The sequence below is a fragment of the Pavona decussata genome, unplaced genomic scaffold (assembly GCF_977016875.1).
Source record: "Pavona decussata unplaced genomic scaffold, jaPavDecu1.1 SCAFFOLD_217, whole genome shotgun sequence".
NCBI lineage: Eukaryota > Metazoa > Cnidaria > Anthozoa > Scleractinia > Agariciidae > Pavona > Pavona decussata.
Window position 1 is genome coordinate 549,200 of NW_028145622.1, and position 70,908 is coordinate 620,107.

General features: G+C 38.8%; 7 protein-coding genes and 2 long non-coding RNA genes across 9 annotated transcripts in view; 6 read left to right on the forward strand and 3 right to left on the reverse strand.

Moving 5' to 3' along the window:
- LOC146459696 (uncharacterized) overlaps positions 1-2,860 on the forward strand; it is a 4,807-nt gene extending 1,947 nt beyond the window's left edge. Inside the window, exon 2 of the mRNA XM_085089171.1 lies at positions 810-2,860. Within this exon, the coding sequence (XP_084945297.1) occupies positions 810-1,813 (1,004 nt within the window). The 3' untranslated portion in view covers positions 1,814-2,860. The remainder of the gene's footprint in view (positions 1-809) is intronic.
- The window catches only part of LOC146459695 (uncharacterized), a 15,807-nt gene extending 6,363 nt beyond the window's left edge, over positions 1-9,444 (reverse strand). Inside the window, exon 1 of the long non-coding RNA XR_014857850.1 lies at positions 9,310-9,444. This is a non-coding gene — a long non-coding RNA (uncharacterized LOC146459695). The remainder of the gene's footprint in view (positions 1-9,309) is intronic.
- Positions 4,547-6,298, forward strand: LOC146459697 (uncharacterized). The gene is made up of 2 exons (XM_085089186.1): positions 4,547-6,064; positions 6,236-6,298. The coding sequence occupies exon 1, from the start codon at positions 4,830-4,832 to the stop codon at positions 5,823-5,825; it is 996 nt and encodes a 331-aa protein (XP_084945312.1). The 5' UTR covers positions 4,547-4,829; the 3' UTR covers positions 5,826-6,064; positions 6,236-6,298.
- LOC146459698 (uncharacterized) lies at positions 5,957-7,751 on the forward strand. The gene is made up of 3 exons (XM_085089028.1): positions 5,957-6,064; positions 6,236-6,399; positions 6,572-7,751. The coding sequence occupies exons 1-3, from the start codon at positions 5,957-5,959 to the stop codon at positions 7,749-7,751; spliced, it is 1,452 nt and encodes a 483-aa protein (XP_084945154.1).
- A 21,089-nt stretch (positions 9,445-30,533) lies between the features above and the next one.
- On the reverse strand, positions 30,534-32,806 carry LOC146459699 (uncharacterized). The gene has a single exon (XM_085089163.1). The coding sequence runs from the start codon at positions 32,696-32,698 to the stop codon at positions 31,958-31,960; it is 741 nt and encodes a 246-aa protein (XP_084945289.1). The 5' UTR covers positions 32,699-32,806; the 3' UTR covers positions 30,534-31,957.
- Positions 32,807-34,519: 1,713 nt separating this feature from the next.
- LOC146459700 (uncharacterized) lies at positions 34,520-37,395 on the reverse strand. The gene is made up of 3 exons (XR_014857834.1): positions 37,340-37,395; positions 35,368-35,408; positions 34,520-34,619 (listed from the first exon to the last, which is right to left on the reverse strand). It is a non-coding gene; the product is annotated as an uncharacterized LOC146459700 (long non-coding RNA).
- A 1,635-nt stretch (positions 37,396-39,030) lies between these two features.
- Positions 39,031-43,155, forward strand: LOC146459701 (uncharacterized). The gene is made up of 5 exons (XM_085089199.1): positions 39,031-39,602; positions 40,745-40,836; positions 41,224-41,322; positions 41,870-41,978; positions 42,801-43,155. The coding sequence occupies exons 1-5, from the start codon at positions 39,114-39,116 to the stop codon at positions 43,152-43,154; spliced, it is 1,143 nt and encodes a 380-aa protein (XP_084945325.1). The 5' UTR covers positions 39,031-39,113; the 3' UTR covers position 43,155.
- A 13,009-nt stretch (positions 43,156-56,164) lies between these two features.
- On the forward strand, positions 56,165-61,709 carry LOC146459702 (tyrosine kinase receptor Cad96Ca-like). The gene is made up of 8 exons (XM_085089192.1): positions 56,165-56,208; positions 56,707-56,897; positions 57,691-57,807; positions 58,285-58,469; positions 58,898-59,017; positions 59,395-59,471; positions 59,896-59,936; positions 61,609-61,709. The coding sequence occupies exons 2-8, from the start codon at positions 56,732-56,734 to the stop codon at positions 61,707-61,709; spliced, it is 807 nt and encodes a 268-aa protein (XP_084945318.1). The 5' UTR covers positions 56,165-56,208; positions 56,707-56,731.
- A 2,664-nt stretch (positions 61,710-64,373) lies between these two features.
- On the forward strand, positions 64,374-67,477 carry LOC146459703 (uncharacterized). Its single transcript, XM_085089198.1, has 2 exons — positions 64,374-64,695; positions 66,975-67,477. Exons 1-2 carry the CDS (start codon positions 64,525-64,527, stop codon positions 67,128-67,130), a joined length of 327 nt encoding a protein of 108 aa, XP_084945324.1. The 5' UTR covers positions 64,374-64,524; the 3' UTR covers positions 67,131-67,477.
- The last annotated feature ends 3,431 nt before the right edge of the window (positions 67,478-70,908 follow it).

Here is a 70,908-nt window from a genome sequence, read left to right on the forward strand (position 1 = left end):
GAGATCAATGCGACCGTGACTTGAAAAATTTTATCTTAATGTGTAATCATATTGGCGTCCCTCTTGCGCCGGAGAAAACTGTCGGTCCAGCCACGGTATTACAGTTTGCCGGAATAACACTTGATTCCATACGCTTTGAGGCCCGTCTACCTGACGACAAGCTTCTCAAATGTCGCTTAATGTTACGCAATTTCTACACGCGTCGAACAGTCACCCTAAAAGAACTTCAATCCTTAATTGGTTTACTGAATTTCACGTGCATTGTTGTCACGCCTGGCCGCGCTTTTCTCCGCCGCTTGATCGATCTTACCAAAGGCATCCAAAAGCCGCATCATCACATTCGTCTTTCGAAGGGTGCCAAATTAGATATCTTGGTTTGGCTTCGGTTTTTGGACGAATTTAATGGTAAATCCTTTTTCTTTAGCGATATTTGGGAAACTTCCGACACCCTTCATCTTTATACTGATGCGGCTGGTTCTATAGGATTTGGTGCGGTTTTTGGCTGCCATTGGCTACAGGGTCTTTGGCCCGAGATGTGGCAAACCTTTAATATAGCCTTTTTAGAACTTTTTCCTATTGTTATTGCCGTCCACGTCTGGGGGTCACTCATGGCAGATAAGCGTATCATATTTTTCTCAGACAATGCCGCAGTGGTTGACATTATCAATAAGCAGACATCGAAACACCAGGACATCATGGTGCTCTTAAGAGATCTAGTGTTAAGTTGCCTTAGACATCATATTTTCTTTCAAGCCCGTCATATTCCTGGGTTACAAAATTCTAGCGCCGATTACATTTCCCGTTCCCAGGTAGAGAACTTCAAGGCCATATTTCCAGAAGCCGACGAAAATCCCACTCCACTACCCGAGAATCTAATGCCGAAGAATTGGGTGCTAACTTAAGAAGTCTCTTAAGCTCCTCTCTGACAGCCAGCTCGCGTCGCACGTACCAGCGTGCGTGGACTGTTTTCCGCCAATTTTACGTTCACTTTTATGATTCCGGAGATCCTCCTTTACCACTACCTCGAGCATGCATTCCTCTTTTTATTTCTTATCTTACATTTCGTAAATTGGCCTTTTCCACCATTAGTTCGTATCTTTCAGCTATTTCCTACGTACACAAATTACAAGGCCACCCAGACCCTACGAAATCGTTTTTAATTCAAAAACTGTTAACGGCTCTTAGCCGTCGACATCCTGTTGATATCCGTCTTCCGGTGACTCGACCTGTTTTGCATCAGCTCGTTCGTGCCCTTAGCCTTACTAATTCTTCGGCATTTCAGCGTTCTCTTTTTTCGGCGATGTTTCTAGTGGCGTTTTACGGCTTATTTCGCATCGGAGAACTGACTGCCAAGAGCACCCGATTTGCGCCTACGGTTATCCAGTATCGTAATCTGACCCTTTTGTCCAACGATGGCCATATTCACACGGCGAAAATTACGATTTCAGAGTATAAGCACAACACTAGTCGTCGTCCATTTGATATTCTAATCACTCGGGATGTTTCTTCCACATTTTGCCCGGTCCAAGCCCTTATTCAATACTGCCAATTGCGGGGACATGGTTCTGGTCCGCTATTTTGTCACGCCGATATGAGTCCAATTTCTGCTCACCAATTCAATATCGAACTACAGCGGTGCTTAGCTTATTGTGGTTTAGACACCAGTCGCTATAAAAGTCATAGTTTTCGTATCGGCGGTGCTTGTCATGCCGCTGATCGGGGCTATTCTGATGCGCAAATCCGTGCTCTGGGTCGTTGGAAATCCGATGCTTTTAAAGTCTATTTGAGGTCGGAAGTTCTTCAGGCGAACTAATTTTGCACATGGGGTTTTTCACGCCAAGCCTTTTAACATGGCCATTATATACAGCATGTTAGTTCAGACAGGGGCTGCTATAATGCTGTCACTACCCGTTTTGAATTTGTTAGACATTACTTTCAAAGTTTGGATGCCTGTTGAGTCGGTCAGACACTGGGCTGCGACTCGGCTTGCATTATCACTTCTTTCCTGATTTTAATTTTATTTCTTTTGTGTTCACGTTCGTTCTACCTTTATTGACTATGTTATTCTATATGTATTTCCGTTGTCCCAAGGGAGCAACGTTTACGGCCTTCAGTTGTTGTTATTCTTAGACTTTTTTGCGTTGGTCAGTCATTGGGCTGCAACTCGTTAGACATGTATCTTTCGGTCTCAAGTGATATGTCACTTTTGGGTTCTATCCGCAGTGGGTGGGGATGCCTGTGGAGTCGGTCAGACAATGGGCTGCGACTCTCACCTCATTACATTGCCATTTCCGTCGTTGAGTGCGAGCTTTGTTTTTCGTTGGGGCTTAAGCCACATAGTGTGGCTTGTGGCGAAATTTTGTCGCCCCATTTATCAACAGGAGATTGTACTTTAATTTTTATTGCTGTTTTATGAGTTTGATAATTTGTTCAATTAAACTTGCCACAAACCGTGGCCAAATTTATTCCAACAAAGTTGTCTGTTATTCTCGCTTCTGGGAAATCTGCTAGTAACAGTGTTTTCAACAAAGCTCGCGCTTTAACTGCACCTTTTGTTTAATGAGAACATGCGTCGATATAAAACCAAACATTATGGCCCGACATAATGTAATTTATATCGAGGCGTGGTGTTCACGTGATAATCCGGTGGAGGTGGGTCGTACCAGGTGCGGATAGCACCGTAAGGTAGCCAATGAGCTTAGAGCAAATGATAACGCGTGGTTATGAAATAGAAATTTTTCCGAGGTAGTCTTCCTTCTTCTCCTCGCCATCAGATTGAACAGATCCCCAGAAATCTCTTTCCCACCTCCTCCCCATTTTCACCACCTGTTACGTTAACGTTTTCTCTTTATGCGTGGGCAGAGTCAAACCAAGGCGAAATTTTGTCGCCCCATTTATCAACAGGAGATTGTACTTTAATTTTTATTGCTGTTTTATGAGTTTAATAATTTGTTCAATTAAACTTGCCACAAACCGTGGCCAAATTTATTCCAACAAAGTTGTCTGTTATTCTCGCTTCTGGGAAATCTGCTAGTAACAGTGTTTTCAACAAAGCTCGCGCTTTAACTGCACCTTTTGTTTAATGAGAACATGCGTCGATATAAAATGTGTTACATAAAATATATCGAAAATAGTGACTTGATATTCTGAGTAACTGTAAGTTTGTCCCCATTGTTCCCGTTAAACCCAGTATACCCGCTCAATCTGAGCATTTCTTTTCACGGGAATCCATTCACCGTGGTTAAAAGTGTCTGGACATGACGGGGATGGCGGATTTGACGGGAAAGCGGGGAACAACTTCCAGTTTAACTGCATGTTATCTTAATATAATTTAATTATTATTTATAATATACTGTTAGATACTTACGGTTATAAAATATGTTATATTAAATAGATTAAAAGTATATCAATAATAGTGAATTTATATTCTGAGTAACTGTAAGTTTGTCCCCGTCGTTCCCGGTAAACCCAGTATACCCGCTCAATCTGAGCTTTTTTTTTCACGGGAATCCATTCTCCGTGGTTAAAAGTGTCTGGACATGACGGGGATGGCGGATTTGACGGGAAAGCGGGGAACAACTTCCAGTTTAACTGCATGTTATCTTAATATAATTTAATTATTATTTATAATATACTGTTAGATACTTACGGTTATAAAATATGTTATATTAAATAGATTAAAAGTATATCAATAATAGTGAATTTATATTCTGAGTAACTGTAAGTTTGTCCCCGTCGTTCCCGGTAAACCCAGTATACCCGCTCAATCTGAGCTTTTTTTTTTCACGGGAATCCATTCTCCGTGGTTAAAAGTGTCTGGATATGACGGGGATGGCGGATTTGACGGGAAAGCGGGGAACAACTTCCAGTTCAGTGGTATGCCATTTCAATTTAATCTTATTATCATGTTTGGTATTGGAATGCTACACAATTCTCCAGGGCACTTATTGCATGTTGTTGATGACACTATTGAAATCAACTAACAGATTCCTTTCTGCATATGAGTGCTATTTTTGAAATCCTGAATGTAGAATTAACAATATGCCTATGGAAAACTATGCGAGGGCTTCGGCTTCTTGACAAACACATTCTTGTCAAAGGAATGCTGCACATCTTTTCATGTATTACATAACCATGTTGACTCTCCTTTAAGTCAACAAAAAGATTTCTATCAGCGCAATTTTTGGCAAACCCGGTATGTACTATCACGTTTCTTGAAAGTATGAAAGAGTCTGTTTTCCTTTTGTGGTCAAAGGAATGCTACACCTCTTTTCATGTATTACATAACCATGCATTGTCAGTGTACAAGATATTCGGTCCAAAAGAAAAAACTTTAAAGGAACAACAAGCCTTCGCTGAAACAAAAATTTCCCAAGTATTTGGGCATAAATATCGGTTGCAAAACGACGCTGTCATCAGTTCAACACTAGCAGCCATGGCGAGCGGACCCGCTTCTTGCAGCTTAGTTTTTTCCCTTGCAGCTATTCTAACCAAGATATATTATTTCCACAGAAAATAAGAAGTGCTTTAATCAGTACCACTTTGACAACCGTGAAAGGATGCTCCTTGATCAGCACGAAAATTTCATTCAGTACCGGAGAACGCGAATCGCTTGAGAAGACTTGGAAAGAAATTACAAAGAAGCGAGACGAGTGTGACCAGGCACTGAAGAAAGTACAGGGGATGGCATTTTTTTCTCGGCCATCGGTTCGAAAGAAGTGAGACCCCGACAAAAAGATCAAGCGAATAATTCACAACAAGGTCCCGTTGAAGAAAAAACCTACCACCCCGCCATTAGTTATTGGCTCGCACTCAAATCAGTGAACGGCATGCAAGTTTCTACAGTCCCCATACACAAGGCTTTCCTGGAAATCGGAGTGGAAGCTGACCCCAAATCTTTACCGTTGTGCGATCCAGGCAAAGAGGAAAGCTGTGCTTCGCCTTTATGCCAAATTGTGAAAGATCACAACAACTCCTTCACACAAAGAAAGGTAGACGCCTCCTTTCGATATGGAATAGAACTACTTCAAAGCCAGCTGTGCGAAGAACCTATTGGGTCGCCCACGGGCAGTGAACGCGTTGTGCGCCTTCAAGTGATCTCGCCGGAATTCAGGGCAATATTGACAAAGAAGGCCATACCGGCGTTGGCCCAAGCCGGAATGGTTTTCGATGTCTTCGGGATAGAAGAGTCTCAAAACGCCGAAATCACTCCAGAACCAAGTCAAGATCTTGCTTCACCAATTGGCATCGCCCTGAACGACGTAGAAAGGGCGATGAGAAAACTTGGCTACGCCCTTTTTCACGGCGAGGTGTATAAAAAGCTAACAGCGGCCAAATACACATACGAGCACTGTAGCTCAGTGAAGAAATTCCTGAGCATCCTTGGCCGCAACCCCAAACTACGAGAGACTGTTTTACACCATACCAGCCAACTCGTTCAAATCATGGGAGACCGCGAAAGCGAGATGTGTGACCAGTTAACGATAAATTACGACCTTGTAGAAGTGCGGGACGGCTGGTGTTACTCAATCCCAAATCGAAAGTTTATCAAAGACGCCATTCAAGACCCAAGCATAGGCAAAATAACACCAAGGGCGTTTGTCGATTATGATCACACAAAGAATTCTGAACCCGGCTATTTCCAGGCCATCCTCGAGAACAGCCTCGACGAAGTAGAAATTTCGCATTTTTGCGAGTACTTCCTACGGCTTCTAAACCACGGAGGAAAGCAGCACAAAGAGAGGGTCCTCTGTCTTATTGGGGAGCCGAACAGTGGCAAGACGTCTCTTTTTACTCCACTTACGGCAATCATTCCGAGGAGGTAATACCCCAACACTGAAAAGCAAGTAGCATGTACAGTGTCAGCTTTTTATGAAATACAGCAACTAGTAAGAGCTCATTTATTCATAAAACTTGTTTTGTGTTTGTTTATTTGTGTCGTTTCAGGTACATCGCGATGACTTCTAAACAGCGTGCATTCAACAAGAGCATGATCGACACAGACACGCAGATCATATTCCTTGACGAGGCCTATGCAAAGATGCTCGATCCAGATGATTGGAAAGTAAATAATAATAATAATTAATAATAATATTTATTATTTATATTGCGCTTTTTTCTATAAAAATAATCAAAAGCGCATTACAATATTATTATAAAGCTAAGTTAAAAATTTACGATATTGTTAAACTATCGTTTTCTTAACTGAGATAATTGCATCTCTCTTTTCATACAGATGCTGACGCAAGGCGGCATTTCAGCATACGACAAGAAATACAAATCTGCGGTCCCCCTTGAGATACAGTGTCCCATTTTCATTACATGTCAGACTGAGATGGACTTCGGCGCCGACCACAACGATGCTATGGAGGTTCGCCTGCAGAAATTTCATTTCAAAAGGTAAGAAAGCTTAAAAAGCACTCTCGGTCTCGTCCCAAACTAGTTATTGCTCGATACAGCCATCAAGAAACACCTTCACATGGTGTCGAACGTTGACAAAAACGGAAAGGAGATGCATGGCTCGGAAGACTTATTGGTATTTTTTAAAGTTTTGTCCCTACTTATTTTGAAGGTTAAACTCGACCAACGCTGCTGGTGTCCAGGAGTACTTGAAAAGCCATGCAATGGACTGCATCGTGTGGGCCTCTACCAAAGCAGTGACTCCAGAAGACGAAGTGCCTCTTAACACCTCAAGAGCGCACGACGGACCACTAGACGAGGACGAAAAGGAGCGCATTCGCTCTGCCTTGCTTGACGATAGCGAGAGTGGGGAAAACGAAGATAATGTCGATGGCCCCCAAGAAGAAGAAGAAGGAGGAGGAGAAGAAGAAGAATCTGACGGAGATTCGGATGCAGAGGATGTGCCACTACGAGCATCTGAGTTCTGGGATAGAAACCTATCACGAATATCGAAGGAGAGAGGAAAAGTGCCCAAGCAGAGCCTAAAGGAAAGACAACTCGCCCTTATCGGAGCGGAAGTTCGAAACGTAATGGAGGAAGCAGAGAGAGATCTACACGATAGAGAGAGCAGATTCCTAGAGGAAACAAGGCGTCGATGGGTGAGTTTGGGAATGATAAGGGAGGAAGATGCCCATCTTCTAGACAAGGTCGGCGGACCATACCATCCTAACATAGAGAGAACACGTGAGGAGTATTTTCTGAGGAAACGGGAAGAAGAGATGCAAGAGCTCGAAGAAAAAGCGAGAAAATTCTACGAAGACGAGTGGGTTCTTAAGAAAGAACAAGAGCTGATAGATCTCCAGAAGCAAGAAGACTCTGCCACTGACCAAGACGTAAAAAAAGCCCTACAATATATGATCGGTGTCGCCGAGGAGGCCCTTAAGTTAAATTTCAAGAAAGTAGAGGTCCCAGGTCTGGCAAAGCTTGTGCTGGAGGAACGGAGACGCAAGTGCGTAGAAATGGGATGGACGTCCACTCAGCAGACGCAATGGATATGCACCATCTGGCAGTCACTCCCTTACCCCTGCGAGGCGTTGCCGCGACGTGACGAAGAGACAGACGAAGAGGACATGTTTATAACGCAGGCGCCTTCCCACACTCAAGACAGTGGCTACAGAAAAACTGTGGAAGAGTTAAATCCTCTCTCGCCCAGCGGAGCAGCGACACCTAGAAGGAGCCCACCTTTCGACCCCGACTTTGTACCCCCAACTCCTAGCTGGGTTGTAAGACCAATTGAAGATTACAGCCTTCCCAGCACATGGGGAGGAATCCAGGTGAACAGCCCCAAATGACCAACGAAAAGAAAGTCACCGGGAATGCAGAGGGCTGGCAAGCGTGGAAAATGTCTGTCGGGTCAGACATTTAGTTAGACTCGAGACAATTGGACAAGTCCTGGCAAGTTCATGCTTGCACACGACAAGCTTGTGCATGTCCCAATAAACAGACAAGCAGGCTGAACCTGATTTTTGTTTATAAATAAAAAAAAAATGGTTGGCACGTTAATAATACATTGCGCGTTTGCACCATCAATTGTCCGACACCAATCATCCCGACCCCTCCCCTAACTTATTCATCCTGTGACTTTATCTATAAAAACTAATTTGTGCATTCACTGACCCTCAGTTATGCTATACCTAATTACTTTTCAAATCTGGAACAAAAGTTCCTATTTAGTAAGAAAGGAACTTTCAATTAATAGGAATAATGATGGAGTGATAAGTTCCTTTGCAGGATAGATCGGAACTTATTTTTGCAAAAAAGGAGCAAAAAATAAAGTTATCGGAACTCCCGTTCTCTTTTAGTAAAGGGAACTAGGAACACTTGGTCCTAATTTCCTGATCGCAGAAATTAATTCGGAACTTGAGTTCCCTTTCACTTCTTAAGGGAACAAATCAAGTAGAAAGGAACACATCGAATAGGAACAAATAGTTCCTAATTACAACAACAGGAACATCGCGTTCCTATTGTTGACCAATTTGTTCACTTTAACACCTAAACAGTTCCATTCCATGCAAAGTGTTTGAGGTCTCTTTGCAGCTAAAGGGACTAAAAACAAAAATGCGCGGAACACTCGCGCTTTAAAAACAAGGTTGGCTCTCGTGTCGCATCAACCAAAATTATTTTTTTCGACTCTGAATCACAAAAGCGGTCCACTTTCGAGGTTAATACAACGAATGACTAAAATCTAAGTTAATTTAGGTACAAAATAAAGGGATCATCACTTTTGGGGAATGTATATCATTATCATCATTATCATCATCATCATCACTATTATCATGGTTATTATTATTGATTTGAGAAACGATACTCCATGGCTCCGAAGTTTTTCAGTATTTTTAAAGCTCAACACATGAAAAATTGAGCGGTTTTGCTTTAGCATCAAAGACCAGAATTATTCTGCACTACTGGTTCGTCTATGTACAAATATGTTTCAAGAAAATATAAACACGCATCTCACGTTTGCAGTTTGCCGTAAACGCGATCCTAAATCTCTCTAATGCACAACAGTTGAATCCTATCATAATAGGTCATCAACATGTCGACAATAAATAAATGAATAAATAAATAAATAAATAAATAAATAAATAAATAAATAAATAAATAAATAAATAAATAAATAAATAAATAAATAAAACAGTATTTTATGGCGTCAACCAATCTGAACAATGTTCCGACACTGGCTGTTCATCATTCGCTCTATATTGTTGTAGCGAAATGACCTGTGGCGAAACGACTTCATAGCGATCGGAAATGATCGGTTGCATAATTGCAGCTAGTACGGACTATTAGACTTGTGTCGTAACTTCAAAGTAGATATAAAGAAGAGAATAATAAACCAGTAATAAATACCTGTGGTACAATGAATGTTCCTTGTAATTTCATCTCCAAACTTGCCATGCGTCACAGCTCTCCTGAACATTGAACTCTCAACTTTCTCGCTGTGTCCGCATTTCATCCTCATTGTTCGTCGTTTTGCAGTCGTGGTCGATGTTCTTCGTTTTACTGTCGGCTTGGACGACTTCAGGAAGAAGACGACAGTTAAAAGTCTCAGTAACAAGGATTCTGAAGTGGAAAGCACACTCTGCGAAGAAAACCATGTGCGTGGAGACGATGGACTATAAACGTAATTTGCAATTCAAATATTGGACGATCATGAATGCAGACATGACAGAAAAGTGACAACAAGAAATGAAAAATAAATAACTGTCATAGATAAGGACGCAATCAAAAGAGTAAATGTAACTAGTTTTTTGAAAAACAGAACAGAAGTTCCATGAAAAAAAAAAAAACTGCAAGTAAAAACAAGAGAATGAGAATCAGATAAATGCACATCTCTACCGCATTTATTCGCTAAGCCGCTCACCCCCCAATAAGCGCCCACCCCACCCCCTCCCAACAAAGAAATATTTGTCTTCTAGCCCAGCGTGAAGTAAGAGAAGCATCAGTTGTGTTCTTATGGACCCCTCATGTGTTTGACAATAGAAAGATTTATTAATGTATTATTATACACAACAGGCAGCGGCTTGAGAATGCCGCAGCTTAATTTTTCTGGTATAACTGGCCTTAATTTCCACCCACACAATTGTCGTAGGATTTTTAAACATGTTTCGAAAGCCTACGACATTTTGGGTCTCGTACGCGACAACCTGTAGTTTTAATTTGCACAAAACAATTTAAATCGTAGAGCTGACGTCTGCATGTCAAACACGACAATGTCATACCCGTTAAATCAGCCTTAAAAATAAATCAACAGTTTCTATCTGTTAGACCTTTCATTTCAGGCAGTGTATTCTCTAAGTTATTCATGCACAGTAAAGACTTGCCCCGTGTTTGAGGTAAGCGAGGTATATACAAGCATACAATGCAAAAATATAGGTGAAGAAAGTCCGCTTGCTTTAGCTGCAGCTAAGTATTATTTAGTTTACTAATCGTCACTTAAAGCTGAACAAGGAAGAGTTTCTGTCTGTGTGGATCGAATGATTCCAAACCGACGCCACCACTACATGATCGAAGGACAGCAAACGTCTAAACACAAATGCATAAAAAAAATGTTGCGAAAAGTTTAAGATCATTTCTTAAAGTTTTACGGCTAGTCGAATGTTCAATTCAGTAGAACAATACTATTCACTGTAGTGGAAAACTAACCGTTTATGTTTCAAGGACTGGTTGAGAAGGGGTGATTGATCTTGATCTTGATTCTTGATAGATCTTGATCTTGATTGATCTTGGTTAGCAACAGAAACTAATCTTACATTAGTGAACTATTATGTGTCTTTTTTTTTGGAACGCAAAGGATATTATAGAAAGTCTAAGCGTCTGAGTGTTATTGAAGATACATTTTTGGATAATATTTAGAGGAGAGCAAAAGTATGTGTGGACAAAAAACCTTTGTCTTATTAATTTATGGCAAAAACATATGCCTTAAAATGCGAAAGCAGTAGTCAAGGTTTAACTGAACTACACAGGTAAACCATACTTATTTCACAATCGCCTTGAAAAATGTTATTAAAAAATTCTGTTTGCAGGGGAAATTTTTTCCTCTGAACAATCCCCGAGGACAGGTGTTTCATCGCAAAGGCAAGCTTAAAAACGTTTCGCGAGTAAAGATTCGATGTGATGGCGTCATTCGTTGAAATCAGGCCTTACGAAGCCAACATGGCATTCAATCCGAGAAAATTTGTTTCTCTTCAACAACGACCTGCGGCAAGGAAGGGTCGCAGTCCTTGTCAAGTAGACTCAGTTTATTTATTTATTTTTTTTATTTTCTCAGGCTTCATTTAACACTGCATTGCTGTAAATTACGAGTAACAAATACAAGCAATATGGTTAAAATAAGAAAACTACGCGTAACCGAATGCTGATTTATTGCATCTGAGTATTCTAATTCATGACGAGTTTTCAATATATTCAATAGCTTTTCCTAAAGTTTACATTGCTCTGTGGACCGGGGATAATTCGGTGTCTGTTTCTTCATGACATCTTGGATTGCAACTCGAAAACAAAATGTGCAAAGAAAGTGTGATTATGGTAGAATTAGATCAATGCAAAAGTTCTTAGAGTTCTCGGGTGTATTTGGTTCATATTCTGTGTAACATGAACTCTAAGCGGGTCAGAATTAAAATTGTGAGTGAGACGATTCAATGCCTACATTAGACAATACTGTCATTTTACAAAACAACAGGTGAATTCACGAAAAACATGTTAATTTTCTCCAAAAACATCGGCAAATACTTAAACGATTCAAGAACGCGAAGGCCCTAAAAAATACCGGATTAATTAAAGAACCGGATTCAAAAATAATCACAATCTTCGCGTTCATGTTTTACGTGTAAATGCTAAAACGAATCCATGGATCTAGAACCTTAAACGCTAGTTTAACCACAGTGTAATGACACAATGGGCTCGCTTTAGCACTTCGACATACACTGCAGAGGTAATTCTCTGTTCCATTATCGTACTCATAATATAACCTCACAATAACAATTTTTGTATATATTGTGTTCCATATACCAAAGTTCAAGATAAACCGCCACAAATTAAACTCGCAGTTTTCTTTTTGTATATTTTTATTGTCGTCATGGTAACATCGATTTACTAAAACATTAATCCGGACAAACTTCAATGCAAAACAAATCAGGCTCCTTTGAGCCAACTTGTAAATGCAGAAGTGAATAGCTTTTCTTTTTTTTTTTTTTTTTTTTTTTTTTTTTATAAGTACCTCACAAGTAGTGTAAAAAGGCACCACGATTTCCTCTTTTTTCCCGGAGGTCTCATTATCATGCATGCGTAGAATGCGGAAGATTAGGGAGCTTAAGATCCGACGACGGCGGGTGTCTGCGACGGCAGCTATGACCGTGGAAAACTGGGGAGAGGCCGCCGTCGTAAGGCGTGAAAAGTAAACCTTAAGAAACCGACCGGAGGACGGCTACGAGTTAAAGAAAGGGTTCAATAATTTTCATTGTAGTTATAGCTTCGGTTAGATCGGCTCGTGGCCCTCTCCTTGAAAGCTTTGACGACGGAGAAATTTCAGGGGCCGATTTCTTCTCTTGTACGATTAAAATAAGTCGAAAAATCCAGATTTTTCTTTTTCTTCTACCCATTCCATAAAGATTCTCCCATTTAAAATTACATATTTTCAATGCAGGTAACAAGACAACATGAAAATATGCGTACAGACAATTCCAAACCAGATTTAAAACAAACTTGTAAATATTATTAATAACAATTCGTTACTCGATCATCGCACCATTCCAGGTCGTGCCACGACATGATTATGACTTAATGGAATATAGTTGAAATATTGTATCTTCTTCATTAAATGTTGCATAGACCAAAACTTGGTTATGCGATGATTCCTTCGCCTTTTTCCTTGTTAATTCAAAACTGTCGGATGGATCTGGATCAAAACAAGCTCGACTTTGTGTTGTCAACAAACTGAGCCGAGATTAATGTTGAATGTTGACTCGTTATTTCGATGAAGGACGACTCGTCTAACTTAGCTACAACACAACAGAATTCAAACAGGGTATTTAATGATTGACTTTAATACATATTCCTAACAGTACATCAAGAAAAAAAGAAAACTTACTGGTTGTGGTTTGCAATTGGCGGCTTCGTGACAGAGCCACAGTCCATGTGGTCATCGACAGCCCGCCAACATCGACAAAATGAAACGGAGATTAATCCTTCAAAAATCTTTTTCTCTTCATGAAATACTCAAATAAAACGATCCACTAAGGTTGAAAAACCTTTAACTATCGAAAGTATCAAAGAATTTCGCCGAATAAGACCTAAAATGGGATTATTTTACTCACGTTTTAGACGCGACGGCAAACTCGGCATTTTGACGTCGTAAACAACCCCGCTACGGCGGGAAACTTTTCACGACGGCTGTCCGGAAGTTATTTGGAAACTTTTTTTACTTCCGCCCGCCGTCATAGACACCCGCCGTCGTCGGATCTTAAGCTCGGTATTCTTATTACTGTGCGGAGGAATACATTAACCTGCGGATGTATTAATTAAAGAGCTGCGTATACAATAACTTGCATATATTAACTGTAGTGCTCAGTTAATTGTGGTGCTCTGAGACAAAAAACGGAATACAAACTCTTTACCTCCCTAGCGAAAACGAGAATGAAAGCGATTAATTTCATGACTTAATATGACCTGTATATTTCAGTTGAAAAAACATTAAACGATTTCGAACTGTATATTTCTGTATATGTGTGTTTGACTCAAACTTTTTTTTTTTTGTCTAAACTCGCATTGAAATTCGGTCATATACTTCGCTAAACGCGAACGAAGTAAATGACAGTTACTGTGTTGGTTTTATACGCAGTTTATATCCACTCAAGAATGTACAGTGTTCATCGATTAATAAGTCCACAAAACGAGTTGTAAGAATAAGGCTGTTTAACGGTCTCTGATCTTTTATTGAGATAGAAGAATAGATTTTCGTAAAACCCAATCAGGGTGAAGGTTTTCATGGAAAACAATGGGACAAGTCCAGGCAAGTTTATTGTGCCTTTCATTTGTTCTGGTGAATTGATCTTATCGCTCACACTGGACCCCGAATTAAATTTATTGCGGCTTCTGTCAGCGTTTATAGCATCGGAAGAAGCTTTCACTCTTGATAAAGTTGCTATTTTGGCTTTATCCACGGGAACGTAAATATAGAAATTCATCAAGTGTTTGCGATGATTGTCGTTTCAGTGTTTACATTTGTTCTGGTGAATCAATCTTATCGCTCACACTGGACCCCGAATGAAATTTATTGCGGGTTCTGTCAGCGTTTAAAACATCGGAAGAAGCTTTCAATCTTGCTTAAGTTTCTATTTTGGCTTTATCCATGGAAACGTAAATATAGAAATTCATCAAGTGTTTGCGATGATTGTAGTTTCAGTGTTTACATTTGTTCTGGTGAATCAATCTTATCGCACACACTGGACCCCGAATGAAATTTATTGCGGGTTCTGTCAGCGTTTAAAACATCGGAAGAAGCTTTCAATTTTGGTTGAGTTACTATTTTAGCTTTTCCCAAGTGAACGTAAATATAGAAACACATCAAGCGTTTGCGACGATTGTCGCTATACATTCGGCAAATTTTCAGTGTTTACATTTGTTCTGGTGAATCGATGTTATCGCTCACACTGGATCCCGAATGAAATTAATTGCGAAGCTGAAGTTTTAGTTTCCTTCGAGAACTGTATCGTATGCGACTTCTGTCACGTGCACTGCTCGCGCAATGCAAAATTTTCAACTGGGGCCGTGTAGACGAGAGACTGAAAAGCCGTGGGTTAGCTACGCGCGATTTAACCATACAAATGCGTTGGAAAATGACAGTTATGTCAGTCGTGGCTTAGCTACGCGTTGACTTAGTTAAGCCTAACCTACCTATAAAGAGCGAATTCTTTTACGTCTACTTCACCGCTGACGTAAGAAGCGGCTTGAGTAAGACGAAGCATAATTTCTCTGATATAAACGGCCTTAATTTCCACCCCTAGGATTGTCGTAAGATGACAGTTTGCATGTCGTATTGCAATAAGCTGTAGTTTAATTTAAACAAAACAGTTTGAATCGTAGGCCTGTGGTCCACATGTCAAACACAAGAACGTCATACCCGCGCGTTATGTTGACAGTACTAAACAAATATTGAATTGAATCCAGGTATTTTTGCCTCCTTTAGAAAAAAATTTCAAAACATTGTTGTAATCACCGAAGGCTTGGATGCGCTCGCTGTGGAACGTGATGATCAGACATTAGAATGCTTCGCTCAGTTTAAGAACTATTATAATTTGGTGGTTTCGAGCCGGGAAAAAGAGTCAAACTCCAGAATCCATAATTCTTTAAATTCAGCTATTAGAATGAATTTATACTGATTAGAATTTCATTGATTTGAGCATGAACTTCTCTTTCATTTTAAGAAAACAGCTAGAAAGTGACACTGAGTAACTGAGAAATGATAGAACAAAAAGATCGCTGCAATCGCAGTTACTTATCACCGTGTTTTTTAGCCCGTCACCTGAAGAATGTGCAACTAAATCTTAACGACGGTGCCTCTTGTTGCTACTGCGCATGCGTTCTGCGCATCTCCAGATCATCCGAGAAACTCGGGTTTCTGAACGATGGTGCCCTCTAAAACATAGATATTTTGCGCCATTTATAAAAGCGCGGGAAAAGCAGTCCTTGGCAATGACGTTAGGGGTGACCAAGAATTTTTTTTTAGAGATAATTAAGCTTCAATTTTGGTGAAAAATGCCGCACATTGCTTTGTATTTTAGCGCTCTTTAGAATTCTTGTGACTTTAGTTAATTAGTTATCTCTAAAAAAAATCGTGGCTATCCTTGATTTTCTTTCTGGATTCCAATAGCTCTTGCTAAAATCTCCTTTTCCCGCACAGGCATAAACTACACTAAAAATACCTCAGTATTAGGAGACAGCGGTTCTTAATGAATGCTAACAGTAAGCAAACGAAACGTTACGATATACGTCAACGTGACTTAAAATTAGGTAAGGGTGATAGTAGTAAGTAGTCTCCTACGCAACCATTCTTAGTGTCGTCACGCAATGCTCCTTTGTGGGGAGGAGCGTTGCGTGACGACACTAAGAACGGCTGTGAGGGAGACTAGGGTGATAGGCACTATAAAAAGCGATGATATTTCACCGAGTTTTAGTATATACCGCACAAGCTGATTAATAACTTTATTTTTGACATTTAAATGATTGCCTTTTCGGAAACGAAACGAAACGAAACAGGGAGCCATTTTGTTTCTCTTCGGCTGAAGTGCTTGGCGGTGTATGGTACTTTGCTAATCACTTCCGAGTTAACCAATCAGAACGCGCGAAAAGCACTTTTCACTTATGCGGTACTGATACTAAACTGGATTATTTTTCATCCTTTTATTTGTCACATCCAAGTTAAAGTGACTATGATCATGATGATTTCCTTTACATGAAAAAAATGAGGAATTAACCATGTATTTTACTTAACGCTTATCAAAAGTATTAACATTGCATCACTATCCTGACAATAGTCTTGTTTAATTGATAGATGAATGGATTTTTGCTGCTACTGCTGCTACTGTTGCTGTTACTTTTGAATACGTGCTGTCTTTGTCGAGGTAAGGAGAATCTGTGTAAAATATAGTAACATAGGCACTTGGTAGCATAATTCATCACTGCTATCTCACGCACGTGTAATATAAAATAAAAGACGCTCTCTTTAACAAGACAGGATGAAGTTGAAAGACTACTCCAAAGGAAATTGGGAATATAGCGGGGGCCGCTCGTTTTCTCCATTAAGAACTCAAACCTTTTGCCAATTGTTTTTCCATCCTTTTCTCCTGGTGAAAGGCCTATGTAAGCGATTTGGAACTGCAATATGGGCCGTCAATACTGGACCGCTTTATAATTTAAAGATGCTGATGTTCTGTCGGTTTCTTTATTGATGAGGATATTATCAAAATAACAGGACTCTGAAGGAAACGATTCCACAATTGAACTACCAAAAAGATAGATCTCTAGATCTCTAGATCTAGATCTAGAGGCTTATTAAGTTTTTTCAGTTGGGTGTCCCCCTCGATAAATCCTTAATCCGAGAGCATATTAAGGCTATGACGATACACACTTTAGATGGTTCCTCTGACGTCCAAAACGGAAGGTGATGGCGTCATATTACGTGGAATTACGTTAATATTTCCAAATGGTGGCCATTGTTAGTTTTCTGGATTTCCCCCGGGGCATAATGTCAGAAAATGAACAAAAAAATAATCAAAACCAATGGAGAAGCAACAAATACTGTTGTAAAGGTATTATTTCTTATCATTAGAGACAGGAATATTCAAAGTTTTAACAACAAACTGCGTAACAAAGTGTGGTGCCATGGTAACCACAAGTCCAAGGAACACTGTGCTATCAAAACAAAATTTTCTAGATCTTAGCAGTAAAGAAAGTCATCAAATTTGGTGGCTTTTTGATACGCATGTCTTTCAACATTACTACTCTTTACAACAAGGCGATTTATGTTGTGCGCATACTTGAATTATTTTCATCGTTTTGTTCTTATCTTTGAAAAGACTGATTGAACCGACTGACATCGCAACGGTTGAATTTCCCATTCAAAGACCGCTCAGCTTCAAACAAATACAAATAAATAACAAACAATCTAAGAAACAGACAATCATAAAGCAACAAACGACACACAGATATAAAAAAAAGAAGTACAGTTGAGCCCCGCCCTAAGGACACCCGTTTAATTCTTACACCCAAATATTACGGACAGTTTCGTTTGTCCCGATGAAAAGCTAATATATTTCTTCTACAATTAACCCGCTTAATGCGAACACCGGTTACTACGGACAACGGACACTTTTCCGTATCCTGAGTTACAAACTCTCATACATCGTCAACCCCGCTTTACCGACATTGGTTATCTGCACACAGATTATCTTTATTGTCACAATTATGTGTTTTCAAATTGTAGATCAGTTGTACCCTGTACAAATAATGTGGAATTTCTACGAGTTAATACGATTTTATAAAGGAAAATACAGGGAGATGTAAAGAATCGACCATAAGGGGACGCAGAAAAAATCTGAGCCCCAGATGCATGGATTCGAACCCACGACCCTCCGTGTTCTAGATAGGATGCTCTAACCTCTGAGCTACTGAGGACTCGTTGGTGAGCAAGGGTCACTTACATATAAGCAACACATTAAGGCTTAAGTGAATCACGCAGTCACATTAATTGCAAGAAATGTCTCGCCTATGAAGGAGCCCCATCTGGGGCTCAGATTTTTTCTGTGTCCTCTTATGGTCGATTCTTTACATCTCCCTGTATTTTCCTTTATAATATTATGCAGTGACATAGGTTAATACGATTTTAATACTAAAACAATAGTGGCATGTTTGATAAGTCTGTCTTTCTTCCGGTGTTTGACCATTGTACAGCTCACTATGTCGACACAAAAGTTTTACTTCCTTGGCCTTTTGCTGCAGTCATTGACGTTCTATGCTTGCCGCTATCAGCATCAACCTCCGCTTGAAGGCTGTTACTGACAGGACTTTGATTCTGTTGTCGTGCATGTTTCAAGAACAATTACATAATTTTAAAGTCCGAGACTATGATAAATAAACCAAAGATTTCTTTAGTTTGAACTTGTCAAGTTGCAGTTACAGTTAAGAAATTAAACAACGTTTTGTTGCCGTGGAAATGTCTGCTTAAGCCTTTGTATGATAAAACATGTATTCCTGACGTTTTTTTCTGAGAGCCCGCTTAATACGGACACTTTAGCAGGTCCCTTTGGTGTCTGTATTAACCGGGTTCCACTGTAAAGAAAAGTGCATTCTTAACAAAAATACAACAACCTGTTAATAATCAATACTCTTGGAATTCATGTTTTACAGAAGAAGACTGTTTTCTGATTTAAATTGCAGCACTTCCTACAGCTTGCAGGTCGTACACGGAACTTAATTCTGCCGACAGACATGTCAATAATTCTAACATTTCAAGGCAAGATGACTCGCGCATGGAACAGAAATGGTACCGCTTCACTGGCGATGCTGGCTCCTTCATGCCGGAGACGTGTCCTCCTAAAGGCCGTTGTAGTGCTAAGTACCCCGGCTGGTTGGAGGGAGGCCACCCAACAGCTGCGGAGGGCGAGGTGATGAGGAGGGTTTGCTTCCACGGGGAGGGATCATGCTGCGACAGAAGCAATTTAATTCCTGTCCTAAACTGCAACAAATACTTTGTGTATGGGTTGACAGATACACGCGACGGTGATAGATACTGTGGCACGGATGCACGTAAGTGTTTTTTAAACATAGAGCGATCCTACAGAATGTTTTCACGTGACGTCACGGCGGCCATGTTGGTGTCCCAAAACAAAGAAATGGCGGCCATGTTGGTGTCCCAAACTAAACCTCTGGGAATTGAACTATATTTTTATGCAAATACTTTCTTTTGTTTCAGTAAACCAATATGGCCGGTAGTCACGTGAATGAAAACGCTCTATAAGACCAGGCTGAACAGTTCAGACTGTCAATCATAAATCCCAAACGCGCGTATCTGATTGGTTGATTACCAAAGGTCTTATTTTAGCGCGTTCAAGTTCCCGCAACTTCGATTCGAAAGGACGTGACGAGTCGGCGGAAAAGTTGTTTTAGTTCGAACTATTACTCGGGCCGTAAGGCGGACCGAGTTAAGGTTTCGGTAGCATTATCAAATTCTTTTTCCTCTTTGGGGTCACGATGGGCCGAGAGATAAGACTTCAGGCCACGAGTTATTGTTCTCGGTCTCGTTTTTTGTACTCGGGTGGCACGAGTAGAGTTTTCGGTGGCGTTATCAAATTCTTCGCGTTCTTTGTACTTGGGCCGTGAGGCGCCGAGTTAAGTAATCGGGGAAGGGGAGGGGAGGGTCCCGAACTCCCTCATTTTTTTCGCTTTCTAAGCTCCCCCCCTCCCTTTCCCCGATGTATTCTGTGAGTCACTATTTTTTCGAATCAAAACATTTGGCGTCGGTTGTGAAGCATTCGTGAAAGTTCCCTTGAGTAGCGGAGAGAGGATTCTGGAGTCGTTAGAACAAAAAGGTGAAGGCAATGATAGCATGTCGGGTGGCGAAGAAAGCTAAAACGAAAGGATTAAAGCCCGTGGATATAGCATGAGAGAAGAGGAGGTAGCTTGAACATGGTGCATTCCGTTTCGTCTGATTAGCGAGGGTGACAGTTGTGCAAGAAATCATGAACCTTTGGAAGGTTTGTTGCACGAGCAGCACGTGCATGAATTTGACTCTGCATGATGTAGATGGTGGGTATCGAAAACGCAAATGCAAAATCGAAACAGAAAAGTGTAGTGACGTTTTGCAGCTTTCTTCGGGACCCTCGCAAGACGCTGCAGAATGGTCAGAAAATTCAAAGAATTCCAAAGATTCGAATGCAGACCTCATCGCAAGCAACGCGAATGTTTTACAGAAGGAGAATGGTCATGTCGAATCGAACGATCGATCGCAAGTGCACGCTGAGGAAGAGGGGAAAGGAGAGACAGCTTTTGACTAGCTTTGTGCCCTAGCCTGCTCGCAGAGCTTTGTTTGGCTAATTCATGTTTCATATCGTTGATACATCCGTGAGTAAAAGAATTTGAGCTTACATGGATAAGTTGGTATTAGAGTGTTTATGTCAGTGTATACTAAATAGGAGAATTAGACATTGTCAATTGTACAGAAATTTTTATTAATCGTCGACAAATGCTTCTCCAAGAACCACCCAATAAACAAGATCTTCAACAGACAGACACTAAAACTCAGCTACTCATGCATGCCAAACATGAAAACCATCATCGGATCACATAAAAAAACAGATACTCTCAAATGTAGCAACAACCCCCAAACCAAAATCATGGCCCGAGCTGCAACTGCAGGAAGAAAGCAGAATGCCCACTTGATGGTAAATGCCTCCAAACGAACGACGGTAAGAACAACTGAATCGAACGTGGGACTGGCACAACACATTCTTCCGAAACCCCAACAGACGCAATGCAACGGAAGGTGATGGCGTCATATTACGTGGATTTACGTTAATATTTCCAAATGGTGGCCAATGTTGGTTTTCTAGATTTCCCCCGGGGCAAAATGTCAGAAAATGAACAAAAAAATAATCAAAACCAAAGGAGAATCAACAAATACTGTTGTAAAGTTATTATTTTATATCTTTAGAGACAGGAATATTCAAAGTTTTAACAACAAACTGCGTAACAAAGTGTGGTTACCATGGTAACCATAAGTCCAAGGAACACTGTGCTATCAAATCAAAATTTTCTAGATCTTAGCAGTAAAGAAAGTCATCAAATTTGGTGGCTTTTTGATACGCATGCCTTTCAACATTACTATTCTTTACAACAAGCGATGTATGTTGTGCGCATACTTGAATTATTTTCATCGTTTTGTTCTTATCTTTGAAAAGACTGATTGAACGGACTGACATTGCTACGGTTGAATTTCCCATTCAAAGACCGCTCACCTTCAGCTTCAGCTTCATACAAATAAACAACAAACAATCTAAGAAACAGACAATCATAAGGCAACAAAAGACACAGACATATTAAAAAAAAGAAGAACAGTGGAACCCCGCTCTACGGACACCTGCTGGACAGTTTCGTTTGTCCCGATTAAAAGCTAATATATTTCTATTAAAATTAACCCGCTTAATACGAACACCGGTTACTAAGGACAACGGACACTTTTCCATATCCTGAGTGACAAACGAGTTCTCATACATTTACCGACATTGGTTATTTGCGCACAGTCTGTTTTTATTGTCACAATTATGTGCTTTCAAATTGTAGACCAGTTGTACCCTGTACAAATAATGACAAATTTCTACGAGTTAATACGATTTTAATACTAAAACAATAGTGGCATGTTTGATAAGTCTGTCTTTCTTCTGGTGTTTGACCATTGTACAGCTTACTATGCCTACACAAAAGTTTCACTTCCTTGGCTTTTTGCTGTAGTCATTGACGCCCCATGCTTAACGCTATCAGCATCAGCATACACTCGGAGGCTGCTGCTGATAGGACTTTGATTCCGTTGTCGTGCATGCCTGTTTCAATGACAGTTACATAATTTTTAGTCCGAGGCTATGATAAATGAGCAAAACGTTTCTTAAGTTTGAACTTGTTACAGTTGCAGTAACATTTAAAAAAATTAAACAACGTGTTGTTGCCGTGAAAATGTCTGCATAAGCCTTTTTAAGATAAAACATGTATCCATGACGTTTTCTCTGAGAGCACCCTTACTACGGACACTTTAGCAGGTCCCTTCTGAGTGTCCGTATTAAGGTATCAGCCACCGTCCGCGCGCGGTTAGTTGTTTTTATAAAAACCCCTATAAACCATATATTTTTTAAAAGCTTAATAATTCCAGATTATGGATTTGAACTAACAAAAACTATTCACTTAAATGTGTTTCGAAATTGGAACGCTTTGTGTAAAAGTACACGTCTCTATAAATCATGTTCCACTCCCGAAACGGAAGAAAACAATTAACACTGCATTCGCTTCTCAACACGTTCCACTAAAAAACCGTGTCTCAGATTTGTGACAAGTGCTTTTGTTTCTCTTTTATTAGCAAATGAAGTTGGGGGAGGCAATTAGTCAACACTCCCTGTGGAAAAAAGGCTCTAGCTTTAAAATCAAAAGGAGTATTAAAATTCGCAGACACGGTTTTGTAGAAGAGATATATGGCATCACTCTGGCCAAATTTGAGCCAAATTGATTGAAAGGCTGCCGACATGGAGTTCAAAATCGGCAAAATTTGCGTTCGGAGATAAAATAGAAAATACATTTTTGGCGGCATCCTACCTGGAATGAGATTATAACACCTAAATGTTTATTCTGATTGATATCAGAGAGGGCTGAATTTTCTCTAACAATAGGACTTTGACAGGTAACATGCAACAGGAACAAACTTTCGCGGCAAGCAGCGGGAAATAACTATTTTGCTTCCAGTCAGTTCAATTACACTGCGTGTGGACAAAAGACAAAATTTTTGTTGAGGTTAGTGAATGTACATGCATAGTAATCGTTTAATTTACAAACAGCAATACGCTTTTCATGTAACAATAAAAATATATTGTGTTTATTTCTTGAAAGGTTGGCTAAGTTGGTAAAGATGCCGAAAACCAGTGCAAAATCAACATGAACGAAAGCGAAGCCGCCGAATGTCGACCACCGATTGCTCGAAGGTCAAGAACTGAGGCCCGGTTTATTTCAAACGCTCTGCTCTTCTCGGAAGAATTGAAAACATAATTTGTCTTGTGCGACGGACAGCTTTCATTCTCGCACTGGTTTCTCCAGGTAGAACCAAGTCCATGCTTAGTCGCTACATTTTCCACGACTTGGACACTTCCCTGGCAAAATCGACAAGATACAGACTCGTCCCGTTTCTGAAGGAGAATTTCACTCGATACGATAGCTCGACCGCTTATTGTTTTCCACGTTCCATCGGCAGATGGGGTCGATGAGCTTAATTGCCTTTCTTCTTCTGGTTCTTCAAGCTAAATTTTGGAGCGGCTTGCACTCTCAGCAACTGTAGCATTTTCGCTTTTCTGAATATCCAACTCCTCCAGCCACTTCTCTTGCCGATAAAATGAGCCTTTGCCGCTCTCTGCCAATTTTGCAGCCCATTCTTTGTCAAACTCGCTCTTCGATTTCTTTTTCGCTCTCGGTTTCGATGAGGAAAACGGACACGATCTTTTCTTTTTTTTTTTTTTTTTTGGCGGCATTTTCACCGAAACAAACGCTAAATATCGAGGTAAAGGTTATAAACAACACGAAGACAATTCGCACGTGTTGTGTCGTTTGAAGCACGCACTCGGTATCACGTTACTAGTTCAATGACAGATCTTGTCAACGATCAATTAAGATAATTAACGAGAAAAAATCTTTTACCCCCGATATCTTTCGACAGAAATAACATTTTCTTCTGATTTTTTTTTTTTTTTTAAAGAAAGCTCTCAAGCATATCTATTTGAAAACGTTGAAACCTCAAATATGGCAGCGATCCGCGCGCGGACGGTCCTGAAGGGTGGTTGATACCTTAACCGAGTTTCACTGTAAGAAAAGTGCATACTTTACAAAAATACAACAACCTGTTAATCGTCGATATTCTTTGAATTCATGTTTTACAGAAGAAGACTGTTTTCCGATTTCAATTTCAGCACTTCCTAGAGCTTGCAGCTCGTATACGGAACTTAATTCTGCCGACAGACATGTCAATTATTCTACCATTTCAAGGCAAGATGACTCGGGCATGGCCTTTAAATGGTACCGCTTTACTGGCGCTGCTGGCTCCGTCATGCCGGAGACGTGTCCTCCTACAGGCAGTTGTAGTGCAGAATACCCCGGCTGGTTGAACGGAAACCACCCAACAGTTGCAGAGGGCGAGGTGACGAGGATGGTTTGCTTCCACTCGGGGGCATCATGCTGCTCCTTGAACAACTCAATTAAAGTCCTAAACTGCAACAAATACTTTGTGTATCAGTTGACACCTTTACGTTACTTACAAAGATACTGTGGCACGAATACACGTAAGTGTTAATTTTTTTATACCGTGACAATGTATTTTGTTAGTAACCGTCTTGTTATACAGCTCATAGGAATTGTCCAAAGCCAGGTTCACCCACATCAGCACATAGAAAACTTTTTAAAGTTGTGATATGTTTTGAACTACAATTAAACATAACTAACTCGAATTCCCGGCAAAAGAAACAAAAAATTAGTTCGAATTAGCGGTGGTTAATCGAGTTTGCGGGGTCAGTGTTAAATTTGAAGTAGCCTGTTAATAATTTATAAAATATCGTGGTTTTATCATTCTTTCACAATCACGAGTCACTTTGTTGAAAGTCTATTTCATAAGAGTCTTCTGATGAGAGCCGTTCCTTTACGAATTTTAGCTTAATATTAATAAAGAAAATTCCTTCATATTAACTGAACATTCACTGCATATTTGTTACTGTTCGACATTCGTTAACGTTGTTTCTCAAAAACAAAATAACCGTCCTGTCTCGAATAAGCACCCTCCCTCAGGGGCACCCAACGGATCGTTTCGGTAAATTATCTGTTCGGAAGGCCCTTAATCCCCTTAAATTTTCTGAGGGGAATTTTCACTTCGAACTTTCGTGATATGGGAAATTTAAGGCCTAGTGTTTTCGGATTGACAAAAATGTCGTTTCGGGGCCAAAAGAAGATCAGCTAAGATTTTCGGAAAGGAAATAAGACCTAAGGTTTTCGGGAAATGGACAAAAATGCCCTAGTGGTTTCGAAAAGACTCAAGTTCCCCTAGAATGACCGAACAGATAAAAATATTATAGCACAGCCTAAAATGAACCTACAGAGCTTTGAAGGCACTCCAGATAGCCTAAAATAGCGTTTCAAAGGATCTGAAAGAAAACTGTCGTTGGGTGCCCCTGCTCCCTTGAGGTCCTTATAGTAATTCGCGCCCCAGGCGCTAAATCGAATCATTACGGTACTCTACTTTATAAGAGTCTTTTGATGAGAACCGTTCCTTTGCGAATTTTTGCCAAAATTTTAAGAACGAATTGGGGACTAAGCGATGGCCGAGAACGCCGTTTCCATACATTACACACGTGATCAATGAAGATTTCGACACGTCAACAGGCTTTGTTCGGCCATTTTGCGGTTTACTGACCAACGTTTTAAAACAGACTTCGAAATACTGTGGCAAATTAGAAGAAGGGAAAACTGATATTATTTCGGGTTAACTGGTAGTAAACGACTGAAAAAATAGGGTCAAATCAAGGAGAAATCGGATTTTGTTCGAGTTAGCTGGGTTCTTCTCATGATTGTTAATATTAGAATATACCTTATGGCGTTTATTGTCCGTCAGACCAAACACATAGTATTGCCGGTTTTCACCGTCACGCCATTGCCGTGTGCGTGAAAAAAAAAAAAAAACTGAATTGAAACCATTCTATAAATGAAGTTAAGAAATTGACATGTTATAGATGTTAAGAGCTACTGACTGTAAATATCAAAAATCCTACGACAAAGAGGAAATTTCAGATTTCATTTTATTTCACCTAAATGTTCCCTTTGGTGAACTATTTTCAAAAATCACAATCAAAAGTTCCATCGCTCTTTCGTTTTTCTGAAAATTAGAAAAGTTGAATTTACGGATTCACGCCCGATTCAGCCCCCCGGAAAAACGGGAAAATCGTGCATCTTTAGCAGCCTCGCACACAGCAACGATAACTACTCCCGTTTTTCTATCTCGGCTGCAAGTAAATCTTTCTATTATCTCTCGTTTAGTATAAAAATGAAGTCGCAAGTCTTATTTTTAATGTGCTAATTCACTAGTTAAAGGCAGAGACCTTTGAGGGTTAGATTTCGAATTGAAATTAGGGTCGATTTCAGAGGCCTACATCTGTCCCGGCATACGTTTTCTGGAGCAAAACTATAGATGAAGTCTAACCTTAATCCTTCCTTTTCACGCTCTCGAAGTGCCTTTTTTGGCCCGCTTAAAGCGAAGTATCCAGAATAAAAAGTGTGCAGGGTATTTTGACTAGTTCGATGGCTCGCTGTCACGATTACCGTCACGCAAATCACTTAACTAAAACCATCCACTCATCTAAAGTTAACGTCTTTTTTGTTCTCAACGACAAATCTCGAAGGCAGGTATTTAATTTTTGAGTTCCTTTACAATACCAGGTCATTATTTCAAATTTTGAAAGTAATAAATATTAGAAACCGATCCACCATGGGACTCGATCTACATGATAAATTTTGCCGACATATTTTAAGCGCCGCGTCATAAACGTTGATATCGCACAATACAAACTTCCTGTCAAATCTCACCAAATTAACTATTATACTCTTGCTATCTACATTAAAAACTGAATATTTCAAAAGATAAATGGCTCAACATTAAGACATCTACTAGCTTTCTCTGTCGACTTATTGCGTTGAAACACAACAACAACGTATTCACATACCGTACTGGCGATCACAGCTTAATTAAATTAAAATACAAAAAGAGCTTTGTACTCTGCGTGCTGTAATTAGTATTTGTTTTATCTGCTTAATGACAGAGGGCCTACCTCACTTTCTTAACTGTTTGACTGTAAAGTTATATCATAAAGCAACAAGATTATTTGCATTTCTACTAAAGAAAATACTATCCATAATCGAATCCTGAAGGAACTAATTATAGAACAGGAATACTCTGACTGATTGTCTCACCACTAAACAGGAACGTATTCGTTTCCTTTGGTCGATTTTATGACTCTTGAACCCCATTTAACACTGCTGAAAATCCGTTCGTTATGCTTATCTGCAGGTTAAATCAGCACATGGCACGGTCGTTTTCATTCGATGCCGATTGTGATTAGCGTGACACAAAGATCACTTCCGGTAGCGCGGGGGGTACAACCAACTGAGCTAAGTTTCCTTCCACCAGTGAACTAAATCCTAACTGAAAAATCAGTTTTTTAGTTAAAACTCCCCGTATCTGCTATTTTGTCTTTCATTTTGATGATCTTTTTTCTCTTTTTTGTCCTTTTAATTACGGGCTCATTAACTGAAGTGAAGTAAAGTAAAGTGGTGCTGGTGAGGGGGGTGGTGGGGTGGGGTTGGCTGGGGTATGGTGGGGCACTTTTTTTGCAATTTCTTGTCGAAAATTGGCGGGTGTCATTTGTTCTTTTATTGGCTTTTGTTTGTTCTTTTGTTATGGGAGAATTTAGGGCAAAAAATTGAGTAACAATTCGATTGTAAGGGGATGGGGGTTATATCTTGAATGAAAAAACGTATCTCGTTTTAGCAAGTCATGAACAGCTTAGGAGCCAAGGAACAGTGAAATAAAATATATTTTTGTTTAGTTGAGTACTTAGCAATTTCTTAAAGTTTATAGGAGCTTTTTAAGGTTTTAAAGAAAAAATCAAAATATCATACAAGATTATGGAGCAACTTTTGAACAACGTTCTTTTGATGGTCTCCAATTGTTGATTAAATGGAAACCTTAAAACTCGTCCTCAGTCTCTATTTGAACTGAGAAGGAGGCGGTCGGAACGGGGGGTAGGGGGTGTTGGTGGTGGGTATTTATGTATTGATGATTTTTAAGACCGCAAATATCCGAAGGCGGTAGCTAAGGAAATGAGGCGTCTGGTGTTCCGAATGGGAAACGTTAAACTTCTCTTTAAAACTTTGGGATTTCTCACCGTGCAGCAAACCAGTTCCTTCTTTTCGCGTACTGCTTGCGACAAAACCCGCGAGGGTATAAATATCATCCTGTGGATGACGACATCCAGAAATCTCAAGAAGAAGCAAATAGAGCGTTGCGTGACAAGACACAGAACGGCTGCGAGAGAGATTACAAATACCACGGCCCGACAAGAATTCCTTTCACGGCTCTTGCTTGAACAACCATAGAAAATGACCAGGGTGGTATCTGCGCCACGGTGAAGAACGGCATAGGCCTGGAACTGACTTGGAAATCTTCAGTTACGTATCAGAGAACTTCGAACTGGAGACTTCAATATGAAACCCGGAAAAAAACCCAAAATCCCCCCATAAATAAGGGTCAATAAGAAGAAACACCCGCTTATATTCCCCCTCCACCTTACTTCCCGTTACTTCCGTTCACTGAGCCCGTAATGCACTAGTCAGTGGAAAGCCCCGCACCCCCATACCCGGGGAATGCGGGTCATTAGCGGAGGATTTTAGCGGTTTTTAGTGGTCATCTTTGCGCCAGTGTGCGGGGTGTTCGACAACATTAGACACAAATAACAGCGACCGGGGACCGTTAGCGGGGCTAGCGGGGCTTTGGCGGGGATTTCGCTTTTGAATAGGCCTGCAAAGAATCCAACAACTCGTTCAGTTAAAATGTCCTGAAAGTGATATCTCCAAACTGTTCAATTTATTCTCATACAAAAGGACATTCAAACACATTGCAAATGATGTGTCTGAAATATACACATTGGGCACTTCTACATGTAATCATGCCTTTTTTCAAACACAGTAGTGTGTAAACTACCATTATTTGGGATTATTCAACCGCCATCTGGCTTACTCTAGATGTAGTTGTATGTCAAATGCATGTTGGGACTTGTTATGTCAAAGAATCTAGTATTTACTTTAGTTCGTGTTCGGGTAAAGCTAAGCCCTTTAATTGATATTACTGTTTTAGGATGGTTTTTGCCAATTTTAAAGGAAGTTATCGCCAAATTTACAATTTCGGGTGTATCTTTAACTTGTTTTGTGTTGATGCGTTGCTTGAATCACCATGTTCCAGTTTAGTCATTTACACGTCCAGAGGAAAGTTCATAGAACTATGTCTTACCAAGAGGAGTAGAGAAGCCACGATTGTTTCATCTATTTTATGAAGACATTGAAAAAGTTTTTGTAAGAGTTGAATTTGAGGCACAATTCTTGAAATAAATTAATTTTGGTCAACGTTGTGTATTTGGGATTTTTCAAGTATTGCCGCGGGGGCGGAGTACAAAAATGAGGTTTTGACATAAGAAATTGCCCCGCATAGCGGGGAATTTGCTTCATTTAGTTGGGACGCCTTGTCTAATGCCCCGCTATTCCCCGGGTATGGGGGTGCGGGGCTTTCCACTGACTAATGCATCAGGGAAAAAAAAGAAAAGAGAACAGAAGATCAGAATGAAAGATAAAATAAGAGGTACGACATCATACTCTAAAACTGTTTTTCAGTGAGGATTTAGTTCACTGGTGGAAGGAAACTTAGCTCAGTTTAGCTGTATTCCCCCGCGCTACCGGAAGTGATCTTTGTGTCACACTAATCACAATCGGCATCAAATGAAAACGACCGTGCCATGTGCTGATTTAACCTGCAGATAAGCATAACGAACGGATTTTCAGCAGTGTTAAATGGGGTTCAAGAGTCATAAAATCGACCAAAGGAAACGAATACGTTCCTGTTTAGTGGTGAGACAATCAGTCAGAGTATTCCTGTTCTATAATTAGTTCCTTCAGGATTCGATTATGGATAGTATATTTTTTTTAGTAGAAATGCAAATAATCTTGTCGCTTTATAATATAACTTTACAGTCAAACATTTAAGAAAGTGAGGTAAGTCCTCTGTCATTGAGCAAATAAAACAAATACTAATTACAGCACGTAGAGTACAAAGCTCTTTTTGTATTTTCGGATAAATTTTACTTACCCGTGATTGCCTGTGCGGTATGTGAATACGTTGTTGTTGTGTTTCAACTCTATAAATCGACTCAGAAAGCCAGTAGATGTCTTGATGATGAGCCATTTGTCTTTTGAAATATTTTTTTGATGTAGATAGCAAGAGTGTAATAGTTAATTTGGTGAGATTTGACAGGAAGTTCCTATAGTGCGATATCAACGTTTATGACGGACGCTTAAAATAATTGTCGGCAAAATTTATCATCTACACAGGACGAAAATCCAAGTTTCCGTATTTCTGAAACCTGACGGAAACATGAAAATACTAATTTACGTCACGTTTCCGTGTTGCAGAAACCCACAGAACCAATTTGTTCCGTGTGTGTCACGTTTCCGTCACGTTTCCTGAACGGAAACGTTGCATCATGTTTCCGTTACATTAATGTTGTTAGATTTCCGTTTCTGTCAACGGTTTTCTTTTCTTTTAAAGCTCGCCTTAAATTTTACTCAAACCTAACGTTGCTCAAGCTGGTGCGTGTTTCAGTGTCATTTCAACCGCAGAGTTGCAATGGTTTTGTAGGCCTCTGACCATATAATTGGTTCGAAATGAATCATGATCATTTGACGAGGCAGGGTCAGGGTCAGGTCAGGTTGGAGCTACAGGTCCAGTTGGGCCAATGGATTTTGTTAGGAAACAATATTAACACATTTGAGCCATTTTATGTTGTTGTTGGGTCATTAAATCAAGTTGGCTCATTTGATCTGACCATGACGTCATTGAAGTTGAAATTATCTTTAGCTGGACTGGTCATTTTATTAATTGAGCCATTTGATGTGGTTGGGACATTTGATTGATTAAGTTGGGCAAAATTGTACTGGTTGTCAACTGAACCCAAATGATTGGCTCTCATTGATATTAACATAAAAAAAAATGAATGATATAAACATAAACCTTTTTTTAAAATTTATTTCAGCAAACTGACAACAACTATGTAAAGGCATACAATACAATTTGGTTAGCTGTTTTTTTTTTTAATTTTCTCTGGTGTATAACTCGTCATTTCTTTTATTTCAAAAGCTGGAACAATGCTTCACATTTCGTCAATTTTCTTTTTTAGGTCTAGCCATTAGGTATGACTGGTTTATGCTTATTGTAAACATTAAAATGGTAGCCATTTTGCCAAACATAATGCAGTTCATGTAAAAATGATAAATTTTCTGTTATTTAGAAGAATTTGGAAGGAGCGTAAACTTTACAAATGTGTAAGTTTGTTTGCAAAATCAAAAGCCCATGTTATAAAGAAGCTAATCATCCAGGCAAATAAATCAACAGTCAGCATTGTGACCTTGTACATGTACTTTAAGTAGATAAATCCATGGTTTCGGTGGAGTATTTTTGAAAAAACCTCTCGTAACATTTCAAAATATTCTAAATGCAACTTATCTAAAGCTTGTGATAGTTGGACAATTATTGTGACCTCTCACGCCAAAATGTACACTAATGGACAAGTTCAAACAGCAAAATGCACGGGTAATAACTGATTGAATGTTGAAATATCACTGGTAATGTAAATCATTGATGCACTTGCACCTATGCAAATATGAATAAGTTTTATAAACAAACAAATAAATAAACACAATGGAACCCCACAAGCAGCAACCTATTTCAAGAAACCACATGTGCCCTGACTAAATTTCTATTACACGTAAGTACTAACTAAATCAACTGCAAGTGGTACATGAGAACAGAAGCTACATGAACAGTGTATGGCTTGAAAAAATAAGTCCCTGTAGGAGGTTCATTGCTTTCCTAAACTCATACCCCCTAACTAACTCAAAGTAATATTCTCCTACAAATAGGAGAACAAATTAAATATCTCTGTCCAGAATAAAGCTTATCAACAAATAAAAACTTGGAGTGAATTCTTTGAACAGGCAGAAAAACAGCTGGTCCACCATGCTCAATGTTGTTTGGAAGCCAAACAGAGAGAGGATTTCCAAAGCCAAGGTCTTGTTCTGAGGACTTTAACCAGTTCACAACTGCAAAAGTATGGATGGCCTGCTTTCCCTTGATTTCAACACTGTGAACCATAAAATAACGAATAATTCCAGCTCGCATAATTCCAGGGTTAATGACTCCATTATCACCACACCATGATGCAATAATGCGAGCATAGGGACAAAGTCTAGAACTGGCTGTAGAACCATACCTTTCGCCACACACTGCCAAGGACTTGTATTTCTTGTAAAGGGTAGCCAAGGCCAATGATGCTTCCGTCACTGTTGGATACATGGTGATGTACACAGAACGCAAAGTATTCAGTTCACCTTGGTCAAGACTTCCCAGTTTGTAAGAGCTTTCAAAACGAATAGATGTGAAGTCCGTCCATACGGATTCTTTTCCATGTAAGGGACCAGAAGAGGCCATCATAAGCTGCGAGTTTACAACAGTTTCTCCAAAAATCCCTTTGGAGTCAATTTGTGCTTTGCAACTGAAGAGAAAAAAATTGCTGTAATCTTCTGGGAGATTATATTGCATATTGGCCAGAATTCCAGAAGTCATAAACTTACGCATGATTTGTATTTCTACAGTCTTATTGTTTGTGTGGTAAGAGCCCAAAATACCATTGTATCGTTCAAAGCTAAAAAGCCAAAATCCATAAATACTACCATACAGTGTAGTTCTCCACACACTCTTTAAGGTGCAGGTGAAGGTGCATATTTGGTGTTATAGCTAATTCACCATGAATCTTCTCATATTCTTTGAGGAAATGCATCAGTTTGCAGTCTGAAACCATCAAGTCTGTTTTTGTAATACAGGGCTTGCAGAGAAGACGGCAAGCTAAAACAAATGATTGCCAGTAATGCAGATGTTGATCAGGGAGTACATCCTTCAGAGCATACATTGAGAAGAGAAGGACAAAATTTTTCCATTGAGCAGCAGTGTACCCACCATAATTTGACTTAATGTTTCCAGGAAGTCTTCCAATATCTGATAATGGAGAAATTTCCTCTATCCTTTCTTGAAGTTTCACCAAACCTGCCTTTGTGATTATGTCCTCCTCAATCCATTTGGAAATGACCCTCTTTGCTGTTCCAAGAAACAAGTTATGCATCGGGTCAATCACGCACATCTCAATACTGGTATAATATGGCAGTTCAAACAAAACAGTGTATCTGACTCCTAGCTGACTTGCGAGTTTCTCAGCAGCATTCTCGGACCGACAGTTCTTCACTCGGTAGGCATCTCTTCGGTGTTGCTCGGAAGATCTCTTTGGCCATTCATCCCGGTCATCGAAACCACCATAGTTCTTCTGCTCTCCAAAGCCACCTGGAAATTCCTTGTTGCAATGAGAGCAGCCTCGCCTTGCACTATGCCCGAGGAATCCACACAATTTCCGTGCTGCTGGAATATCTGATGCAAAGCACAAAACTGCTGCCTGAATTTCTACTGCGGTAGATGGACTTTTATAGGTGTTCACCTTGACTCCTTTCCACAATGCATTCAGTTCATCAACAGCAGGCTCAAGAAAGTGGTTTAGAGATTTTGGCTCATGTTTGAGGGCAGGAATGATGCCAACCAGGATAACATTTTCTTTCTTAAACCGGATACTTCTTGGTAGATTAATCAATACCATGTAAATGACCCCGACAGAAAAGTCATTTCGATGTTTAAAAGGTTTAAACCAGTCCACATTCATCATTAGACCAAACGATCGAGGAAGGTTAAGAAAAGGTTTGTTGCCTTTCCAGTTACCAAACTGTTTCCACACTTTCCCATCATAAACATCAGCATACCTGTCATCATCTATTTTTCTTGCTTTCCACTTTTCACACTGCTCTTCTAGTCCAGGACGCTTAAGTAAAGTCTCCAGGGAATCAATGATGCTCTTATAACAGTAAGTCTTGACAGCATAAAATTTGGTGTTCCCATTTCTCAAAACCTTTTGGGCCAGCTGTGCACCACAAGTTTTTGGTCGCCTTGCTCGAGGAAAGGGCACATTGTTACAGGTTTTCGCAAAATTTCGACGTCCATCATTGACAACAATCTCATCCATCTGGTACAGTTTAGTGCACTTTGGGCAAACTACATATTGTAGAAAATTGTCGCGATCAATTTTCAGAAACCGTCTTGCAGAGTAGAGACTTGTTGGTAGATTGGTTGCAAGAACTAAACACAAATCTGTGTGGTCTTTAACCAGTTGACCAATGCAAAATAATAATTGCTGGACAAATTTCAACAGCTGTTCAATTGCATTGTCACTCACATAGTTCTTGTACTGCCAGACTAAAATAAAATATACCAGCCAGGTCAAAATTACTTGCATACGTTGCTGATTTGTACAATGTGGAGAAGGCTGGGGCAATTCCACTTCTTCTGGCTGCAGCAAATCCTCTACATCACTTGGTTCTGAGTCCAAATAATCTGTACCCTCATCTTCAGAACAGCTAGTTTCATTCTCAGAACTCTCACTGGAGTCAACTGGTCCCTGTGACTGAGAAAAAAAATAATGAAAATTAAAGCTATAAGCAAAAAAATAAGCCATGTTTTGTAATAAGTTCCTATCAATTGTTTATGTTCCTGTGAAATGTTATTGGGTAATCATGACTTTAAGGTATAATTTTCACTCACTAGAATCATTGGTATTTCTCAAAAATATTTTAACATGAGATCAGAAACTGCTGGATAATAGGAAATGACTTCCTGGTCAGTAATCATAAAATAATGCAAATGACTAGATCAAAGAGATTGATGAGTAGGCAATGAGTACAATATTTTTTTATATGCAGAAATAAATGTCATGGTATATTTCAAGCCTGGTGAATGAATGAGAATGATGTATTATTCTAGAAAGTGACACAGGCATACTAGGAAAATAGAAATCTGAGTGCTCCTGTTAGGAGTCAAACCTACAACAGTGAAAGACCTTGCGATTACTAGTTCGGATTTTCTACCACTGAGCTACAGGAGACTTGTGGGAGCAAAGGCCATTAAACTAGGTTTATGGGACAAATATCCTGCCAACTGCTAGGATTTGAATGTTGAATGTGTGGTATATGAAAAAAATGCGATGGTATAATTATTTCAAGCCTGGTGAATGAATGAGAATGATGTATTATTCTAGAAAGTGTCACACTTGTTTATCATATTGATTGGCAATAATCAATATGCACATTGTACATCATGATACAAAACAATCTGACTCAAGAGATAATACAGTTAAGAACATATAGAACTTGTACCTGATGATCAGCACTGTAAGATTCAGATCCACTCCAAGCATCTAAGATGTGTAAGAAAAAAAAAATGTTCATCATGTTTGTCTGTAAAAGTACCCTACATGTATGGTGGCCAATACTGAATGTTAAAATAGGTACAAGGAAACTTGTTTGCAAACACAGTGGCTAGCCAGAAATCAAACTCCATGACTTTCTTTAATTTTTTTTTCCTAAATTTTTTTCGTTTTGCTTTTCTTTGATGCATTCCAGTCAAAAAGTTTGTTTTGACGTGTTATATCATAAGAGAAATTATTAAAGCAAACTATTGGACCTACCACCGTGTCCATGAGAGGACAAGGCAGTGGTGATACATGCCATCTCATCAATTTTAATAAAACTTGGCCAGATTGAAAGGCCCATCTAATAACTTCAAAAGCCAAAGTGGTATGATATTTGGAATGTTTTGGGGGGGAGTTAGACGACCCCCCTGCTTTTTTGCGAAAAATTCCACAATTACACTAAAAAAAGGTGGCCTATGAACAGCCCATACTGCGCTTTTCTTTTTGCCCTTTATCACACTTGAGAGCCTGTTCACAGGCTAAAATGGGTAAAGAAGGGTCTTCTTCAAGCTTGTAAAATTTATTTAATCCTATTGTGGTTCCACATGAGCATAAGGACATCCTTCATGAGTTATGTGCAGGAGTCTCAGATTATTTGATTGATTGTCTGTCAATCAATGCAAGTTAATAATAATTATTAACTAATTAACTATAATCTTAGCACAATTTCAAAGACTTGTCTCAACATCTAAATATAATTCAAAACCATTCGAATTTGAAACTTAAAGTTAAGTATATATAGTATATGCAAAAGTTGTTGACAAATGAGTAAATAGTGACAGTATTTTGGACTAAATGTCACCTCAAAGTCAACACATACATGTATACACTTTGTGCTAAGATTATGAGTGGATATTTTGTTTGTTGGAAAGTGAAAACTTGCAACTTTCTCACACTATTAGAGGAAACCAACATTGCCTAATGATGATTTCCGGCTCCTTGTTAAATTTACCATTTATTGCACAAATTATTTTGGTAAAAGTTCCAAACATTATCGTACCATCTGCGAGGGAGTCAGCAGATCACCATGTACTAGAAATGAGTGGGAGAGGCACTTTAATTCGCCCCCAAGTTGTTTTTTTTTTTTTTTGCTGCAACAATGAGATTGTATTAAACCAAGATCTTGTGCAAGATGTGCAGGGTTTGAAGTCGCCATATGCACTGAAAAAGGCAGGTCCCAAAAATTCCTTTATCAATTTGGTTTAAGGCCACAGGTGGAACTGAACCATGGCAGTGGTATCTGTTTGTGGGGATTTGGCTAGTGGAGATATGTGGCCACAAAATCACCATATTAAGCTAAGCTAAATGTATTTTAGTTAATTATTAACTTGCATTGATTATAATTCAGGGGTGTGCCTATTATGCACAAGGAAAGGAACATTTTTTAACTTTTAAATCTTACATTTTATACCCATTTACCTCAAAGCCATAATTTTTCTTAGTAGTAATTACATTCAGTCAGTTCCCCTAACCCTTAAAAAAAACCGCAATAAGACAACGCGAAACTATTCAGTGAAATGTTTGCAGTGATTTGTGGTTGGATGACCAATATGAAGCATGTTTTAGTTTATCACTGATTGAAACGAAGTTATCATCCTTATAGGTTAACAAGAACATTTTTTGCTGGTCAAAACATTGCATAATCCCACACAATGTCCTGCAAAATCAACTTTATTTTCCTACCGCACAATTTGTCCCCCCATTCCTGCACAATTTCAAATTTTTTCCCATGCCCTGTCAGATGCCCTGAACATCTAAATTAAGCCATCAAAATGATTCCTGTGTTCCTTTTACAGCTTTTGCAGCTTGTTCAAGTTTCACTGCAAAAATCTCTTTCTCTTCAATACATCCATATCAGGTTGCAAATAAACACAAACCTGAATCACTTGCAGGAACGTCCTGTACAGCTGGCTTAGAGGATGAATCCACATTTTCATCTACATTTAAATTAAATCATTTTTGTCACTACATGTATCACACAAAATCATAAAATGTAGGTTATAACTACAACCTTATAAGAAGTAGATCTGAATTGGCATAAAAGAAATAAAAAAAGCCACAACCATTTTCTTTTGAACTGCTGGCCATTTTCGATTTTTTATGTTATCTAATTGAAATTAGCCACATTCACACGTCAGTTCCATAGAAGATTAAAGATCGTCAGGTCCAGAATCATTCTCGTACAACATAGGAACTTACACTGTGGTTTACCCATGTGCCGCTTTTCTAGTCTAATATTTAAGTTAGAACTCAGTATAAGTAAGGTTATTGATGATTACTGTGCACATGAATAGGCATTAAAGAAATATATTAGGTACTAATAACCCCAGGGGAGATACTCGGGTATAAACGTGACGGGGGGTCCGACGTATTTTTTTGGGGCTAAAATTTTCAACTCCAGTATTTTTTTGGGCTGAAGATTAAACCGTGTATTTTTTTGGGTCTGAAAAATCTGCGTGTATTTTTTGGGCTCGAATTTCCGCCAGGCTAATAGTTCTTATGCAATTCAAGCCAAAGTTCCTGCAAGATCTAAAAGCATGACTCGAATAATCTGCACGTAGCCGGAGTGCCGAATTTCCAGGCAGCCGCATATTTTCTAAGCGGCATGGGGCCTGGGGGCCACCAGTAAACACCAATGGGAATGAAGACAACGACACTTTGTAAACTGAGACGTCATTTACTTCTCTCCATGACTCATCTATTACACAAGCTTATCATCGGCCCGATCATCGGTATCTTTGCGAACACAATAACTTTCATTGTTGGCAGTCTTGTATTTTTTTGGGTGCACAATATAAGGTCCATGTATTTTTTTGGGGGTGCAAAATATTAGGCTCCGTCAGACCCCCCCCCCCCCCATCCCCGTCACGTTTATACCCAAGTACCCCCCCCCCCCCCCCCTGGGCTAATAACCAAACTGGATCATTAGTTTTTGGCTTCTATTTGTGCAAAAAAGATTTCTGGGTTTTCATAGTTCTACACTGTAGTCAATCTTGTACTAAAAGAAAGTGGTTTATAAGCATGATTGGAAGCTGACATGATAGTAGTAAGCAGGATGTAGCACATACTATTGTAGTTCTCATGTCGTCAGAGGTTGAAAAGCATTGATATTTCAAGGAGAAATTTGATGTTGATCACTATTGGAGCTTTTAATAAATTGGAACACTAACACCCAAAATCGATCAAATTGGATGATCACAAAATGTCACAGCTTCGATTTTATCGATGTCCGATATATTTGTCAAATGATTACCATCGATTTCTACCGACCTACATGTATCATATTCATCCCGGAAATTATCGATGTGTGTAATATCCAAGAATTTGACATTATGAGCTCACCTTCGCTTTCACTTGAGCTGGATCCTGGAACATCTTCAGGCACTGATGATTTTCTCATCTGTTCTACTGTTTTCCACTGGTTTAAGCTTGAATTAAAATAGAGTCTCCGATGTTCATGAAATTGTGAGTTGCTCAGAAACTGTTGACAATGACCACAACGTTGCCTACACCTTTGACGCCTCTTCTTACGATTTGAATCGCCATGCAAACTTTTCCTCTTCATTTCTTCTGTCCGTAAACCCAGCTTACTAGAGATCAAGACAACACGATCTGAAAAAAACGCCAAAAATACAGCGACAACCGGCGGACATGAACCGAGAAACAGTTGTGATTTCTTTTTCTGCGCAGATATGCACAAATGTCACACTGCGCATGTTATTGCGGGCTCACAGTGCTTTGTTGCTATTGACAACAAGTAAAGCAGCGTGTCCTCGAGAAGAAGCGGGAAATTTGAGCTTTGTTTGCAAAGGGACGCTGTCTTCCTCTTTGCATCGAAATCGTAAATCGATCTTCATTCTCGCAGATCTCCTTCTAGACTTTTTTATTTCCACTAATTGTCCTCGTCATCAAGCAAGTGTTATGGCGTCGATATTACCGAATGCTGAAAATCAGGAGATCAGAATACTCGACCAGGAAACCCCAAGAGCTGCACCAGATGATCTTGTGAGAAAACTTCTGGCCGAAGTTTCGGAAATTCGCAAGGAAAACCAGCAGCTGAGGAACGAGGTGGCAAATCTTAAAACCTCAGCGAAGAGAAAACTCTTCCAGCGATCTAAAGAGAGCGATCCCGAGTGTTCGGTAAGTAACTGTTTCTTAAATTCTAAACCAACGATTGATGGAAAATATTCGAGAGACGAATGATCGTTTATTTAACACACTGATAACACTAGTGTGACATTGCTAAAGTGCGCTTAGATTAGTTGACCGGCCAACTGACGTCTTAGTTTTAGGTGCTTACAAAAAATCAAACAAGCACTTCTTTGAAAATTATACTCCGCGGAAGAATAGCTCGGGGGCAACAAACAGTCAACAATCGTTCGCTCTTCGTTTGTGTGTTTATTTGTTACTCAGAGGTGAGAAAACTGATGCATATCAAAACGTATATGCCTGGAGTTTACTTTTAAAGAAATGTGACAGAGAAATAACTGATAACAAGAGATAATTTGACCTTATGGAAATGTCCTTAACTGGAAATTTACAATCCAAGGTTATTTCACGAGGACAAATTATCTCTTTCTTTTCCACATTTAAAGCGCGCTAAGCGCGTGCATTTCCATGCATGGTTGATTTTAATGACATACACGCGACATAACAAGTTACAACGTCCGAAAGCAATACTATTTTAAAATTTCAAGGGCCCAGTTGTTCAAAGTCCAATTAAGCTAATCTAGGGTTAATGCGAACTTTGCGTCCAGTTTGTTTAATTACCAATTAATAAAGTTTTGCCAAATGATTTTTGTCCCTCAGTTTTGACAAAGACTTTTCTTAGCTTTTTTAAAAGAAACTTCTAAGCGAGCGAGCTGGAAACCTCGGTCAACTCTTAATCGAGAATTAGCGTTAATCGGCTTCGAACAACCGGGAAACTGGCTCTGCACGTGCAGATTTATTACTCAAAAACTTATAGGTGAAGCATCCTGCACTGAAATGTTTACTCAAAGAAATTGCAAATGATAAAAGTTGGCGGGTCTCATCAGTGCGAGCTCGGGTACATGTAATAGGAATTTCTGAGCGAACAAGCGTTCTTGTTGGCCCTGTGTATCAGTAGTGCGGTGCTGAGTGTTAAAGTTTTGTTTGGCGATTTACCCTCCACTGAACAGTTTGGTGCCTTATAAAGTCCACCGATGTATTGTACGTGAAATTATCTATACTGTAGTTACTGTAGGTTGTGGATTTTAACGTTCTTTCTTTTGATTTTGTTTTTGTTCTTGGAAAAATACAAGAATGCCGTTAGGAAAGTCTACAAGGAACTGGAACAAAATCGACAACAAGAAGAGGATCAGGAAAATGTGATTGCGTTTGATTTTAACACCAGGTAAAAAAAAAAAATAACAGTGTTAGACAGATCTTGATACTGAAGGTATACAATAGCTCATTATTTTTTTTTACAGAGCTGTGATCATCGCAGCTTAGTAAGTGTTCTAGTGAATGTTGATGGTGGGAAGTTTTCCAGTCGGATTATGGGCGAATGCCGAGTATGCTCCTTAAGAATGTTCAAGTAACATATTTGGTCAATCAAAGTATTATCAAGACGAGCAGGTGAAAATGTGAGTAAACAAGTCTGCGAAAGGGCGGGAAAAAGTGCGCATCAATCATGTAACGTAACTGCTAGAATATTTGTTATTTATTGCCTAGTTTTAAGGAATTAGTTTGATAATTCTCGAATTCCATCAAAAATGTTGTTTGTTTTTATCAATTGTAGTTTCGACAGTCCAGAAAATCAGCGCATGTCCAAGAAAATTCTGAGCGAAGTCCGGTCAGTTTATGGCAAGAAAAAGTGGGAGAAGTCAGTAATCAAGGATAAGTTCCCTGAGATTTTCGTATGCATTTATCTTTTTACCCTTGAAGCCCCAGAATTGAGATCAGAGTATATGGCATTAGTTAAGAGAATAATTAAGTTTGAAGATCAGTCAAGAATTTTGTCTTTGGTAATCTTTTTCTTTTATTCACATGGCATTGTTAGCACAAATTAGCAGCTTGTCACTGTTGGAACTTGAAAAAAAAAGCAATACCCCGGCGGAGACTTCAAAAGAGGCTGAAAACCTGAGTTCGGTAGACGACCATCAAAGAAGAGCCGTTGAGATTATTTTGAATTCTGACGAGATTTCAAGGCCGACAGAGCCAAACAATTTACAACTCTTACCCACTGACAGATTGTAAAACTTTATCAAAGTTTATTTCCAAGGCATTTTAAATGAAAAAGTGAGGGCGTCTTTCATAGCATGTAGAAATTTTGAAGTTCACGTTACTGCATATGATCAGTTTCGCAATCGTTCAATGATAGTTCGCTTCTAATTTCGATCAATCATTTCGTGTTATCGATTTTTAACATACCGTATCATTTTAGGTGCTGTTCAGCAACACTGGCGGTCAACAAGGGACGACAATACTAGGCGAACAAATTCTAAATACGAGGAACATCGGATGCAAGCAAAGCAAAACAATCGTTTGAAAAGGGTAAGTTTATAACTAAAAGTTATAAGCGATTACTCCAGGCTGCTCTTCGGTGTCAAGCAGTCTCAGCTCTCTTTAACCCCTACTCTACCATTTTTTTTTTGTCATTTGATTTTTGGCGATTATACATTTATTCTATCTGCAATCAAGCCTCTCTCAGTCAATAAATGGATCTAGACGGAAATAGTTTTTAAAACAGAGTGTAGTGCAATGTCGAGTGAAATAGGCCTTATCACGGTTTTCGACGTCATTTTGACGAGTAGGCAAACAGGCTTGAAATAACAGTGTTTGTATGGAAATCCGATGTCAAATAATTTTCATTAAACATCGCTTCTAAAAAATTCACGAATTGGAAACTTTTGGCATTAGGAAAAGGATTTTAAGAAAAAATTGGAGGGATGTAGCTGTGCCGGAAAGCGCCCAGTCGTGTTTTTAACTTTCCCTACATTTCCCTGTATTTTTTTCCCGCGAACAATTTTTTTAGTAGCAGTTCACGGCTGGTTCGCTATACAGACAAATGTATGGAAAGTTCAAAACACTACTGGACTCTTTCTGGCACAGCTACATGTACATCCCTCCAATTTTTTTCTTAAAATCCTTTTTCTGTTTTTCTTCATTACCTCAGTCGATAAATTCCAACATCAGTTTGTCTAATTATAACCGCCTATTAACTGAACATTTTACTTGCATAGCTATCAGCAGATTTTTATTTATCAACTAATGGTTTTATCATTTATTTTATACATGGATGGCGGCATTTTAGTCCAAAGGCCATCACGAAACACGTTCCTAATGATTTTTCTCTTTTTTTGGTTATTCATTTAGAAACTTTCTAGACGCCTCTCAACCCTAGAAAGGTCGACGACGATCCTTTCGGACGCTGACAAAGCAAAGGCGCGGGAGATTCTCTCTTCTCCTCAAGCATTGTCTTACATGTCTTCAGAGAACAGCGAAGAAGAAACAGAGGCGAGAATAAATGGCCCAAAGCCAAGGAAAATAAAAAAGCTACAGTGGGAAAGGAGTAAGCTCAGGAACATTAAGGCTAGACTGGATGAGGAGTATCTCAAAGGTCTGAGCGAGAGGCAACGACGCACCACTGCGCATGTTAGCCGGGGTGACGAAGTGTCAACTCGTCCCTGTCCAAATGATGGCCCTCGCTGGGCAGTTCGTAGTGATTGACATTAGCTGAACCTTAATTTCTTAAGTTGTATTTCAAAAAGCTTCTTTCAGATCCAGTCGATAGGAAAAATTCATGTTGATATGACTTTTTTTTCTCTTTTTACTTCGTGTATTAAAATCGATAAGTTAGGTCATTTTATGTGTACTGCCAACGTGGCTATTATTGACAATAAATCAGTAGACTTCTAGTGGAATACTGTGTTTTGATTTAGTGTAGACCATCAGTAGTCCCGCCGGACTTCCTATTTTTTCCCAGCAATTTTTCCAATGCAAATAAAACATAAGATCGCACAAAGAGAAGCAACGCGCAGTTCCCTAGATTTAGAAAGAACATCCACCAGGAAACGATTGCACTAGGTGCTGATCACAAAGCGATGTGATATAAAAAGAACCTGGAAGACAAAAAAAACAAACAACAACCACAAATTAAACAGACCTTCTGGAGAAGCGAAAACGGAAGAATCACCTTGAAATTAGAGGTTTCCGATGCGGAATCGTGATGTGGCGCGAATATATAGGGTTCAATTACGTTGGCGGAAACATAAAGAAAAACTCGTTTCCGTAGCGTTACTTCGTGTTTCCGCAAGTGCTATCACGAAAATACGCTAACGGAAACTTGTGTTTCCTTCAAAGGAAACCTGACGGAAACATACAAAAAAGTGGTACGGTTCCGCTGTAACCGCAGCGACGGAAACATGAATAAACGACATGTATCCGCTACCGGAAACACGTGTTAGCCGTTATGTTTCCGTAACGTTTTCACGTGTTTCCGCAACGTTTCAGTTTGCGGATTCTTGACATTTCGTCCTGTGCTAGATCGAGTCCCATGGTGGATCGGTTTCTAATATTTATTACTTTCAAAATTTGAAATAATGACCTGGTATTGTAAAGGAACTCAAAAATTAAATACCTGCCTTCGAGATTTGTCGTTGAGAACAAAAAAGACGTTAACTTTAGATGAGTGGATGGTTTTAGTTAAGTGATTTGCGTGACGGTAATCGTGACAGCGAGCCATCGAACTAGTCAAAATACCCTGCACACTTTTTATTCTGGATACTTCGCTTTAAGCGGGCCAAAAAAGGCACTTCGAGAGCGTGAAAAGGAAGGATTGAGGTTAGACTTCATCTATAGTTTCGCTCCAGAAAACGTATGCCGGGACAGATGTAGGCCTCTGAAATCGACCCTAATTTCAATTCGAAATCTAACCCTCAAAGGTCTCTGCCTTTAACTAGTGAATTAGCACATTAAAAATAAGACTTGCGACTTCATTTTTATACTAAACGAGAGATAATAGAAAGATTTACTTGCAGCCGAGATAGAAAAACGGGAGTAGTTATTGTTGCTGTGTGCGAGGCTGCTAAAGATGCACGATTTTCCCGTTTTTCCGGGGGGCTGAATCGGGCGTGAATCCGTAAATTCAACTTTTCTAATTTTCAGAAAAACGAAAGAGCGATGGAACTTTTGATTGTGATTTTTGAAAATAGTTCACCAAAGGGAACATTTAGGTGAAATAAAATGAAATCTGAAATTTCCTCTTTGTCGTGGGATTTTTGATATTTACGGTCAGTAGCTCTTAAGTAAATAAGAAACCTCTCCAAGTGTCAGGTCTGTGCGGTATTCTGTACTCAAGTTATTTGACAAAATGTTTCACACAAATTTATATAGCTTAGTAAGGAGACGCCATGTTAGTAATCTTCTGAGGGACACAAACATGGCGGCCGGAAATCGGAAAAAACATCTGGAGTTCACTTTTACCAGAAAAGAGGTTGGTTTTCCCTTGTAAATTTTCGAATGTTAAGGTAAATATTTCTCCTCAAACTTAAATTGTTTAGAATGCTGAAAATCACCCGAATTCTTTCGAGACCTGGTCGGCGCTACACAATCCCCGACCTTTGTTTCTGTTTGTTTAAGTTTTTTATTCACACACAACATACCCTTACTGGCGTTGGGTATAACCCTTCACTCGAGCGGCTAAGAAGCGAATCGGGCCGACCCACGAAACATGTGATTGCCTCTTGTAAACCAACAAAATCAGTTGATCAACTTTCGAGTAGTCCACTTTTTTTCTGCATGATACCCTCATTACATTTCGGTACCATGAGGTTGTCAAGACGGCGCTTCCGTTTTCCTTTGCAACTCCGTCATATTCTTTTTCAGTCCATAGCGAACCCATATGCCTACTTATCAAAAGTCTGATCAAAAGTCTGCGCTAGTATTTGAAATCTGTGAAAGGCATTCCATAAAACGAAAGAGAGAAACACGTTATATCTTCTTGAATCGAACTGATGCGAGACAAGTGGGATAGATTTCGTTTTGAGTTGGATACCTTGTGTAAAATTGTTTGTCGCGCCGCTTCGACCGACACAGAATTTCCCAATGCCCGTTATGGAGCTATCCCGTTTCACATAGGTGTACTTATGGCACAGGGTTCTCGTTATCGACGAACATTTCTACACAGCGTATTCAGTTCAAAACGACATTCATCCCTCTTTGTCTCACAGCAGATCAGTTTAAGAAAACATCAGCCTAGTTTGTGTCTTTTATTTTATTACGTTCCGTTCACAGATAACAACTAGCGCACACAGTTTTGAAATAAGCATTTAGGCTCCCTATGTTCAGACCAAATACGATTTCCCGGAGCCTATGTATCTCAGTCAATATTTCTTCACAATTAATACAAACCAGTTACAGCATTCTTCTTGTCAGCAGCTGGTTTGGCTTGACACTTCTTACAGGCACAAACAGCCTCCGCGAGCAGTCTTCCCTATTAAATTAAGTGTTACTGGGCTCTTGTATAACAAAAATCAAACGACACAGAGCCAGATTTTTGTATTGAGTGAGTTCGGTGGTATATGTTAAGAAAGTGTATCACAACAAATGCGTGAAGTCCCTAGTTCTTGTATCATGTTAACCCTATCTGCAACAGGGTTTGTTTTTGTTGCTGTTGTTGTTGTTGTTGTTGTTTTTTGGCTATTTCCGTCTGGGGTCAGGAGGGAAAAGGTTGAGGGGAGGGGGGGTGGAGGGAATTCCGCGCACGCTCCATAACTTTGCAACAATTGAAACTATAAAAATGAGGCTTGGAGAAGAGTTGAAACATGTTTCTTTGAGTTCTACAAAGGAGATGATGACGTCATATGACGTGTTTACTAGGACATGATTACCAAATACGGCTTTCTTGAACCAGCCATCTTGGTTTTCTGGATTTCCCCAAAACTTAGAGAAAGTACAGAAGTCAAGCAAACCAATAAAGGAAAACTAATATGAGCTAAGACCGTAATAAAACCAATTTCTCTTCATTTTAGAAAGGGATTTCCATTTTCTGAAAAAACTGCCTGTCAGAAAATGGTTGCCGTTGTAATATCAAAGTCAATGAACACTAATTACTAATCGACCACATCGATTTTTTTCCGGATCAATTTCCTTAATAGCCCTGAAGTTTCATAGCGTCTGCGCAAATATTAAAACGGGAAGGGTTAAACTGTTGAAACAAAAGAACTCTCCTCCTCCTCTGAACTGAAGAAGATCACTCCACAAAACAGGGAAATACTTTCTTAAAAGTACACCTAACCACCAGTGAGGGATTTACGGCTGCTGCTGTTGAAAAGACTTGTTGAAAGTCCATATATTTTGACTATACTACAACATCAATCCCACCACTCAAGGCTAATTCTCGTGTTATATGTTTTGTAATTAAATCCAAACGATGAACTCACTGCTCTACCTAAATCCCATTTGAAGACCACTCGGCTTTCTTTCTAAATTCCAAAAATAGGAAAAAGAAAACAAACCAAAAAAAAAAAAACAAAAACAAAACAAACAAAAAAAAAAGTAAGCCTGTAAACAACAAACAAGACTTCTAGAAGACGTATAAGGACCAAACTACACCATCTCCAAGAGTTCAGCATCGAAGATGAGGTTCGAGATCGCGACAGTGAGAGAAAAGAAAAGGGAAAGGTGTATGCAGACTTCCAAAGGAACGCACGTGAAAGCGAGATTCGAGAAAGTGATAAGGTGTTACTGAGGCAGGAGAAAGAGAACAAACTGTCAACGCCATATAAAAAGTCTCCCTTTACAGTTATTCAGAAGGATGGAAATAGTGTCCTTGTTGAGGCTGATGGTGTGCAGTACCGCCGGAATGTAACCCATGTGAAGAAGTATTTCGAGCAAGATCATGATGTGTTACCAGCCACTAGTAAGTCAACAGATGTTTCAGAGGCTCAGAGAGCAACACAAAGTTCATCAAACCAAGAGTCCAGAGAACCTGTAAATGTTTCCTCTGAGAGACTAAGTGAGGACGGCCCATTGGAGTACACACAATCAGATGACGCTACTATGAAGCAAAGAGATTCTGTCGCCTTACGTCCAGCAAGAGTCAAAAGATTACCATCTAAATTTCAAGACTATGTTTTAGGCTTTATTCAGCTTGATTCAGAGTAGAACTTTGAGACTTTGGAAGAGGAACTCTGAACTGAACTTGAACCGTTGTTGTGTTTTGTTATGTTTTCACTTAAGAGCGGATGTCTGTAAATATCAACCAGAGGTGAGCAATAGCGAAAAACTCAAAATTCTCAAAAAAAATTCACAACATAGCCCAGGGTAAACTATTGCAAGAAATACATGTTTTACTTCGATCTGATAATTATTTTAGATGTGAGGCCATGATCTTGAATTCACCGCTCCTGAACCGGGTTTTCGGTGTCTGACACCACATGTTTCAAATACCTTGTTTTAAAAATCAAACCAGTTTTGTTCCAAACGAAAAACATCCAGTTTGATAAAGTACATAATTATAGACATCATGAATGGTATGTGACTCATCTGAAGTGAAAATTAAATATTTAGGAGATTTTTCAATATTTACAATCTTTTAAGCGATTTCTCGTGATGCCAAATTGACAAATTTGCGAGGCTAAAATCATCAACTGTTACATGGCGTTGAGGATAAAAATTTACACCAAGTGAAAGAGCATCATTTCTTCTTATAAAATCCGCTTTCAAAACTATGGGCAACACAGAAGGAAATTTTTGAAGCCGCGAATTACAAGTAGTACTTTAGTAAAATTTAAGCTTTTCTGTCACGGCATTCCGATGCTAAAACTCAGATAAACACAACATGAAAACGTTTCAAACATTAATGGTTTATTGATTCTTGCTATAGGCTTTGGCCCACGTTCATAATATTACTTTCCATGGTTTTTACTCATTTCGGGGTAGCCACAAAAGATTTTAGCAGTTTTATTAAACCCCGAGTTCAAAAGCGTACAAAGGTCACAAAGGTACGTTTGCATAGTCGAAACACAAACGCCAATTCTCGTCAAATGAATTCGGACCCGAATGTTTTGCATTGAATCTTACTTTACAGTTGTTCAGTGTCACATTGGCTTATTGATTTGAGCCGTCGCTGCTAAACACGAACACTCAAAACAATACGACAGGAACAAAGTCACACGTCTTTCTCCATTTTACTGATCGACTACTTCATTTAAGAAGAAAAAGGAGCTGTAAAGTATAATTTGCACTACTTTTTCCTGCGACATCGAAATGGTATGCAACTTTGTTGCGCATGTTTCGTAGGCTAATTGACCGGAATAACTATATTATTTTAAAGCAGAGTAGGAAAAAATCTGGGATCGAAAAACATTGAATGGCTGTCTTCAGTCAGTCTGATTAGCTTTAGGGCCCAACATGCGATGTTTGAAAACATTCACGGGCTCCAGATGTCAATCGTTTGTGAATCGGTTCTGGCTCATAATTCGTGACGTGAATTGCGAGCTGCAAGTATCGCACGCATATTCGATCTTTCTTGAGTGGGAAAGAGTTTGAATCAGAGCTTGAAACTTAGCAAAAATAAAGTTCTTTTCTTCGTCTTTCGAGATATGAGATTTAATTTAGAGAAAATTACATACCAGAGACACTTTTATTTTAATGAAAATAGGCATTAGTTTCAAGGCCATTTTGAGTAGCGTACACAAATCTGCATGCTTTAGAAAGCAGTCAGCGAGTTTGGAATGTTTATTGTATCAATTCTCTTGTGAGATGGTTGGTCTAGGTTTGTGTAAAGTTTCAAGTTCATCGGGTTATTTCACACTGAGAACGGGGCTTCGTCTTTTGACCTAAATTTTCACCGTTTTCATCGGCCCGTGACCGCACCTGGGCCGCATTTCAAACTCTTGCAATTTTCTCAAAAAATAAAATACCTTGAAACTTTAAAATATGATTTTCGAAAATAGTTAATCCAAGGGTATCTTCAGACGAAATATCAGAAATTCGACCAAGTGGTCGCTGAAATGCAGTTCTCGATTCTTACAGGCAGCTGCTCTTAAGTACTTTTTTTTCTGACAGTAATAATAGTGTATTTTAACCAGACCAATAAATATCAAGACGAAAAAATCCATTAGGTTCAGTAAATTTGTGAAAACGTCTTTGCCCAGTGTGAAAAGTGTTCTGGTCTTGATCTGAAGGTTAGCAAGGCATGGAGTCCATTGTGCTGATTCTTTATCTCAAAACTGCCTACCACTTTGTTTCTATTTCCCTTAAGTCTAAAAGTAATCCCGAGCTGACTGAACAAAATGCTTTAGCATATCGTGCTTTGACTTGTCTTCCTATTCTTCTATGTGCGCGCCTGTGGGGGGAGACGAAGGGGTGGGGGGGTCATGACATTATGGTTGGGACTTAGTGAGTCCATACTACAGAAAGCGGCTTTGTAAACCTAACTATGGCATTCCCCTTGTCTCGCTTTACATCCAGACCTTTTAAAATACAATAACTACCTGACAGGGATGTTAGAAACGAGTTGAAGACAGATTTATTAATATATCCAGGTTGATAGATATATTTGTCTCCTTTAGTCTCTCCTCAGGTTGATGTTTTTCCAAGAAACCAAACTGTCCCTGAAGGCAAAACTACCAGCATCAGCTGCAAAGCCAGTGGTGTCCCAAAGCTAACAGTGAGGTGGAGTTTTGAGAATGAAGGCCTCCCCTCAGAGGCAACAGTTAAAAGTACTGAAAAAGAATCACTGCTCCAGTTACCAGACACTGTAAAATACATGGAGGGAGCATACAAGTGTACAGCAAGAAACAGAGTCGGAGAAGCAGAAGCCATTTCAACTCTTCATGTAATAGGTATGCTTTTTATCTTGAGTTGCAAAAGTTTTCAAACTTTTTTGTTTGCGCAAAATTAGGCACCACTATTTTAGGGGAAATTTGAATCAGAAACGAGATTTTGTTATCTTCTTTATCAGGTCAATTAAGAAAGAATGTATTGCTTTGTTTTTCACCTTGGCGTTAATGGAGAGAGAAACGAACGCTGAAGGAGAGAAGAAAAAAAGGGCCGAGGGCATACCTTTATTCCAGCCTTGACTGCCCCAAATAACCAAACAATCAGTGCGTGTCAAAAGTGGCACGTGGGCAGTCTAGGAGACACCATATTGCGCGAGCATCTCAGGGTAGACTGCAGAAAATTTTTTGGCGGCGATCACGTGGACGTTAGCTAAAAAGAGATGTCCAGTGTTTCTTTCATCTCCTAAAGGAAAACTCCCAAGTTTGTTCTATGTATCAAGAACGTCTCAAACCATTTTCGGGACACAGTCCAACACGGGGAAATATTTTTACAACAAGTGAAAAAGTGACAAAGCGGAAACGAAAATGTCTCTGGTATACGAAATATCTAATCATAAAAAAATAAACATACAAGTAAAAAGTAAGCAAGGCTGATACCGTTTAGAAAACTTAATAGCACAGAGATATGATAGAAATCAAACCGAAAGTAAAAAAAAGGCATTTGTGGACAGCTGTTTCCAGCTGGTTGGCTCTCGTTTACACGGTGTAGCAGTAGAATGTTCAAGCAACAGATAGTCAGTGTTCTACTAAATGCACTTAAAAGTGACTCAGGATGTTGCGAGCGTTATAGAGCGTGACTATGAGCAATGAGCAATCAATTTGAGATTTCATGCCGCTGTCGCGAACGAAAAGCAATCATTACCACTAAAAGAACACACATATGTGCTGAAAAGCAACTTTACTGTCAGAAGACGCTTAAAAAAATGACATACAATGTCACATACTTTGCAAGCCAGGTGAGTGGATTGGTTTATCGCTATTGATTATCCTAATTTGTTCAAATTTCGAAGTACTAGTGCACAAAAAGCCTCCTCCTCTCCTCCATGCCAGGTATCTTACTGAGAACACTTACTGTTTATATCTCTCTTTATTTAACATCAGAGAAACCAGCTGCTGAAATAATCCCAAAGTCATACCTTCCACTTAAGCCAGGAGATCATTTTACATTGACTTGTGTAGTCAATGACCCTAATGCCAAGGTCAAATGGAAGAAAAACGGCGCCACAGTAACTCGAAGGGCTGACATCAAGAAGGAGGGTAACAAAGGCACTTTTCTTATTGAAAATGTCGAGCCAGAGGACAGTGGCTATTACGCATGCGAGGCTGTCAATCAAGCGGGCCCTGCTCTATCCTCGACTGTGGAGATCAGTGTTAGGGGAAAGATGGCATCTACTGCAGGTGAAGTGTTCTTTTTATTTAAGGCAACTATTGGTTTAATAAACAAACATCTAAAATATTGAAAACTAGTATCCTGCAATTACTAAATTAAGAAATTATGATAAGCGTTGCCATTTAAACTAAACACAAATGATCGGCATATAGTTGAAGCTGATTTGTCTTAAGATGTGTTGTTTTGTGCCTCAGCGGACAGAACTGAGCAGGTATTAAGCTAAATGGCGGTCAAGTGATAAAATTTCTGGAGAACTCTCAGTAAGCTAGGATTTCTAGTAAATATCGTTCAAATCGGCCAAAACTGGGACAGTGAAATCGTACGCAATAACACTTGATAGGTTTGTCGAAGCTTTGGAAGAAGAATTTTGGGGAGGGAGGAGGCTGGGGGCATTTGATCGCCGATATTTCAATCTATATTCCGTACAGTTATTCCGTGCCAATTTTTTGTCTTCTATTTTAAAGGGCAAGGTAACTCCAGAAATCATGTCTTTTCTTAATATAAGAATTTAAAGTACACACTGAGTTGAGTTGCTCACCGTAGTTTCACCTTCTGAGGTACATCCGATTCATATGAAATTCGTAGGCTTTTCATTCGCTGGGATGGTCGTGTGTACAACAAAACTCACCTTGTGTAGCATTGTAAGCAGCATCATTTCAAAAAGATACTACAACTTTCTTTAACGATTTCATCCAGGAGTTGGCTGGTTTAGTCACGGATCTAATTTCTAGAGTAGGAGCGTTAACAAATTGCTAACCGTAAGTTAACGAACATTGATCTCGTACGTATCCCCTTGCAGGATGGACGCTGAAGTGGTACTACATTGTTGGTCCTTTGTTGGCTGTAATATTTCTCACGTCAGTCGCCTGCTACATTCGCAAACGTCGAAGGGCAGGTACGAACTTTTTGTCCTTACGGCACACTTGCCATTTTTTTTTTCTGAATAATGTGATAGCTTTTCGGACCTAGGGTTCTAACAACTGAAAAAGGAAACCGTATGAACAATGTGCCAGATGAAAGAAGATATGTTGCCAGAGTTTCAGTTAACCTAAACATACTGAACAGTTATGAAGTTGGAATACCCTAATAAAATGAAGCAATGTCAAACAACGTCTCGAGGGTAGTAGCCGCTTCAAAAGCGAGAAAAAAAAAATATAAATTTACAAAATCATTATTGTATACTTTTTTAAATCTTTTTGTTCATTATTTTATCTTGAAATAAATATAATGAAGAATGGCTTTTAATTAAATACGACAATATAATTGAAAATAAAACATAACATCATGGGAAATGATGATAAAAACCAACAAATGCTACGCGAAACAGTTACTTAAAACTATACCTTAAGCAATGTTATTTAAGCTAATGATGTCAGAACTTCCCTTCCAAAGCAGTTGTTTAATGATTATTAATTAGTTGCAATATGTCAGCTATTGGCACATGAATAAAATCTGCTGAAGTGTTGGCAGATGTTTTCAGCTGATGATGTCATAACTTCTCATCGAAAGCAGTTGTTTAATAATTACTTACCTTCAAATGACACCTATTTGCATATGAATAAAATCTCCTAGCCCTAAGCAGATGTTCTCATCGGTTGATGTCATAACGTTCTCTTCCTATCCAGTTGTTTATTAAAAAGAAACTGACATAAACAAGCGTAGAAATCTATAATTTCAAGGTAAAATGCCGTGTGAGATTTATCATATTTTTTGCGAAAATCCCTGAGAAATATCCACATATTAAACCGAATCCTGAGCCTGATAGAGATGCCCTTAGCCGTTGTTTTCATCGGTTGATTCTATAACTTTCTCTTCTTACCCAGTTGTTTAATAAAAGAAGAAATAAAGAAGAATTAACTATATAATTTTAAAACAAAATGCTAAGTGAAGTTTACCAATCTTTTGCGGAGATTGCTGAGAAATATCCATACTTTAAAGCAAATCTAGAAAAGTGTCCTCACCAGATGTTTTCATCGGTTGATGTTATAGCTTTCTTGTCTTACCAAGCCCTTGAATAAAAAAGGCAAAGAAGCATTAAAGTGATTAATTTCAAATGCTGAGTGAAGTTAATAAATTCTTTGCGGAGATCGCTAAAAAAAATTCAGAAATTAAATCAAATCTAGAAAAATGCTATCAAGAAATCTAAACAAAATATAGCACAACTCAAAAGGTTTTTTGTTTTAGACATAACACGTTTTATTGACTTCCGCTGAGTTGCTTCAAGGAGCTCCGAAGAATGAATATGAATTAATAATAACATTAAAAAAATGCTGCCCTGAGATATTTTAGATTGCAAGAAGAACATGTTATTACTAGCTTCAAGACAAAGATTGCTGCTGAAAGAAGCAAAAAATTGCCTACCACCTTGTTGTACCATCCAGGTACAACAGTCAACAACAAGAATTAAAAAATTAATTTTGCAGATTAATATCTTCTACTTAATTTTGAAATGTGCTTTTAATTTCAAGATGCTAGCTACTTTTATCAAAAAATGTAGTTTGACATTTATTAGAAACAAATTTTCAACCGCCACCTACGGGCAAAGGTGATATCTCTCTCTAGGTATAGGGGTGAGAGCGGGAAAATCAAGTACAGCTGCCCACCAGGTTAACTGAAGAATGTCCGTCTGAAATCTCCCGGACAGACAGGGTCTATCGCATTATGCGTAGAGTAGCCTGCAGAACAAGCGTTATTTAAATTATTATTTTCAGGCGAGCGTAGGCAAGCGTGAGGCCAACCTCGTTGTAAAATGGGGATGGACAGGACAAGAGCCCCGGCATCGGCTGGTCACGGGTTCACCATAATAATTTTAAATTATGCGACCCGCTGGGAATTCCAACAATCAATGAGCGGATAACCCCTCCAGTACGTTGTAAATCCAATAATTTTTAATCCTTTGATCTTAATAATCTTGTGCATGGCGCAATCAACACGCTCTTAGTCTAGTCAATGATTCGGGTTTGTGGTGATAGCATGCGTACGAAAAGCGTAAAAAATAGGCATCAACAAGAACGTTCCCTTTGCTTGTGGAAATGCGATGAATGACGATAATTACCTTCCAAAGCACAGTGCGCAGAGGAGGTATTCAAGCGCTTGATGCGGAGCATAAATGATTCAAATATATTCACTCTTTTTTTATTAGAACCTTTTTTAAAGAATGTGGAAGCTGAGATTAACTAAAACTAAACAATATACTTAGAGCATTACCCACGCTGACAGTCAGTTAAGACCATTTTTATTACGGCCAAATGTTTTTTTTTTTTTTTTTTTTAAATGAACAGTTTAAAAAAGAGATCTTGCTGCGTGTCTATTGAAATAAACAAGCCGACAATGTTTGTTTGGCCAGCAGGAGACGAATGGTGACCTTTTCGGAAAGCATAGATCTCAACAAAAAAAGCTGTTAGAAATATAGCGCATTTAATTAAGTGAGCCAAACCAAACCTAGCTTACTTGCCTCAAACGGCGCAAGAAGTATAGTCGCCAACTGAACGGACAGAACAAGAGATCTAATTAAAAAGGGATTAGGTGAAAGCCACAGGACTCAGAATACAAAATGATTTCCCGGATACTTTAACAGTATTAAACTTTTACGTAGTTGGTCTTTTGTAATTAAGTTTAAAGAGCAGACAAGGAACGATACTTTTTTCTCCCTTGACCGGCAGGAAGTCAGGTAGGAGCTGGAATAGTAGAAATTTCCCGAAACCATTTGAGGGAACGGCAATAACATCTGGGCCTTTTAGCTCTTTCGGCATATGACCGCATATACTCAAAACTCCTCACTTGAGGACTGACAGAAACTGAAAGAATAAAATTAACAGTGTTTTAAAGCCAACCCAAGCCGACTTACTACGTAAATTTTCTTACTGTTAACGCCATGATTTTGCTACGATAATAATGCTCATTGTAGCTGCATAAAGGCGTTTAGTCGTTCGAGCGCGAAGCGCCCGTCGGCGTCGGCTGGATCATGTGACACATCATGCATTATCTATTCATCGCTAATTTATTACACCCAAGATTTTTGGGTGTTTGTTGAGCATGAGACCAGCCGATTCCAGGATCTTTTCCCGCCACTCCCAATTTTACGAGAGAAAAGCTCTGGTAACGAGGTTCGCGCGAGGCGAGCGTGAAGCGCAAGTTACGCGTGACTCGCTTACCTCCGCTCGGCGAGTGTAAAACGTAAATAAATAAATCAATAAATAAATGAATAAATAAAAACAACGCCTTTTCTGCAGGCAACATTTAGAGGGAATTATTTTTGCACAAGTCTATTTTACCTGCTCTTGTTATCGTGAAACAATATTTAGAATTTTAGGTTAACATCATCGAAAAAAATATATCAAATAGTTTATTTTTTTTTAATCGTATGATTACTAACAGTCGCACGTTAGTACAGAATTCAGATGTTGTGTCTTAGTGAAAATTGTGTTAATGATATGAACCGACAGTAAATATTCCTACTGAACTCTAAATGCAGCCAACTAATTATCATTATTATTATTATTTTTTTGTTTGATCTTTTTTTTTTTCTTTTCACAGCTGCGGCCAAGTAAGTGGAATTATCTTTAAGAATTATTTTACCTATGTGGTGTAGTTGTTTGCACCAGTGGCCAAAGTGCAAGACTTCCAATTTAATGGACATGCAACAAAAAATGAGATGAACAATATGGAGAAGACTATAAAAACTTTGATTCTTTTATTTTATTTATTTTTTTTTTTTTTACCGGAATGTAGCTAAAGTAGCCCATGATTACGAGACGGCCTCATGATTTGCACCCTACGTACTATACACGGCAATAAATCTGTGAGACAGACAATTGAGAACGCTGAGGGCTCTGTTTTTTGTTTTTTTTTTTTCTCCAACGCGGACTACTACGCTGACCCAGGTTTAATTTTTTCATCACAAAAGTCAATAAAATTCGTCTTGGCGTCTTGATTGAAACGATTTTTTAACGTTTTGGACGCCATTTCATACGTAGTCAGACAAAAAAGCGTAAACTACACGGTCTTATTACACAGATCTTTTTATTATTTGAATACCATCTAGCCAAGATGAAGAGCAGGGAAATGAGATGGATGTGTTGGATCATGAAGCAGATGAGTGGGAGATATCACGTGGCCGCATTGAACTTCGTGAAGTCATTGGCACAGGGGGATTTGGAGCAGTTTGGCGAGCAGCCTTGAGCCACCCAAACGAAGGACGTGGTAAACAGATTGTTGCAGCAAAAAGCTTTACACGTAAGCTCCATTTAACCTGTTTTGACCATAAAAACTGAACTATTTGTATGACAAAAACAGCTGTAAACGGTTTTTTTTTTTCAATCGTGCACGCTAACCATTATTGTGTTTAAAGGGGCTTGCAGCACATTAGGTCAATCTGTTTTATTCCGAAAATAAAGAGGAAATTAATTAGAAGACACAAGAGAATCTTTTGGGTATTAACGTAAGTTACTTGAGACCTCGCACATGTATGTGCAAAAATACCTCTAAAAGGTCCTGACCATACTGTGGGGTTTTACGCTTACCTTGTCACCCCTATAATTCTTTGATTTCGTAAGGCCTTCAACAAAAATACTTTAAATGATTTTGGATGTTCAAGAGATGCTACTCCCCAAATGACTTTCAACATCAACTCCGAGTTTGAAGCTTGGATTGTGCCATAAAAAAACAGACAGCAGATCCAGTATTGTAGGGCGATGTTCTATTGCTGTTGTTGTTGTATTTTGGATTGCCTCACATCCATTTGATAGTGCTTTGATGGTTACTCCGACCAAAATCTCTTGAACAAAGACCTCTTGAAGACTTTGTCTTTTTAACGCTATAATAATGCTAGATACGTAGCCTTGTGGCAACTTAAGCATAAATTGTTACCCGTACACGTCGCAAGTACGTGTGCTTATACGCCGGTCAAAAACATTTCTTGTTTTGGGTGCCGCCTATTAGACAGTACAGAAAAACCTTTTATGATTTTGTTGGGTAGTATAGCAGTTTTACCAGCAGTCTGAAAACATTCTGATTTTATGTATTGCAGCTACTGCTGGGAAGGAAGGAAGAAAAGCACTGATGAGGGAAATCGACTTGGGAAAACGTCTTGCCACTAGTCCTCATCCTAACATCATCAAATTCATCGGCTGTGTCACCACCGAAAGTAAAGAGCTTTTTTGTTTTTGTTGAATTGCTTATATATATATATGTATCTTTTTGTTACTTGTTAGGTGGGTTTAGTTCAGTGTATTTATAACTTCACTTTGCGCAGTCTGAAACAAGAGCAGGCGTGCTTTCTTTGCTAAAAGATTAAATCAACAGCAGCAACAACAACAAAGATCTCTGACACGAAATGGAAAAAAAGGCGTTAGTTCCTAATTACTATATTATTGTGCAAATTTAGTTATTTTTTTTACCAATTTTCAGTCACTCAATTAATATAACTTGTTGGAATCAGTAATAAAGTAGATCACCTTACTGAATTGTCTTTTTGGGTTTTGTGTTAAACAGCTCATCATCCATAACAGCTGCATTCGCATTTAAAATTTGCGATTAGGTACAAATAAAGCTTTGTTTTAATCTTTAAAAAAATTATAATTTATGTGTCAATGTCTTTATTATGCTGTATTTCTGCCCACAGTTCAGCCAATTCTGATCGTGGAGTACTTGCCCCGAGGAGATTTGTTGGGTTATATGAGAAAAAGCCGAGGGATTGATGACAAGTATTATTGCGGGGAAGGCCAAGCTCAGGAGCTGACTACATATGACCTGGTAACATTTTCGAAACAGATTGCTACCGGAATGGTGTTCCTTGGATCTAGAGGGGTATGTGTTTGTAGCCAATTACTATAAAAGCGAAATAATCTGTACGTATTTCTACCTCACAATTGGATGTGATGCAGACCTTGCTTTCCAATTTGTATAGCAATATAGCGTAGTAAGATAGTCAATAACCACTGCGTTTAACTATCACGATCTTATCGCTCTTAAACTTCTTTTATGTTTGTTGTCGACTGAACGGGAAAAAATAAAAATGTTGGATGATTATTGGTAAACGAAATTTGTCTGGGACGACATTTGAACTTGGAATTAATTCACCGCGCATGGTGCTGCAATTCCATTGTAATAAAAACGTAAACGGCTTACATCCCGCGTTGTCTTTGGCCACTTACTAATACGTTTGTTACGTACCTACAAATCAAAAACTGTTTTGGGTGAAGGAGATCTTTTTCATCATTATTAATTGCCTGTAGGTAATCCACCGTGATTTAGCAGCACGAAACGTCCTCCTGGATCGAAACTTTGTGTGCAAGGTGACCGATTTTGGGTTGGCTTATCAGAGCTTCAAATATGGACATGGGCAAGCCAAAAAGGTACACTATTTTTGACATTTTTCCTTTCAGACAAACTTCAAAATCGCTCAATCAAGTTTTGCTTTTTTTCTTTTAACGAATTAACAACACCGTGCGCAAACTGAAACTTTTAGTTTTTGAATGGGATTTTCTAATTTGAACAAAATTATCCTGTAAAATTTTAGGGACTTTATAAGGAATAGGTTTAAAACCATAAAATGTTGATCTATTTCGTAACTTTATGCAACGGATTGGTTTTGAAAAATATCGTGTCCTTGTCGTACTTGGAAACAGTTTGATTGGCATCTTTTGGCATAGCCGCCGACCATTGCTATGTGTTTGGTGGATTAACATCATACCGTGTTCAATTTAGAACTGTGTTGACCATTGTCTTTCAGGGCTGCATTCCAATCAAATGGACAGCGCCTGAAATACTTTTTGGGAATCCCGCAGGGCTCTCCACCAAAAGTGATGTGTATGTAGACGTATGTTTGTAAATAAACCAAATAAAATCATACAACACAGCAGAACTTCCTGTAGAGTTCGCCTGGCCAATCAGTGCCTGTAACCCTAAGTCTAATGGCAGCCTGGCTCAAAACTACAGGAAAAAAAGTACTGCCACATGCATGAGAGAATTGCTTATTGGCTCTCACTCAAAACTAACAGAATATTATTGTACAGCATAATGAAAACAGACAAAGAAAATAACTTTTCAGCAAGTTGTCAATAGTCACACCAGCTATGATTTCATTCACGGAATGAAAAAGTAGACTAGCCCTTTTTACAGTATAAGCAACAACAGATTGTTTTTGTTTTTGTTTTGTACTATTATGGAAATGAAAAGTTAATTAACTAAAGCGACTCAGACGTACTCAGACATTTGCATATTTACTTTGTAGGTGGTCGTATGGGGTCGTTCTATACGAGATATTCACCATTGGTATGTTAGCTTTCACTATTTATCGTAGAATTAACAACCTAGAGAAACGTTTGAGATCATGTGTGACCACCCAATAGAAATCTCCTTAGCAATTTTCTCCCGTGGTACTGTTTATTTTTCAGCATTATACCAAAAAAAACAAGACAATTTTTTCTCGAATTTCGAATTTTTCTCCTTAAAGCTACAGAGGTTTTCAAACCTCACGAGACTGACAGTAGTTGTCCGTCCTCAATCCCTAATAAGGGACCTTTAGCAACTCAGATTTTTGCGACGGCTACTGCGACCGGAAGTTAGTTTCATTTCCGGTAGACGTTTCACATTTTGACTGGCAGCCGTCCTCTACATTTTTTTCTTTTATACAGTAATTATCTTCTATTTCGCTATTATTTCGTTTCCAAAAGCTTCAACACAAACTAGGCAACATGGAATTAAAATTTAATTAAGTTTGCTTTTAGGCTAAATAATCGGTTAAACTGTTCCTGTTACTTTCACGTCTACGGCATGGCTGGGACTGCGAACGAAGGCAAACAGCTTGTATAAAGTAAGTTTATTCACGAGTACGTTTACGCAAAATCTGGTAAAATAACTCCATAAATCCTATTTTTAAGAAGATATATGACTCTCTAGGTGAATAGCTGGTGTGGCTTTGAGTAACCATGAGAGTATTACGACTTTCCACAATTTTGACCTCGTTTATAGGATAACTACAAAGTGAAAATGATGTTGAGTATAGAAAAGCTCGGTCGTGTCAAGCAGCTTACTGAAATTTTACTGAACTCACGGCCTTGCAGAACGAAAGCTCAGCACTGACGGAACTCAAATGTACGGCGGCAATAAATTTTGTTTCATCATTCCTGGTTTATTCTTTATTTGTATAGAGTGCCGATGGAGTGGACCGACCAACACGACGTGTTGATGCTCAGAGAAATGATTGTCAGCAATGTATTTTCCTTCAAGAAAGGAAGCGTCAGCCGGGGAATGCGTGGGATTCGATAGCTGAAAAGTTAAAATCAGATATTCGCCACAGTTTCGAATCAAAGATAAGAGAGGAGTTAGAGAACGCTGGGAATTGCTTCGACAAAAATTCAAGTCCAAAAATAGAGAGGAGGAGGCAGCTAGTGGCATCGCTGTTTATATTCGGCTGAATCGATGTCATCGAGATTGAACGGGTCGTATTGCTGGTCGAGAGGAGGAGGCAGCTAGTGGCATCGCTGTTTATATTCGGCTGAATCGATGTCATCGAGATTGAACGGGTCGTATTGCTGGTCGTTTAAAATCTGGGTTTTTTGAAAGAAGGACAAACTCAGTATAACTTATCTGAAACGACGTTGTTTACATAAACAAGTAAATAAAAGCAATTCGCGTATGCTTTGTAATGAGTTCATCTTTTAGGCCTTTGGGTTTTGCGCTCAAGGTTTCAAGACGTTGCCGTCGCAAAAAAGCTAAAGGTTTGCTATTTCGGCGGGTAAAACGCAGACTCCACCCCTGAGTCTTAATCGGTCACAGACGTCGCCGTCGCCTTAAAAAATCAAATGCTAAAGGTCCCTATTGACTCCCAAGTGAAATTGAGGATCGACATAATAAAGCTTACAATAGGAAGGGATTTATAATTAAATTGCTGAGGGAATGGGCTTGATAATTTAAGAAGCTAAATGATTTTGGCAATTAACAGGGGGAATTCCATATCCTGACTGGTCTGAAGGTCGAACAATGGAAGAACTAAGTAAAGGTTACCGCATGCCGAAACCCCCACACATCAACGACATTCTGTGAGTTTCTGCTCTCACTTTATACCCGCATAGTAATTAAATAATTTCTGATTCCTATATCTTGCTGAGATTGCCTATCTACTTAATCATGTCCGCTCCAGTCGGACTCAAACATGTTAAGGCATGGCTCAAGGCCATATCTGGGTAAAAGACAGAATCAATTATAACTCTGCAGCAATTTACTGAAAGACCACCAAACCACAGAAATTGATGACCTTAACTCATTTCTAACCTCGAATCTTGAAAACAGATGTCACGTGACCGGTTATGATTGTTTCTTTGCTCAAACAGAATATAGAAAATGGGGTGCCGAGTTTACATATGATGGATATCGATTAGAACGTTTCTTTTACTGTCTGGTTATGCCTTACATGAATCTGTCCTGAATGGTTGACCTCAATATTTAGTAAACGGATTATTTAACAAAATAGGTCACGTGACTTATTAAACTTCCTAATAATATTTTAATAAAACCAAAAGCTATTCTATTCAGGACAGATTCAGTTACTATATGATAGAAGCTACAACCGCTCATGCTAAGTTTCGAGTCTCAATGAACCATTCTTACCCCATCTGACAATTAGTTTAGGATTGGGTATGTCCAACGACATAGATCTCGTATAAAATGTGTAACGTCTCTCCGTGACAGCCGTTCAGCCTTTAACGCTTCCCCTAGAGGTTCCATTCAAGGGTATGTTGTGCTATGCTAGAGACGAGTCCAAACGTTGTCCATCGCAATTCACCTAACCTAAGGATCCCACTGTGTACCTGTTCATTTCTCGTGCTGCCTGTGTTGGTCTACCTGATTCCAATGGAGTCCGCTCGTTCCATGTCCCAATCCGTGTGATATGTTTAAATCGGACATGTCTCATCGTTGGATCAACTTCGTTGTGGGTCTGGATGGTACGCTTCACACACTCTTTTCCATATCATCGTCGTTGATCCATAGTAGTTCCAGCGACTTTAACTCTAGTTTCTGTGAAAGGGCCTTTTTTGTAAGAATGGGTTATTAACCGATCGCCCAACCTCGATTCTGGAGTGCCAGGTCGGGCTTCCATCCGTTAAAGTTCCCATCCTGCGTAACGCTAAACGCCCATTAAGCTCTCCGGGTCACCGGGCCATGCAAGCCGCCCTACCTGGATAAGGTAGTGTCTCATCGACGTTAAAAGCTTGGAAAGGAGGCAATACACAGAATACACCTTTGAATGCACGTTAGAAAAGCTTGAAACTGACGAACTAAGCTATTATGTAAAACATTTTTTCTTTTTTGGAAGAAGTCAAAGATGTTAATATTGTAAAGTTTATTGCACATGCAATGCAACCCACTTATCTCTGATAATGACAGTAATCATAGGCGATTGTAAGTATATCCCCTGCTTGCATTTTGGAAGTAGTCAACGAATGTTCCACCAACCAATATTAACAAAAAAAAAAAAAAGAAACAGACATTTATACCGCAAGTTTTCAATCATGGCTCTTTCTTCTTCTCTACTAAATGGACGATGAGCAAGATTTTTTCAGTGTTTTTAAGCAACAACAATAATAATAATAATAATAATAATAATAATAATAATAATAATAATAATTATAATAATAATAATAATAATAATAATAATAATAATAATAATAATAATAATAATAATAATAATAATAATAATAATAATAATAATAATAATAATAATAATGAGCTGTCCATGGATCACCAACCAGAGGAAGAAGGCGGCGGAGAAGACCTTAAAGTACGGCCCGTTAAGATGGAAACTAAAGCAGCAGTATCAAGGATAAGTAGTGCGACAGTATAACATCATCATGGACGTCCTCGGAGGGTGGCCAAGATATCTAGATGTCACGATGCAGGAGCTAGTGGGAAGCAAGAGCAAGAAAGTGTTACCAAACATGCAGAAGGACGTGTTATCGGGATCCCTGAATATTTTTCGGACTTTTAAAGTAGCAAAATAACTGAGAACTGTAGTATTCACTATGTAGACAGAAATAGTCGACACAGCCAGATAACTTTATTTATTAAAAATATTTTTAGATTTTATTATAACCTTTATTTATTTATTTATTTCATTTACTTTTTTTCCTCGTAATAGTCAGCGGGCTACGCTTACGCGCCCCGTCGTACTCTTTTATTTGTAGATAGCATATGGGCGTTTTTTACTTCTATAATAATAATAATAATAATAATAATAATAATAATAATAGTAATAATAATAATAATAATGATAATAATAATAATATAAAAGAAAAAATAAATAATTCTTTATTAAAATATTCCACACAAATTGCTATTTACAAGTTAAAAGTATATAAAAAAGAGCTATTAAAAACCTATTCACATCTCATTTCGATTAAAAAAAAGATAATATTTTCAAGCAATAATGTTTTTGTAAAGAAAAAGAAAAAAAAAAACAAATGTCATGAAGTTTAACAAAAAATGAAATTCGGCATTTTAAAATCAGTTCCTCTAATAATAATAATAATAACTATTATCATCATCATCAGCAGCAGTATCAGCACTATTATTACCTATTATTACCATTGTCAAAATTTATTTATTTCTTAGTAGACACATCTTGCATGTGATTATTAGATTTTTTTGTCATTTTCATTTATAAAAGTCTAATATCCACTGCTCCTTAGCTGAATTTTCTTAAAACAACTCGATAGTTTCTGGAGAGGGGAAAAAAAGCTTCTTGGATGAATAGCAAGGCCAATCAAATAGTATGATAATTGAGATCATATTTCCAAAACATTGTTCTCGTACCATGAATTACTAATCCCTTTCAGAAGAAAAAAAATCAGAAGGCGGCTAAATGGGTGCTAAAATTTGTCTAGGAGTTACAAAAATCTTCGCAACAGCCCTTAAATCAATATTATTTATTCTTAGGTATCATTTGATGGAGAGGTGCTGGCACGAGAATCCTGACTTCCGACCTGCATTCGAAAACATTCGACAGAGATTACAAAATTTCATTGAAGAGGAGGTTTGTGGTGTTGACGTTTACAGTGACTGTCAAAGGGTGTCCAAAGTTCTTTTCGTGTTTGAGTGTTTTCTTTTTTAGTTTACTTAAATTCACACATTATCGCTTAAAGATGAATTAACCCTTTCACTGCCAAATTTCTTGGTCTCTCTGGACAATTATCTCGATGTTGATGACCAAAACGGATTAAGTTGTCCTATATGAAGATCTCCTTTGAAATGTTCGCTGCTCTGCAATAACGAGGACTCAAGTTTTTTTTGTGACGTCACCTATTTGAACCGTTGTTGTTTTGCTCGCGAGCACAAACACATTCTAATCGGTAAGTTGTCGGTTTATAAGTGTACTTTCGGGCCATTTTGCACTGCAGAAGCTCCCAGGCTGGCATCATAAAGCCGGAATGGAGAGTAGAGGCAATCCTCTGAAAGAATCCAGAGGTGAGAGATGATTTCATAGCGACTGGGACGTCAAAAGTGTTCGTATCGAGTCATGGTGGCTCACGAGTGAAGTTGTCTCTCTGGCCGTTCTGTGGGTAGATTCTCGTACCTACCTGGGCAATTTGGGGGAGATTTGACTTGCAAAGAAAACGATGTGTGCGATATTTTGCCAGTAGCTATAGGACCGGGTGGCTCGACACTAAAAAAAAAACTACTGAATTAAGATGGCGGGACCTCCATTTCGTCGTTGTATCGAAATTACCCAGAATGCAACTCGGACGGCAAAGGGGAAATTACAGGCTTTGAAAAGTGGCTCGAATCAAATGGCTGATGTTCGAACAGCTGTACGTGTGAGAGGCAAAAATTGGAGATAAATACTTAGTCATGAGATTAAGGTTTACTGTCATGAAGGAATTTTGGTTTTAAAATGAGATTTTGAATTAAAAAAATGGAAGCAAAGATGGGTGTTTTTCAGCTTTGTCGATGCCGCAGAAAACGGGCATTTTTGGTTTTGCTTGAAAATAAATGTTGATATGGAACGGCAAAGGGAAGATAAACTTAGTTTATTTGTTCTTAAAGCCTAAAACACTTACTAATTAACACTATTAGTAGACCATAATAACCAGATTTCTGGATTTGAGAACGTGGCCAATCTTGAAAGTGGTAGCCTCTAAAACGGCGACATTAGTTGCCTTTAGCGGTGAAAGGGTTAAAATGTGTTTACAAACGAAGGCGATAACAAGAAAAGTTTACAGGTTTAGAATAAAACAGTATGCTAGAGACCGGGTTGCAGAGATTAAGAGGGCAAAGTTCGCAAAAGGTAATAAACTATTTTTTTTTCTAACAATACATAATATTTATCAAACAGTAAACATCTTGTTACATTAGATCTTATCTTTGATTTGGAAAATGACTCGAACTTTGGCAACCAATCATAGAGGGCAGTAAAGTGAAACCCGGCAAAGCAAACGCGAAATTACTGATCACTCTCTAGTGCAAACAGCTTTTTTACTAGGATTGTCTATTTTAACGAAATGTGTTGTCTGTAAGACTTAATGAAACGCTAACAGTTACGTATATTTTTTCGACGATTTTCAAAGTGGAATAACCTGAGACTTCCGAGCAGTTCCGACCTAAAATACATTATGAACACGCGTGTTCAAATAATAATCTTCATAGGTTCGACTCTTGTTCGGAAAACTAGGATTTCTTTTTTCCAAGAATTCCCGTGTTACTGACTGAAAAAAATATATACATTATTCAACAGGCTTCAAACAAAACATCACAATTATTTCCAAAATATCACACATCGCATTCAAATCTTAGCAGTATGCAGGATGTTTATCAAATCAACCATTGTAGGTTTGGCTAGTTCCTACGAGTCACCTGTAGCTCAGTGGTAGATCTTGTAATCGGGAGTTGACAGTTTCGACTCCCGTTAGAGGCACCTGGATTTCCTTTTTCCTGAAAAAAAAAAGAAAGAAAGAAAGAAAGAATACCACTATCAACTTTCAATAAGTTTGCTTATTACTATGCCCCTGCTTAAGCTATCGGTTCAGTATTTTTGACAATCATCATATATCATCATATAGTAGTATAGTATCCATATAGTATTTATTATCTGTTTTATTATTATTATTATTATTATTATGATTATGATTATGATTATGATTATGATTATGATTATGATTATGATTATGATTATGATTATGATTATTTTTTTTTTTTTTTTTTACTGAGGATAGATAATTTCATTAAATACCAGGAGCTATTATGATCTTGGCAAGAAGGGGCTCAACAAATAAAAAAGCTAGTGTTGAAAACTACATTTTTTTTAAAATAATTCAGATGTACCTGGGACTGGTGGATGACTCAAAGTACAATGGAGCTATGTACTCGAAAGCTGAGGATGAGGGATCAGCAGCTGCTAAAAAGGAAAAACCGGTGCCTCCTCCACGCAAGATGCTATCCACTAAGAGGAAGTCGGCAAGTGTTCGATACTAGCTTAACATTTGTCACTTCCAGGGGCCGATAGACTAGATGTTAACTAAGAAGTATGAAATGTATTTTAAGATAATGATAGAACAGCCTTAATTATAATTTATGCCAGATAGAGCTGCCTGGTAGATGTCTTTAACCACTTTAAACTGAAACCAAGGTTATCGTAGTAGCCAAGCACACAAACGTAGATGAATTAATTAAGGGTCATTCAGATTTGGAAATGACCAACGACGTGGAAGCGGGCGTACCCAATCAGGGAAAGATAGGAGACTTGCAATTTTTTTACTTCTAGTTGTTTAAAAACAGGAATCATATTGCTATGGTTTTTGATTGTTTTTATTTTGCTAATAATCACAGCGCATACACATATGTAACAATATAACGCCTTCTTACTAAAGTTATCTGTAAAGAATTTTCAGTGGAGTAAAAATTAATAGTCAATGGGTTCGGTTGCTTGTTGGACATCCCTGCTAATGCAAGGAATTACTGTGATATTTATAGCCATCTGTCGTTCATTAATATAACTAATACAGACTCAAAAGTTATCTTAGAGAATGAGTAACCAGAGAATTCGGTCTCTTATAATTTATACAACCGTTTGCTTATTAGACGTCTCGTTTGGTTGTTAGATATCTCTGCTATTGCAGGAATTTTTCTGTGATATTTATAGCCATCTGCTGTTCATGAATAATATAACTCACACAAAATACAAAAGTAATTTTAGAGAATGTGTAACCAGAGAATTCGGTCCCTTATTATTACACCCCGTTGCGAAATGACTAAAATGTTTTAATCATAATGACTAAGGCTTATTCTTGGGTGTTCTGTGGCGGTTTTTGTAGATCAAATAATTAGATTAAGGCCATGTTCACACGGGACCGGTCTCAAATGGATCCGGACCTATCCTGGGACGGAGCATTTTTGTTCACACGGCACCGTTCCGCTGGCAACGTCAGGCCACACGGGACCGGTCTGTTATGGTTCGGTACTAAATAGAAGTAAGAAAAGCAGCTGTTTATACCAGTTATGCATGCGCAGAATACACGTTGAAGCTTTCAAAATGGCGCCGAAGGAGGTTAAATCGATAGAGGAAGGAGATAAAACCTTTAAGGCAGCTGGACGGACGATGAATTATCCCGTCTCTTAAAAGTTATTAAAGTTTACAAAGCCTATCAAGCTTCAAACGGAAGAGATTGGGCAACTGTTAAAAAAGAAATATGAAGACATCATCAAAAGGTTTCTCGAAAGATATCCTTCCCAGATTTCCGATGCCTCACAAGTAGCTGAATATCTTAACGGCAGAGATAAGAGCGTTTTCACCAAGGAAACGGTGTTTTTCTTGAACGAAGTACGATAAATTCAACTGCTACCCAAGCTTAATTGGGCTGCTAGTACCAAAAGGAACCGGTCCAGGTGTTTACATTGTGACAGATCTATTTGGGACAGAAACGGTTCCAAAACTGGTCCTGCTTTTTAGGAGGTCCAGTTATCGGACCTGATCGGGAACGGATTGACATTACGACAAGCAGGTCCCGCGTGAACAAAAGGCCTATCCGTCACGAGTTTTAGATCGGAACCTCTTCCGTGTGAACATAGCCTAAGATCAATGTCCTTTATTTGTTATTGTCCTCGTAGAATAGTTAACTGCCCAACCTTGATCCCAGGGACGTGAAGAGGAGAGACCTTGGGAACGAGGTTGGTAAGTGCAAAGAAAACTCGACTTACCCAATTAGACATGAGCTTATCAGGCTGAGAAGATAACGAGTAAATTCTAAAGTTCGTGCGATTTTACCGCTTGGGTTAAAAAGTTCGTCGTTGTTAGCCATTTGGTATAAATTTCTTAAAATGGCGGTAAAGCAATTAGGAAAATGACATAAATGGAACATAATTAAGCCGTTATTATCTTGCTTGTGTTTCAGCGAATAGCTTATCGTGTATACTTTATAATTCAGAAGAAATTGATATAATATTACCTAATATATACTTGTTAACCATTTTATTAGTGGTATTTTAAAATAGTGACGCTGACTAGTACTAATTGTAATACAAAAGTTCTCATTTGTCGCACTTATAAGTGCTTTGTTATTGACACTTATTTACGGATAAGTTATTATAAATTGACCATGAATGGTCGCAATAAGTAAGTTAAAATTTGGATAATTTATTTGTTACACTTATTGTCGATTCATGCGAGATACATTAGTTTAAAGAACACTTGACTTGCTTCGAAAGAGGCCGCCATGTCTCTGTGGCAATATTATTTAACAAGCCACACGAAGTTCAAGGATAGAAGATTGTTTTCTTTATCATGATAATGAAAAAAAAAAAATACATAAAATGGAAAAAAAAATACAAAACTAGCTAAGAACAAGCATAATGTAATAAATTTGTTGTAAACATAAAAAAAAAATAAATAAACAGTTAACAGTAATAATTACTTTGTCGTTACTTCTTCTCTTCAAATGTTACGTTCAAAACCCATCAGTTAGCAGAAACAAAAAATATTGTCGTCAAATGTGTAGGGTTCTAAAGATGTTTTTTTTTTAATGGTTGTTTTTTTTTTTGTTTTTTTTTTTTTTCAGGGTAGTGCACTTTATTGTGCTCTGACCCACTATGTCGTCAGGCATGTAAGAGTGAGTGAGTTTCCGTAAAGAAACTTGTCCGCAGTGCGTGCAAAGCTAAAATGTTGACAGCTAAATACAGTCAACATTACCTTTCTCGAGCACACCCTGCTATTTCCAACAGAAACTCGTTTCCTTTCGATAATATTTATGCTAGTGAGGGTGAAACAAAAAGGCCGAAGAAAGTCGTCTGCTCTTGCAGGATAGAATACTATAATAGCTATCTAGAATGCCTACTTCCTTAGCTTAGTGTTCGTGATAATGAAGTTCTCATCTTTCAAAATAGTGACAATTTCTCTTGCTAAACTTACTTGGTGTCATAATTAGAGCTTGCAATCCTAGTTGTAACAAATATTTCCTACGGAATTAAAACTGCCCTCTATCGGCCTCTTCCTGCCCCACCTCTTCCGTCATCACCCAAGTAACTGTGCGTACAGTTACCTTGGAAACCAAAGGAAACAGTTAAGGGGCTAACCTGAAAAAAATAAGTGTGTGCGATACAAGACATGAACACATTTCCTCTCAGCCTTTAACCGGCCATTTGCTCCTGAAGAACACTCGGTCATGATCAAGTCCAACCTGGACAACAATCCCAAAGTTTAATATAACTGAAACAAAAACTGTGCGAGAAGCTTTCACTCAAAGGCAAGCTTCGCATTACTTGACTCTACTTTAACCCAAGAATGAAAGTCGTTCGTAACATTTGGTGGAAAACTCATTACGGCCATTAACATGTACATTTGACATATATTGGCATCCATCGGTCTTGTCAGACTATGGAATTTTGCGCTGGAAGCATCTTCTGCTGTGGCCAGAAAGGCCAATTCTTGAATGGCAGTCCTTTCCACTGGTGCAGATGAAGGTAGAGTCTTTCTGTCCCTCTTACTGTTTCTTCTTTCTTCTTCTTCTCTTCTGTTCTGTGCTGGATGAGAGTGTTTCCTCAAAAGTATCAAGGCCATCTATCACCGCTCCCCTCCAGGCTGATCTGTCTTTGGCAAGAGTTTTCCAAGAGTTTGTATCGATGTTCATGGATTTCAGTCGCGTTTACAGATATCTTTGAATCGCAGTTGAGGTCCGATAGCTAGGCGCCGTTTCCTTCCGCCAGTTCACCATACAGAATGTCCTTTGGGATTCTGCCTTCCTCCATTCTACAAACATGT

Bases quoted from the DNA above. Each gene is read 5' to 3' on its own strand.
- LOC146459701 (XM_085089199.1), top strand. From the start codon at position 39,114: ATGAACCGAGAAACAGTTGTGATTTCTTTTTCTGCGCAGATATGCACA. The intron at 40,837-41,223 runs GTAAAAAAAAAA...TATCAATTGTAG, and splicing joins GCGTTTGATTTTAACACCAG to TTTCGACAGTCCAGAAAATC. The intron at 41,323-41,869 runs TAAGTTCCCTGA...TATCATTTTAGG, and splicing joins GAGAAGTCAGTAATCAAGGA to TGCTGTTCAGCAACACTGGC.
- LOC146459698 (XM_085089028.1), top strand. From the start codon at position 5,957: ATGACTTCTAAACAGCGTGCATTCAACAAGAGCATGATCGACACAGAC. The intron at 6,065-6,235 runs GTAAATAATAAT...CTTTTCATACAG, and splicing joins TCGATCCAGATGATTGGAAA to ATGCTGACGCAAGGCGGCAT. The intron at 6,400-6,571 runs GTAAGAAAGCTT...CTTATTTTGAAG, and splicing joins CAGAAATTTCATTTCAAAAG to GTTAAACTCGACCAACGCTG.
- LOC146459697 (XM_085089186.1), top strand. From the start codon at position 4,830: ATGCAAGTTTCTACAGTCCCCATACACAAGGCTTTCCTGGAAATCGGA.
- LOC146459699 (XM_085089163.1), bottom strand. From the start codon at position 32,698: ATGCGTAAGTTTATGACTTCTGGAATTCTGGCCAATATGCAATATAAT.
- LOC146459702 (XM_085089192.1), top strand. From the start codon at position 56,732: ATGGATGTGTTGGATCATGAAGCAGATGAGTGGGAGATATCACGTGGC. The intron at 58,470-58,897 runs GTATGTGTTTGT...AATTGCCTGTAG, and splicing joins TGTTCCTTGGATCTAGAGGG to GTAATCCACCGTGATTTAGC. The intron at 59,472-59,895 runs GTATGTAGACGT...TTTACTTTGTAG, and splicing joins CTCTCCACCAAAAGTGATGT to GTGGTCGTATGGGGTCGTTC.
- LOC146459703 (XM_085089198.1), top strand. From the start codon at position 64,525: ATGGGTGCTAAAATTTGTCTAGGAGTTACAAAAATCTTCGCAACAGCC. The intron at 64,696-66,974 runs GTTTGTGGTGTT...AAAATAATTCAG, and splicing joins AAAATTTCATTGAAGAGGAG to ATGTACCTGGGACTGGTGGA.